General features: G+C 46.9%; 8 protein-coding genes and 1 pseudogene across 10 annotated transcripts in view; 8 read left to right on the forward strand and 1 right to left on the reverse strand.

Annotated features, from left to right (window-relative positions):
* The first annotated feature begins 10475 nt into the window (after nucleotides 1-10475).
* On the forward strand, nucleotides 10476-14080 carry LOC120689618 (protein DETOXIFICATION 40-like). Of its 2 annotated transcripts, none has more exons than XM_039971969.1 (7): nucleotides 10476-11166; nucleotides 11252-11883; nucleotides 12017-12073; nucleotides 12565-12803; nucleotides 13085-13203; nucleotides 13412-13498; nucleotides 13749-14080. In XM_039971969.1, exons 1-7 carry the CDS (start codon nucleotides 10879-10881, stop codon nucleotides 13818-13820), a joined length of 1494 nt encoding a protein of 497 aa, XP_039827903.1. In that variant the 5' UTR covers nucleotides 10476-10878; the 3' UTR covers nucleotides 13821-14080. The 2 variants fall into 2 exon arrangements, with proteins under 2 accessions (XP_039827903.1, XP_039827911.1); XM_039971977.1 differs by having other exon boundaries at nucleotides 10935-11166; nucleotides 11230-11883.
* Nucleotides 14081-19783: 5703 nt separating this feature from the next.
* LOC120695506 (protein DETOXIFICATION 39-like) lies at nucleotides 19784-22602 on the forward strand. Its single transcript, XM_039978736.1, has 6 exons — nucleotides 19784-19818; nucleotides 20038-20276; nucleotides 20373-20491; nucleotides 20591-20664; nucleotides 22081-22093; nucleotides 22335-22602. The coding sequence occupies exons 1-6, from the start codon at nucleotides 19784-19786 to the stop codon at nucleotides 22404-22406; spliced, it is 552 nt and encodes a 183-aa protein (XP_039834670.1). The 3' UTR covers nucleotides 22407-22602.
* Nucleotides 20902-22602, forward strand: LOC120689626. Its single transcript, XM_039971988.1, has 3 exons — nucleotides 20902-21078; nucleotides 21195-21727; nucleotides 21824-22602. Exons 2-3 carry the CDS (start codon nucleotides 21209-21211, stop codon nucleotides 21869-21871), a joined length of 567 nt encoding a protein of 188 aa, XP_039827922.1. The 5' UTR covers nucleotides 20902-21078; nucleotides 21195-21208; the 3' UTR covers nucleotides 21872-22602.
* A 3259-nt stretch (nucleotides 22603-25861) lies between these two features.
* On the forward strand, nucleotides 25862-26609 carry LOC120689634. Its single transcript, XM_039972000.1, has one exon. It carries the CDS (start codon nucleotides 25987-25989, stop codon nucleotides 26311-26313), a length of 327 nt encoding a protein of 108 aa, XP_039827934.1. The 5' UTR covers nucleotides 25862-25986; the 3' UTR covers nucleotides 26314-26609.
* Nucleotides 26610-29216: 2607 nt separating this feature from the next.
* Nucleotides 29217-33663, forward strand: LOC120689654 (RNA-binding protein L-like). The gene is made up of 7 exons (XM_039972018.1): nucleotides 29217-29727; nucleotides 30237-30717; nucleotides 32435-32490; nucleotides 32564-32694; nucleotides 32788-32884; nucleotides 32964-33236; nucleotides 33422-33663. Exons 1-7 carry the CDS (start codon nucleotides 29290-29292, stop codon nucleotides 33422-33424), a joined length of 1479 nt encoding a protein of 492 aa, XP_039827952.1. The 5' UTR covers nucleotides 29217-29289; the 3' UTR covers nucleotides 33425-33663.
* A 431-nt stretch (nucleotides 33664-34094) lies between these two features.
* On the reverse strand, nucleotides 34095-41039 carry LOC120689645 (DEAD-box ATP-dependent RNA helicase 32-like). The gene is made up of 8 exons (XM_039972009.1): nucleotides 40579-41039; nucleotides 40026-40301; nucleotides 39607-39930; nucleotides 39318-39506; nucleotides 39084-39245; nucleotides 35055-35533; nucleotides 34774-34928; nucleotides 34095-34680 (listed from the first exon to the last, which is right to left on the reverse strand). Exons 1-8 carry the CDS (start codon nucleotides 40945-40947, stop codon nucleotides 34364-34366), a joined length of 2271 nt encoding a protein of 756 aa, XP_039827943.1. The 5' UTR covers nucleotides 40948-41039; the 3' UTR covers nucleotides 34095-34363.
* A 131-nt stretch (nucleotides 41040-41170) lies between these two features.
* Nucleotides 41171-41589, forward strand: LOC120695507 (annotated as a pseudogene).
* Nucleotides 41590-55585: 13996 nt separating this feature from the next.
* LOC120695508 lies at nucleotides 55586-58446 on the forward strand. The gene is made up of 3 exons (XM_039978737.1): nucleotides 55586-56049; nucleotides 57531-57826; nucleotides 57947-58446. The coding sequence occupies exons 1-3, from the start codon at nucleotides 55586-55588 to the stop codon at nucleotides 58231-58233; spliced, it is 1047 nt and encodes a 348-aa protein (XP_039834671.1). The 3' UTR covers nucleotides 58234-58446.
* A 2809-nt stretch (nucleotides 58447-61255) lies between these two features.
* Nucleotides 61256-68598, forward strand: part of LOC120689662 (condensin-2 complex subunit H2-like) — a 9605-nt gene continuing 2262 nt past the window's right edge. Inside the window, exons 1-8 of one of the 2 annotated variants that reach the window (XM_039972028.1) lie at nucleotides 61256-61610; nucleotides 61981-62080; nucleotides 63510-63613; nucleotides 63700-63836; nucleotides 63929-64397; nucleotides 64504-64679; nucleotides 64772-64942; nucleotides 65037-65117. In XM_039972028.1, coding sequence (XP_039827962.1) covers nucleotides 61418-61610; nucleotides 61981-62080; nucleotides 63510-63613; nucleotides 63700-63836; nucleotides 63929-64397; nucleotides 64504-64679; nucleotides 64772-64942; nucleotides 65037-65117 — 1431 coding nt within the window. In that variant the 5' untranslated portion in view covers nucleotides 61256-61417. Of the gene's footprint in view, nucleotides 61645-61980; nucleotides 62081-63509; nucleotides 63614-63699; nucleotides 63837-63928; nucleotides 64398-64503; nucleotides 64680-64771; nucleotides 64943-65036; nucleotides 65118-68598 lie in introns of both variants that reach the window. The other variant, XM_039972033.1, reaches the window with a different exon arrangement.

The raw sequence follows: 68598 nt of genomic DNA on the forward strand, positions 1-68598 counted from the left end.
GGAGACGTTCTACGACTCCAAGCACCGAGCACACGTCCTAGTTGACCGTGGGGAGGTTAGTATTTGTTTTACCAAGTACTTCAATTTATATAATTTTTTCCTGCCATCTAACGACTCGTTTGCTATGCTATCAGGCGTTGCAGCCCCTCCGCGCACGTACCCACTCCACACTTCGGTGGGATGAGCGGTACGTGCCGTACCTTCGCCGGGCCGGGATGCTTCCTCTTGCGAGTGTTGTCTGTGCGGGGCTCCTAGTTATGGATGCCCCTCTTCTGACTGCTTTTGTGGACCGATGGAGGCCAGAGACCCATTCATTCCATTTACCTTGCGGGGAGGTCAGCATCACTTTGCAAGATGTGGTGATGATTCTCGGGCTACCTTTAGAGGGCAATGCAGTGATCGGCATGATTCAAACTGATGGTTGGAGGGATATGGTGGAGGCACACATTGGGATTCGACCTCCAGAACCACCTGAGGGAGTCAAGGATAGGAAGACTTCAGGGGTTAGCTCGGCTTGGTTGAAGCAGAATTTCAACCATTGTCCTCAGGGAGCACCTCAGGAGGCTGTAGAGCGGTATGCACGCGTGTGGTTGTGGCCCTCTCTATACACCGGAGCCCTATGAGCTTTTATGAAAGGCCATGTAAATTACCCGAACCAACTGACATAGCTAGATCATCATAAAAATCTCCAAAATGCACCATGACCGATCAAATTACTATAGAGCCAGCAATATCCTCTAATTACCTTGACACCCTCTTCTTGAATGAGCCAATATGAACTGGTAGATGATAATGCTAGAATGAATCAGAACTGGTAGATGATAATGCTAGATGATAATGCTAGAATGTTAGTGGACATGGATTTATGTGGCCCTATCAACTTATGCATCTCTAGTTGGGAATGTAACATGTGTTTGTTCTGTCACTTGATATGTAGTGATCCATCTAACATGTCATGTTGCACCCTAAAATAGTTGTTAAACAATGGAGATGACCCATCATTACATTGCACAAGATACAAACTAAGTAAATTCTAAATTTCATAAACATACAATGTTCGAAAGTAGATATAAAGTCTCATACACATATGATAACCACATGAATAGATAAAGCACCTAAATAGTCCAGCAATAAAAATAGTCCATCACACACATAGTCGAGCCATACATAGAGTCCATACATCCACAAATAAAACTACCTAATCAGAGTCACCTTCAATCAAAAGCTCTCCCCAACCATCATCATCATCATCATCATCATCATCATCATCTCCATCATCTTGGATTACAGCTTTCTCCTTTTTTACCTCAATTTGGGATACTATGACCTCTACTTCCGCTGCATTCATTGCCCACCACTCGTCATCATCTCCATCATCAGGAACGTGGTCATGGTCAGAAGCACTCTTCCATTTGTCCTGCACTGCACTATTCCCTTGGTTATTGACTACATGTGTGTCGATGGACAAGTCTTGGACCACTGTCTTCATTGCCTCAATCTGAGAAGGTCTCACGCGTACTTCCGCTCCGGCCAAGTCAGCAACGAGTGCTTTCATTGCCTCCAATTGTGCCTCTTTTGCAATTTTGGCTTCCTTTGCTTTCAACCTTACCGCATCAACGTCAACACCCCTTCTTGAAGCCTCTTTCCACTGAAAGTGGTGTTCCCATGTTCCTTTAGGAAAAACCTTCATAAAATCACATGCACGACATTTAGCCGCACATATCTTTTCTTCCGAGTATCTGCTTCTGTTCTTCCTCCAAAAAGTGATGAGTTCCTCTAGACACTCAAGACCAAGCTTGCCCGAATTTCCATATTTGGCAACTAAGTCAACGACAACTGGACCAAAAAGTATCATTTCGTCAGGAAGAGGAACTGTGTACTCACGCCTTATCTTGTCCTTTGTTTCAAGGGTCTTTCTCGTCTTATACGGTTCGGCACTACGACCCAACTTAATCATAAGATCCTTCCTTCCAGGAAAGGTCTCCCAGTCACAGGTTCTTCCCAACTGGATGACAAACAAAAAATTTAAACAAGCATAGAAGGGAAAAATGTCAATTACCCAAAAGAGACCAAAAGAGTTGCCACAATACCAACCGTAGCCCAACTCCGTTGGAACGACACCCCTTCGAGCCAAAATGCCACATTTGCAACGAGGTCTTGGAGCCCGCTCACACGGCCATTTCTCCTTACCACTCTCAAATTCTTTAATTTGCTCTTCAGTGTAGTACCAGTTAATATTGGGGCCGTAGATGTACTCCTGGAAGTCACATAAAGGCCATCCATCCTGCATGAAAAAAGGATATGCAATACAAAGATACTCGTTTAAATATTAGGTCATGCGAAACCAATTAAAAACAATTGCTAAAAAATCTTACATGAGTGGTTAGCCTGCAACGGAAAAATGGAGTGAATTTTTTAGGAAGCTCAAGGGTGGGATGCTGCAGCTTGGAAGGATGTCCACAGTAGCAAAGGGGAGGGTTCTCCACGCAGATGCACGCTGCCACTTGCTTTTCTTCATTGGTCATTGGAGGAGGATTAGGTGGAGGAGGCACCCACCTCTTGAACTCATTGAGTGGCTTTGTCTCATCCTTATCATATGGGAAAAGCCGGATCCTAGGGTCAAATTTGTCTGGTCCATCAATCCATTGAAAGAACATACACGGCTCTGTCCAGTAATATGTATCTCTTCCGGCACTCATAGTGTGCATTTCCGACTTAACAGAACACATGTCGTACGCTCTAGCAGCTGTGGTCGGCCGCCTAGATTACTTCACCTCTGCCGGAATACCACATTCACAATTTGGGACATGTAGTGCTGGAGGAACTGGGGCATCCTCGCATCTTACTGTAGGATACTGTATCTCAACCTTACGCTTGCGTTCCACCATCAACCTAAAGACAATACATAGTACCACGATGGAGAAGTATCTAAATGTTAGACATCCACATTCATTTTCTCCAACTCTCCATTTTCTTTATACATACTCCGTGCAACAACTAAGCGAAATCATCTATCTACAAAGAAAGCAACTACAAAAACAATTCCATGTTGCCTATTATCCATGAATGAAAATCATATTAATAGGTCCTCAATTCTAATAACTCTACTCAATCCTAGAATAGATATTAATCGGTGCATGCACGTACTAACTCACGTCCAAATCGCGAGCAGAGTACCATCTACGTGTCATCCAAAACTTTAATCATGACTACAATATCAACTACCACATCATTTCTCAAATCAATATCCAAACCCTAATCACCCTGAACCACTAATGTAAATGGTCAAACGAAGAAAAAATAGGGGCAATACCTTCGGGGAAGGATGGGGATCGATTTCCCCCACTTTTCTCTCCACAAAACGCCGGCCGGATTTTAAAGGGATCGGGGGGGGCGAATGGCCGGCGGTGGCTTGAGCAAGCCTCTCGGCTCGTGCAGGAGGGGGAAGAAAGGAAGGGTGGAGGAGGAGGGGGCCTGCGCGGGCTCAGGACATAGCGCCTGTCGCGCCAGGCGGGGCGGCGCGACAATCTTGTCGCGCCATTGCATGTGGCGCGATAGGCGTGCCCACGTCTGCCCACGTCACCTGCCTGCATAGCTCGCCGCAACCCCCTGCCAAAGTGGCACGCCTGTCGCGCCACCCGTACTGGCGCGACCGAGGCTAATTGTCGCGCCAGTACGAATGGCGCGACCAAACGGGGCTATGCCGTGCAAATAAAACGACAGCCGGGTTAAAATTAAAATATTATTAAAAAATGTTAAAAATAAAAAAAAGCATTATTGACTTATTGTGTACCATTGACTTGAGAATTGGATTCCTAATATCCTGTTTTGGTCCAAAACTCCACCCATGACCCATGATTGGAGACCGGACTTCGCAGTTGGGATCAGCTCAATTGAAATTCAGTAGCCAGCACTCCATAGAAACATTCTAGGATCGGATATGATTGTGACGCAGAGAAATTGACAAGTTCCTCTGGCTGATGATGTATCGGTATGGCACTAGTAGTTTGTTTGCTAGCTGGTGATCTGCTCAATGCTCATCGATGATTATAAATTTATTTATAACCACTGTCAATTCAGACCACCTCACCCAGTTAATAACTCGGTCGAAGGTCATTGCAAACTTTAGCATTTCTCTCCAAGATTTGAGTAGTTATACAATGATATCATGTTTACCTGCAGTCAGTGGCGGAGCCGCCGCCCGTTTGCCGCGCCCCGCCGGCGGCCCACTGCCGGCCTGCCCCACCTAAAATTTTTTGCTGGCTCCGCCTCTGCTGGCTGCAGTCCGTTTGTTCTTTTTTTTTCATGGAAAAATTGTGATGACGAGGTGTGCTGCTTTTGCTTAGCCCAATCCGAAGCGAAGGGATCACCACTTCGTGGAAGCTGTTTGTCTTACATGGGTGACCGCGTAGCAAGTTTTCCTTTTCTCGAAAAAAACTAAAAATACATGGCGGTGACAATAGTGTGAATCAATTGCGGGGGCTGAAGGAGTAAAAAAAACAGGCTAATCTCCTTAATTTATTACGGGAAGCTGAAAACTAAGCAATTGAACAATGTAATAGCGAGGGCTACATATATCTTTTCTCTACCTCCAAATTCTGTCTAGGAAAATTCAAAACGTTCTACATTTTAGGACGGAGAGAGAGTATACTACAAGTTGACGCTGTCAATGTGAAGAACTCTATTGGGCCTTCTCCATTAATACATATGGGGGGGGGGGGTTCTGGGCCGAAACTTGAGGTGGTATCTATTCACGGAGAAGGCCCAATAGAGCTGTCCAAAGAGTTATCTATTCGTGTGGCTGACATTGTGTCTTGCTCTTTCTTTTCTTTTTTCCATGAGCGTGGTCTTAAAATTCAGCAAAACCACACCTGGATTGGGGAGAAAGGTAGTACGAATTTTAACTTATGATTGGAAAATCAGTTACTATGCTCTTGTATTTAACTTTCCCGAATCCCGAGATGTGAGAACGGTTCAGCATCCATCCGCGGCTCCGCGCGGGTGAGTGGTGAGCGACTGAGCAGTGACAAAGTCACGAAGGAGAAAAATCCCCTAACTACCCTGGCCGACCGCTTCCTCTTATCTCAACATTTTAAAAGAGAATATTTTATTGTCAAACTGAACTTTTTAAAGTTAATCCACCAAAAGGGTTTCAAATGTGATCATCTTATCTCAACATCTTCCAGTATTTTGACCAAATTTGGAAGTGGTGTCGTACTAGCTAGTTATTAGAGTATATTTGAGATATCTCTATAATAGATAGGTTAGAATTGTATCCGGACTCTATCATGCCGTAGGAGAGGCTTGCCCTCCAAGTCATGTACCCCAATGGCCAAATATACCGATCTAAACCTCAATGCAATACAATCAATCGTCCATTATACAAAATTCTATTCTCCTACACTGGCAATGCAGTAGTGATGAACTAGTACACCAAGGGAGAGAATCAGAGAAGCCAAGCCATATCATTGCGCAAGTCTTTACCCATTTACTCCTTCCGTTCCAAATTATAAATTGTTTGACCACTTGTCTTATTTAAAAAGTACAAAATATTTCTTCTTTTGGGTGACTTGCTTTATCAATACAAATTTTTCAAAAATGACTTAAATTCAACTATATTTGAATAAATTTTTGAATAAAATAAGTGGTCAAATTTAATGTCAAAAAAGTCAAACAATCTATAGTAATTTAAAATGGAAAGACAGCTGATGGATCTGATGCATGTGCAAGTGAGGATGCGCTTGGGATCACAGGCTGGTCCATGCACGAGCTCGCAGCTCACACCGAGAGTCCGAGACTGACAGACAGACAGTGGTCACAAGCAAGAGCAAAGATTTTTTCCCTCAAAGAAAAAAAACAAAGATTCCCCGCTACTTTTTCAGCTTAAAAAAATATTTAGCGTTTTCTCATAACTCGAGGCATCTGTATTTCTTTCTATATATATATATATATATATATATATATATATATATATATATATATATATATATATCATTTGCGCACCGCTCGGCCGCCAACCAGCCTATCCACGATAGAAAAAAAAAAAGATTTCAGCCGTTTAATCTGCATCCTACGGTGGTTGACGTCCTCGTTAGTTCACCAAGAGCTGTAAAAAAAATCTCGAAACCTCCGGCAGCCCCGACCTCCACCCGGCGAAGCAAAGGCGATGGCCACAAGGGCACGGCAGGCGGCGCCAGGCGGCCGGATCCTGGCAGCTCGACGGTCAAGAGCCTCGTTGCCGCGATGGTCATCGCCTTTAACACCGGCCCGGTGCACCATGAGGCGGCCGCACCTATAGCCGACACGTCTCTCTTGTTTCTCCTCAGATCCAGCCAGGACAGGCAGCGGCGGCGGTAGTCCGAGCTCGTCTTCGTTGCCTTCCGCTCATCCGAGCTCGTCTCCGTTGCCGACTTCCTCGTCACTGGCCTCACCTTCACCCCGGCCGCGGCCGCCGCCACCGCGTCCTCGTTGACACTTAGCGCCGCGTGCTCCACCTCCCTGCACCTCTCCTCCGGCAACCCGCTCAAGCCGATCTGCCGGATCTCTGTTGCAGGCGACCTTGCCTTCTCCCCCTCCTTCCACTGCGACGGTGCCCTCACCTCAAGAAGGGCGTCATCCGCATCTTTTGCGCCACAAGCCCGCAGCGGGCGCCGCCCTCCACAGGCTCTGCTCATTGCTAACCGCTATCCTCCTTAATTAGGAGGTCAAACTGATCTACGGATTATTTGCTCCTCCTCTCTCCAGGCTAGGGTGAGTTGATTGTGCATATTTAGTTTTCTTCTTCTTGCTGGGTGCTAACTCCTCTTCTGTTGCCACTCCAATTCGATGGTGCAGCATGGCTAGCCTTCTGCGGAAGGAATCTTAAGGTTGCACTACTATATAGGTAATCCCTGGACAATTCTTCCATATTTCCTTTGTCTAACTTCACAGATTAGTTCACCTGTGTACTGTGCTATATAATTGATGTCAATTTTCAAGATTTGGTATTTGAACTGCCGGATTTAGTTGTCAATTTGCTCCCTTTTAGTTTCCGTTCGACTTCATCTACCTTGCAGATCTAAGCAAGTGCTGATAATGGATATGTACTTGCCAAGCTACCAACAGTTTTCAACGGTTTTTTTCTCCTGCTCTTATTTCTAAAGTGCCTTTACATACATCAAGTGGCTTCAGGATGCTCCAATAGATTTGCAAGAGCTATTATTGTCTGCCTAATTGCAATTACACATATCTGATAAGATGTCATGGCCAAGCCTCTTCAATACCGTTACTTCTGAGTTCTGTCCTTTCCTGGTACGAGGTTGCTTTCCAATGACTTTGCATTAGCAGCTATTATTATCGAAAAATTATGTCTAGGGAGGTACCATCTTAGTACCACAGCATATTTACTTCCTCCTGAAAATTAGGTTCTTGCTATTCATGTGTTGCCCGTGTTAAGCAAGTTCAAATTTAATGCTATTTGAGATGATCTGATGGTTTTGCAAGTTTAGACCTGATTGGTACTCAAAATATTCGTGACATCTGAATATGTAAATATTTATTTTATGGCCAAAAGTCTGAACATTAAACAGGCTGCCTCACGTATGCACCTCCAATAAGATTGGACCGTGGTTACCATGTCCACAGCTGATATATTTGCAGTATGAACTATGGTTTCCATGTGCTAAGAAAAACAGTGGACACATCCTTTGATGTTGGAGATAAATTGATTATGATGAAAGAGAACATAAGCATCTAACCAAGCAGGTTTCGTACCTGCTCCATTGGATTCTTATTACTGATACACTGTTGTTGAATATTTCCAAGCTCATAAAGAATTAAGCTAAAACTTCAAATAAAAATAATGGTATTGGTTTGTCAAAAAATAATCAGATAATCTTGCTATGTCCACCTTATATCCATTCTGTAATATACTCACATATGCATGACCTGTTTCCACTGTCTTAATGGAACCTTTTCCTGTATCTTATGTTCAACCTAAGTTAAAAGGATTCATAACCACAATCAAAGTCTGGTTAACCTTCCATTATCAATGCAAGTGGGATTGAGTGGAGTTACTTTGTAGGATCATTTTTCTATATACAAATTTTATTCTAGGCAAAATGATTGACCTTTTCTAGTCAGGGAACATGGTATGGACCTTGACTGATGAGGTTCCAACTGAAATATAAAGACCACTTTTTAGAAATCTTATTGAAATTTAAATATCTGATTGGCCCTGTTGGTGAAACCATACTTTCAGTTTAGCTCCAACTAATTCTTCTGAATGTTGACCAATTTGTGAAAATTGCTTGGCAGGAATAATTTTCTTTTGAGAAATACATCTACATGTTGTCGATTGCTGTTCCTACCACAGGCTCTAATTGGCTAAAGCAAACTTCATATACGAAAGAGAAGCCCCAGCTCAGACTTACACGGTAGTTTCTTATGATCTTATCCAAAGTAGTTACAAAAGTTTAAAAAACAGTAGTTTCCAAATGCAGTCTGATTATTTTCTGTTTTGGACTTTTGGTGCAGGTTTACATCAAATTATTCGTTGATATGGACTAATGGAATATAACTAACCAAATGGAATATGGTGAAGTTGGTGCACTTTATCCTTCTCATCGCAGATGGTAATGTAGATAATTTTCCCTCTCTCATCTTTTCATTACTTTGGAAGCAGTTACAGATCATTATTTTGTTATATGCTATTTAATTTGGTGTATAACAGTCAACTTCGAACAATTTTAAACTATTGAGGAACCTTTTCTTAAAAAGAATGCTGACAGTAATCAGAGCAATGCTACGTAGAAAACAACAGCCAACATTTTTCTGTAAAACTATGAGTTTTGTTTTCCTATTGTCATTTCTTATTCTTACTTGGTATGTGCAGCTTAAGTTGCAACGTGACTTATCATATCGCCAACACTGGTTGTGATTTATGACGTGAAGCAAGCAAGAGCATCGTTTATCGTAATTGAGAACATACAAAAATTGTACTACATAGAATAATTTCTACCTAGAATACCTTCTTTTGCGGTATTTTTAACAAGGCAAGCTAATTTATGATTGATTTCTCTTTTTTAACTATAAATTCTGATAGCCACTCACAGCAGGTATCCTGTTTAAACTTTAATATAATTGCAAGTGATAGAACTCCTTATCAGTAATTCTTATATTTTGTTATAATATTGAGCTACATCTGTACTCCTAAATGCTTGGGCTGCATCTGCTAATTGGATCCGCTTTCATACTTGGGCTGCTTCTGCTACCTGGGCTGTTTTGCACAAACTGGGACCCATTACGAGCTTATTTGGTTATAAATCTCAGTGCAGTAATATTTCAGACTACAGAACTTGGGCGCTCATTTGATCCCTTTAGATTTTTGTCATTGATCTCAGCGCTTCTCCCTGATTTATCTTATAGATTTAAGGAGCTGCAAATAATGGTTGGCTATTTACTATCCATGATGTTTCAGAAATTGTTTCGCCTCTCATGTCTAGAGATATGACTTTATAAAGCTAATAATATTATCATTATATTATTAAAATAACTGCAAAGGCCCTACCCAACAAATGACATTAAGGAAGAAAATGGCCCATCTCCTACATATTTTCTTACAGAGGACGTTATTACCCACCCTGATTTCACGAACAACAATATGGACTATTATACTTTGGTTGTCTGTACCAAGCCTGTGAGGATCTTTTATTTTATGAGCCCAAAGCTCCTTTATACTACAATTGCTAATGCCCTATGCTTTACATTGCGCTGAAATGGTTTACAAGGCTTGGAATGTTGGCAAGAAAATTTTTGATTCAACCGCTAATAGAAAATTTCTGCAGAGCAAAGTATACTTCTTACCATTCAGATCAAGGAGCAATGTGCTTCCACTATTTGTTGCCACAAAAGTACAAAACAAAAGCAAAATCATGTCACAGCCTAGAATATTAACAAAATTAACTCTACCACAGTCTACAGGTAACCACCAAACTTATTCTAGTTCCTATTTCATAAATATCAGCTGAACTGATAACTTACATCTGCAAATCTGAAATTTCCTGCAGGTGATCTTATGCACCACTTGCTCTGTGAAAGCAACAAGAGGCTCCAACAAATTTATGGCTCAATTTGTCAATGACCAATAAAATGTTTAGGTGCAGTGACTCTGTAACTATATGCTAATGAGCAATAAAATGTGTAGATAGAACTGCTTCATAACAATATGTTTCTGCTGGTAGATTCGTAGGGACAGAAACCAAATAGATGCTAGCTTCCATACCTAAACAAAAAAAAATGCTTGCTGGTAGATGCATATATGTACCTTCATAGTTAATCTTCTATTTTCAAGGAAAAACAAAAAAAAATGCTAATGATTTACAAGTCCATTATATAAGTATATGTTGCTTAAATTTGGTTATCTTTTTGGGGGGGAAAATAAGGGCGCGCCAAGGCGCGCGCGACGTACTCGTGTGCAGCTAAATGAGCAAGCTTTAGCAGAGGCCAGAGGACACGCCGAAAATTGTTGAATTCAGAAATGGACACACTTCGTGATGTCCTTGAAAGACGCCGGGACCAAAAGAAAACTCGGAACCGAAACCAGCTTTTGCTGTAGCGTCGTGCCAGAACGTCAGAACGCCGTCGTCTTTTTCACCTGCCGCGGTTGTCCTTGCTCACTCCTGACCTAACATGCAAAGCTTGCAAAAGTTCTCTGTCACCGAGCGCGAGCGCGACAGGGCACATCACCAAAGGATTTCTTATCTTTTTGAAAATACCAAAGCATTTCTTATCACGAGCTAGACGGGCACGCACCAAAAGATCTTGCTTGCACTTGCGGCCGCTAGCGGCAGCACACCCATCAAACGGGCTCCCTCGGTCCCTCCGTCACCCACCCAGTCGATGGGTCGGACGGGTGACCACCACGCCGTCGACGGCCGGCTAGAGGCGCTGCTCTCCGGCGCCGGCGAGGGCGGCTCCGGGCCATGCTGGCTCCGGCGCATGGCGGCGGCGGCGGCGCTGGAGCTGCGGCTGCTGGCGCCCCTCGCCGTGCCGGCCGTGGTGGTCTACATGCTCATCATCGTCATGTCGTCCACCACGCAGATCGTCTGCGGCCAGCTCGGCAACGTCCAGCTCGCCGCCGCCTCCCTCGGCAACAACGGCATCCAGGTCTTCGCCTACGGCCTCATGGTACGCACGCAACGAAGCACTCTGCGTATTCCTGTACGTACACCCATGATGTATGCTGTACAGCTCTACGCACGCGCGCGTGCAGCTCGGGATGGGCAGTGCGGTGGAGACGCTGTGCGGGCAGGCCTACGGCGCCGAGAAGTACGAGATGCTGGGCGTGTACCTGCAGCGCTCGACGGTGCTGCTCATGGCCACCGCCGTGCCGCTCGCCGCCATGTACGCCTCCTCGGAGCCGCTGCTCCTGCTGCTCGGCCAGTCGCCGGAGATCGCCGGCGCCGCCGCGGAGTTCGCCTACGGCCTCATCCCGCAGATCTTCGCGTACGCCGCCAACTTCCCCATCCAGAAGTTCCTGCAGGCGCAGAGCATCGTGGCGCCCAGCGCCTACATCCTGGCCGCCAGCTTCGCGTTCCACGTGCCGCTCAGCTGGGTCGCCGTGTACGCGCTGGGCCTGGGCCTGCTCGGGGCCTCGCTCACGCTCAGCCTCACGTGGTGGGTCCTCGTCCTGGCCCAGTTCGCGTACATCCTGTGGAGCCCGCGGTGCCGGGACACGTGGGCCGGGTTCACATGGGCCGCCTTCGCCGACCTGCCGGGGTTCGCCGGCCTGTCCATCGCGTCGGCGGTGATGCTGGCGCTCGAGGTCTGGTACTTCCAGGTGCTCATCCTCCTCGCCGGCGTGCTGCCGGACCCGCAGGTCGCGCTTGACGCGCTCACTGTCTGGTGGGTACCCACTTCTTCCTGCGCTGGCTCTCTTCATTTTTCAGTACCCTGCTGAGCTTAATTGAAAGTTGGAATCTCTGAATCAAATACATTCAATCTCCACGGACTTACGCGCTCTTCATTTTGTCTGCAGCACTTCGATCCAGTCATGGGTGTTCATGATCTCTGTGGGCTTCAATGCAGCTGCCAGGTTACTTCATCCTACATAATCTCTGTGCGTCTCACTATATTTCTCACCTACTGGGGACGTATTTTCTGAAAAGGAAAAAAATGCAGCATATTATGGGTAAAATATACACTTAGCGAGTCTCTTGCTCCATGTCAACCGACAGAAACCACACCGAAAATGAAATAGTACACTCTGCAGTACCTCACCGTACAGTACGGACACATGTCTTCACTCTTCAGCGGTTCAGCGCAGCTTCCTACGATGTTGCCAAACTCACATGTCCTAACTGCGTCATCAGACTAGGCATTCAGTTTGAGGCACATGATGATGTTTTCAGCCAACACTAATGCAGTGCAATTTCTTATACAATCTTCATTGGAGTAGCAAATATCAGATGAACAAATTTAAGTTTTATAAAATTCACTTGACCTGATTTTGGGATCTCAAGTGGTCTTATCCGTATCAAGAATTTGTTTGTCTGAACTCTTATCTGAAGAAGTTCTGCACTGCAGTGTGAGAGTAGGGAATGAGCTCGGCGCGGGCAACCCCAGGTCTGCCGCGTTCTCTGCATGGATGGTCACCGCTCTGTCGGCCTTCGTATCAGCAATAGCTGGTCTCGTCACTTTCCTGCTGAGGGACAAGCTCAGCTACATCTTCACCACCGGCGAGGTCGTCTCGCGCGCCGTAGCCGATCTGTGCCCCTTGCTCGTTGGGACCATCGTGCTCTGCGGGATCCAGCCCGTGCTGTCAGGTAAGGTTTCAGCAAGCGTGCTGCATCTTAATCCTCAATTCTCAGTTACTTAAATCGGAGTGATTGTTAAGTGTAGTGGAGTATTTTCAGAGTTCAGATTTATGGAAGGTTTACTAGCTAGTATTGAATCCGTTTAGCAGCCTTCAGCTTGACTTGTGCTGATTCAGTGGAAAATCAACTTCAGATTGTTCACCTTTGAGCTAACAAATTGTATGGAATCCTTCAGTGATGTTCTGCTCTTCCCACTGACACAAGATACCTTTTTCATTGGACTCATGAAGGTGTGGCCGTTGGTTGTGGGTGGCAAGCAATGGTAGCGTACATCAACATTGGATGCTACTACTTCATCGGCATACCCCTCGGTGTGCTTCTTGGATTCAAGTTTGACTATGGAATCAAGGTAATGCTGATTCTGAACATGTTACATTTTAAATCTGCTTTCTACCATCGGAGATAGTAAAAATCACCACCCATATTCAGTTGACTTCTCATCAGTTGTTGGAGGGAGAAACTGAACAACGGTTATGAGTACTTGTCCGTAGACCATCTTCAAGTGTGAGAACGGAGCTTACTCTAATAATCTGATATGGATTACATTTACATTGCAGGGATTGTGGGGAGGCATGATTGGGGGCACCCTGATCCAAACACTTATTCTGATCTGGATCACGTTGAGAACCGACTGGAACAAGGAGGTAAGGCATGCACCTCTGATGAGTGATGATCAGCATAGTCGTCCTGGGTAACCGTGTCGATCGTCTCCCTGACAAATGATCCCCAAATCTATCGCACATGCTGGGTCGCATCTAGGTTATGTGGTAGTGCGGCATTTTAAAGCTATTTATTGTAACCGTTCATGTTTCTACGATCATTTGGGCTCTCTAGTGGTCTTCTCTGAACTTGGCATTAACGAAAGTGGTCCCTTTTTTGCTCATCTGGATGTAGGTTGAGGAAGCGCGGAAAAGATTAGATAAGTGGGACGACACAAGGCAGCCCCTTCTCGCAAACAAGGAGTGATGAACTGATGATGTCACAAGTCAGCTGTGGATGAAGAACCCATATGCTCAAGTTGATGCAAAATCTTTCAGTCGACATCGGCTTCTGCCACTGCTATGATCGACCACGCTGTCCAGAGATGAACTGATGTATAGCCTTTTCTTCGAGAACATGTTCTAATTAGGGGCTATTTGTTTCAAGGGACTCTTTTTAGTCCTTGTGACATCAAAAGGAATCTTAATATTTTGGAGTATTTGACAGCTGAGTGCTAATTCGCGAGACGAATCTAACGAGCCGAATTAATCCATAATTTGCTACAGTGATAGTACAGTAACTATTCGTTAATCATAGATTAATATACCTCATTAGATTTGTCTCGCAGTTTAGCCTCAGGATTCTGTAGTTAGTATTGTAATTAACTTTTATTTAATACTTCTAAATACTAAATTTTTTTTTAATGTGACATGGACTAAAGTTTAGCTCCTGAAACCAAACAAGCTCTTAGTAGTTCGGTCAGTTCTCCTATGAGATCATGCTAAACTTCAGAATTACAAACTGTTATCCTCTCACACTGCTGACTTCCATTGAAACACAGCCTTGACATGTGTGCTATGATTTTGATTCCTTCTACCATACCATACCTCCCATCAACAATACATGCTTAAAAATAATGAAATCTAGAACATCAAAACATATTCGACTACAGTCTGGAGCAGGAATTCATAGGGATCGTGCGTGTAAGCATTTGCATCGTGCTTCGTGAAAATGACATATTTCTTGAGAAATTCTACAATGTTAGTGACATATATTTCTTAAGAAATTCTACAATGTTTAAAACAAATGAGAATAGTCCATCGGGCTGAAATGGACCGCTGAGACATAAGAGGTACCTAGAAGAAGTACCAATCAGTATCAAAATAGGCGGAATCCATACCAAAATAGAAAAAGTACCTCCCGGTACCTTACCTTACCAAAATAGGAAAGATACCTGATACCTCCTAATACTTTATCAAAATAGGAAAGGTACCTAGTACCTGGTACCCAGTTACCTTTCCAATCAGCGAAACATGCCTCATATTTCTTAAGAACATGTCCATTGGTTAATTTCCACAAAAGGCCCACTTTATCCTCCTTTTGTCACAACGCCAGAAACCATGTCCAGATCGAGCACCTGCATAGAAGGATGCACCTCCTTTAGTTTGTTTTACGTGATCAACTGATCATCACATGGTAGCATATCAATAATTATCTATTTAAGTAAGAATGGTTAACCATATGGTCCAAGAAAATTGGCTGAACCACACCATCTAGGATCATCCATGCATGCATCATTTGGTGCGTTATATTCAACCGAAGACACCCAAAATAGATTAGGCGCTAAAGGCAAGCAGATACTAGAAGACTATCCTCCTCATGAAACCGAAGGGAGAGAAAAATTGCAAGATGTGCGGCATCCTTTCAAAATCACATGGAGTACAATATCCTCTAGGTACTGGAAAAGTGCAAATCACGTCGAAAGAAGCTCATCACCAGTTCACCATTCGTACAACTTGGAATTTTGAACCAAATGGGTTTGAACTTGTCTCCTTCCCAATCAAACTAAACCAACTAAAGGGGCAAGATGTGTGATCACGTCACAAAAAGCTCACTCCAGAAACCGTGTGATCCGTCGCCTTTGACTCCGTCATGAGCTTGATGAAGCACATCTAGGCCGATAGATGCTAATGGTAGGTTACGATGATTAATGACAATCGTATGCGACTAACGTGTGTTTTGAAGGAAAAATTAATGATTAGTTTAGTCACATATGAAATATGAAAGGAGACCCCTCAATTCGAAACAATCATGCGCGCCAAGGACTCGTTTTTAAAGATTAAAGACATTTCTAGTCTCAAGTGTCACAAGGAGATGAAGAACATTTGATTTAGTTGAAAAAAGTCTATATCACCCCCAACCTATCAGGGGTGAAATACATAACCCCCAACCTATGAAACGGTCTATATCACCCCTGAACTTTTCAAACCTAGTCAAATTATCCCGTAAAGCAGTTTTGAAAAATCATAATAAATCACAGAAAAATCATAAAATAAAAAATTCAATTGCGTTGGACTCCAAATGAGTAAATCTACACTGTGAACATATAATATGGTATGATTTAATACATTTTTTTACAGCTATGAAGAAAAATATAGATCTAAAGGTATAGCAAAAAAATATACTAAGCATACCATATTATATGTTCACTGTGTAGATCTACTCATTTGGAGTCTAACACAATTGGATTTTCTATTTTATGATTTTTTTATTTACTATGATTTTTCAAAACTGCTTTAGGGGGCAATTTGACCGGTTTTGAAAAGTTCAGGGGGTGATATAGACCGTTTCATAGTTTGGGGGGTTATGTAGTCCAGCCCCGATAGGTGAGGGGGTGATGTAGACTTTTTCTGATTTAGTTAGGATTTATAGTTTTTAGTTCTTAACCGTATTATTAAGAGGAGTTCTTGAGTTAGTAGCTTGACCAAAATTAAGTTGGCCTTAGAAATCTCGCACACTCGCTCAAATACAGCTCAAGACAGCCCAAAGAAGTCAATACAACACTTGGAAGAAGAAACGATCGAAAAAGAAATCAAATCCAAGTCAACTCAGCTGCAAAAGAAGAAAAACAGCTGCACCGGTTTAACCGATGCTTGAGCATCGGTGCATCCGAAGCTTAGCGGAAGGACCGATGCCCCTGTCGGCCTATTTCTTTTGGATGCAAATTGGAATCAAGTCAAGATACCCTGGTCACCGGATGAACCGATGGTTCAAATTTATGCATCGGTATAATTGGCGTACTATTGCCCAGAGAGCTTGTTTGGGTGGAGCTCAACTCATCTTCAGCACCGGATAAACCGACGTGACTAAGGAATGCATCGGTGCATTGGATATACTATTGCCCAGAGACGATGTTTTGGTGCAGCCAAAACATCCTTTAGCACCGGTTTAACTGATGACCCATCGGAGTATGCACCGGTGCAATGACATAGGCCTGTGCACAGTGTCAGAACTTCCAATGGCTACTATTTGGATGCAGAGAGACCGGTTGAACCGACGCTACCTCAAGGCTACCCATAGGTTCTTCCGATGGTCTCGATTTTTCTGCAGTGGGTTTGCAACGGCTATGTGGCCTTCTCCACTCTATATAAGGCCACCTTCTGGCTCATTTATGATGCCTTTAACGCATTGAATATCTGAGGCCACCCTTGAGAAGAGAAGAGAGTGCTTTCAGCAAAAGAGATGAAGATCTAGATCTTGATTGTGTTCCAAACTTGAAGAATCCAACTTTTGCAAGTGTAGCAAGTGTGCTTGAGTTTAAGGCCAACTCTGGGCTGTAAGGCTCCCAGATAACGTCCTCGGGCGTCAGCATGTCGAGCTCCGAAACAAACTCAGGATATGCGCGTCTAACCCGCGCATGTGCCCAGGACCTCTGCATTCCGAATAAGTAAAATTAAAAGTGCGCTAATACATCATGTAACAACGAATAACAAAATTAGGTTTGTTGCGAACATACCTGACGCCAGATCCAGATAGTTCCCATAGTGGGCCTCTCGTCCTCCTCGTCGTCGTACATGCCCCCGTGGTAAGGCTCGTGGCTGACCAAGGGGCGACCAACGGCTGGTACAAGGTATGTGTCATAAAAGCTTCCAGGATTTCTAGCAGCAACCTGAGATAACATACGAGGTAGGTTATCATATGATGCCTCGTATGTGCCGAACCGCATCTCGAACACCCTTTGTTTAGCCCGCAATGCCTTCAAATAACTGATGGTGTAATGGTAAGTCTGCTCAATGTGTCGAACAATCATTTTTGGCTCATAATTTAGGTTGTCCATAATAAACCCATACATTTGCTTTGCAACAAAGTCGCATGATATATTGCGATGCGAGGGAAGAACTTCTGACAGCAAACAAGTGTGCTCTGTGACAATGGAACATTTCCAGTTTGACTTCCATTTTCCCTTGAATGCATGTACTCGCCATGGACATCCAGCATTCACACACTTCACCTCATATTCTTTACTGCCAGACTTTACGACTCTGAATTCTCGTTTCAATGAGATTGCCCATAGTCTCACAGCATCTTTTACGGCTTCAATGTTTGGATATGTTGCACCTTGCACTACCTCGTTCCCTCTGTACTCCCACTCCTGATTTCGTACATCTTCTGCGACATGACTGCCAAAACCATGCTCTTTCCACTCTTTTGGCAATGAGTACTGCTCGTCATCAGATGAGTCCTCATATTCTTCCATCTCTATTGCGGTTTGGTCTTCTGCCTCCATCTCATCCACAATGCTATGTATCCTCTCTCCCTCATCAGCAAGGCCCTGTGGTCCCATGTTTTGGTTCTCTGTCTCTTCTGACTCATCTTGCTCAACATAATTGGTCTCTCTTTGAATACTCGGAGTTTCTTGATCTGCACAATGTTGGATTTCATTTTGTGGCTTCTCCTGAATTTGAACAAGAATGGCCAGAGGCCAACCACGCTCTAGAGCTGCTTGCATGTACTTCTACCAGTCATCAGTGCTGTGTATCATCATTAATTCCCATAATTCACTTTCTACCTCCCAATTAACAAGAGACTGGACAGTGATCACATGTGTCAACGGATCAACATGGAACCCACGCTGCAGCCACTTACATATGGAACCAAAACTCCTTTCCAGAGGTTTGTCTATGCTGCTAGATGTGCGTTTAAAGGCAGAAAGATCTACTCCATTTGGCCCATACATAACATTGTATTCACCATAAAATACTTGAAACTGCATCTTGCTCGACATATCTGTATATCACATAATACTTATCGAGTTATACTCTTTACTTCACTACCTTATTCAATAATCCGTAAAAACTAAGTATGAAATTCAACTACAACGTATAAGTATTCATAACTACGTGATGACACTCAAATTCTATACTGCATATGTCAAATTCTATTCTAAATCATAATTAATTTATAAACACGTCTCTAATAGTACTGCAATTGTAATAATAAATGTGTAGAACTAATTTTCTAAACTAATTTACTACTACGTAACTACAAACTAAAGTATCATTGAACTCCTACTTAAATGGTTCTAATATAGCACTAATTAAATTAAATTACTTACCCCTACTTAAATTACTCATATTTAAATACGTAGTACTTAAATGGAAAAATATATAAACTAAATGTACTAACCTGCAGATCACAAGTGTTGAATCCGACAGGGCTTCGCCGCTTTCCTTCTCCTCACTCCTCTCTTTTTATCTGGATTTTTGGTGGAATTTTCGGGCTCAAATGAGGAGGGAAGGGGAGGGCTGGAGCTTTTATAGGGGGTACCCCGGTCGCCCGCGGAGGGGGGGGACAGGCCCCCCTGCCGCGCCCGTGGGCTGGGCCCAGCGGCGGTCGCCCGTGGGCTGGGCGACAGGCCCCTGTCGCCCGTTGGGGGGGCGACATGGCCTTTTTTTTCAGGGACCTCATTGCGAATATGGAAAAAAAAATTACACTTAAGGCCTGTCGCCCTATAAGGGGGCGACCGGGGGTATTTTTGAAATATTTCAAAACAGACATATATTTTTGAAATTTTTATTTTTAAAAAATATAAAAAAGAAAAAATTTCGCGTGGAGCCCCAGGTGCCGGGCCACGTGGGCCGGATTCACGTGGGCCGCCTTCGCCGACCTGCCCGGGTTCGCCTGGCTGTCCGCCGCGTCGGCGGTGATGCCAGGTTGGTTTACTTCATTGTATTGGCTTTTAGATGGACAGCATGTCTCTATATACAACAACTAGCGTCCAACCTGCTGCCAGCTGCTCCTCTGCTTGTGCTTGATGAAACAACCGGCAGAATACAGTTCTGCATGCATTGATATTTCTGAAATATTTTTTTTCTGAAACGAAGTTCGGCGTGAATTGATAGAGAACGAGACATTGCGTATCCTAATGTAGAGGTAGAGACACACGCCTGATGTCCCCGAGCTTCCCAAGACCTTCATCAGTACGGTACGGTTTCCTCCGGTGCCGCCAAACCCACATGCGAGCGCGATCGATGCGATGGCAGTGTGATGACCAGCCCGTGCGTTCAGACTTCACTGCTCCAATGAGCATGTGTCTCTACAGTACAGGACACCTCGATTTAATTTGCAACAAAGAACGCGCCGAAATTTCTTTTTTGTTAAAAAGGAAATCATGAATTCTGATGTGAAGGAGTTTGCGCTGCAGTGTGCGAGTCGGGAACGAGCTGGGCGCCGGCAACCCCCGGTCCGCCGCGTTCGCCGCGTGGATGGTCACCGCCGTGTCGGCGTTCGTGTCGGCCGTGGCCGGCCTCGTCACTTTCCTGCTCAGGGACAAGCTCAGCTACGTCTTCACCGGCGGCGAGGCCGTCTCGCGCGCCGTCGCCGACCTGTGCACCTTGCTCGTCGGCACCATTGTGCTCTGCGGGATCCAGCCCGTGCTGTCAGGTGAGTCCGGATTCTATCTACCTGGGAGTTTATTTCTGAATTCTTAACGATCGTGAACTGGTGGTAGTTAAAAATGTTTTGACTGAACTTACCAAGGTGTGGCCGTTGGCTGTGGGTGGCAAGCAACGGTAGCGTACATCAACATTGGATGCTACTATCTCATCGGCATACCCCTCGGTGCTCTCCTTGGACTCAAGTTTGACTTTGGCGTCAAGGTACACGGCTTCAGTTCATCGGAGATTGCAAACTCGCCGTCCATTTCCAGTTGACCTGTTAAGCTATCTGCAAGTCTGAAAACGGATCTTGCGTTGCAGGGATTGTGGGGAGGCATGATTGGGGGCACCCTCATGCAAACACTTATTCTGATCTGGATCACGTTCAGGACTGATTGAAACCTAGGAATCACCGATACTTCAACATGGCTGCCGTACCCGTATCTGATACGGTCCGATACGGCGATACGGCCCGATACGTGTATCGAAAAGTATCGGAAAATTATGATTTAAAAATAAAAAATTTAATTCCCGATACTCCGTCCGATACTTTTAGACTAATAATACCTCATGTGAAAGAGCACAAAAAGCCCATCAATGCAGGCCCAAACAAACCCTATTTCTCCCCGGCATAAAACACCAGCACGTCTCTTTCTCTTCCGTCCTCATCTGACCGCCGCCAGGCGCACTTGGTCCTCCGCCCCTCTCACTCTCTCAGGCGACCGCCGCCAGGCACACGTGCAGCCGGGTGCATGTGCGTTGTGACCTGGATCTGAAGCCGCCAGCTGCTGCTAGGAGACAAGGAGAAGGTACTGACTGACCACGTGCATTCTCAGTTTCATTCTTATTTTATTTTGCTGCTAGGGTCTAGAACTTTAGATGCGATTTGTTTACTCCTTTCTTTTTGTTGTTTATTGCTTTATAGATTAGATAATAGAGATGGCTAGTGGAAGCTCACGGTCCCCTACTGTGCAATCTGCTAATACTGATAGTCGTGCTGCTCCTAATCCTACTGCTGCTGATGAAAGGCTGCGTAGAACTCCTCTAGGGAAGTATGTTAAAGTGATTCAGAAAAATAGCACCACAGGAGGAAATGCAAGATCTGAATGTCTATTTTGTGGTCACGTTATTCCTGGAAGTTATTTCAGAGTGAGGGCACATTTGTTGAAGGAATCAAACAAAGGCACATCAATCTGTAGTGCTGTGAATGATGAGTTGCTTGAGGAACTTCGGAAGGAAGATGCTGCAGCTAAAGCAGCTGAAGCAAGCTCACAGAATAGGAGTGTTCCCATGCCAATTCAGATACCTTTTGCAGACTCATCATCTGCATTACGCCATTACCCCCTCAGGGAGCTAGGTCAGCAAAAAGAAAAAAACAGTCAACTATTGCTGATGGTTTCCATCTTGAACTTCGGCGAATGGCCGATGCCATTATTGCAAGATTGTTCTACACTGGAGGTAGTCCTCTTTTTTCTCTTTCAGACATTTTTGTGGTTCTACTCTATAAAGCTTGATTTTTAGTTGCTAACTTGATTATTCTATTTGGATTTGCAGGTGTTCCTTTCAACTTGGCAAGAAACCCGTAATCGACAAATCGTTTAGCTATTCCTAGTTGAACTTGAACATTTGCTACGCTATGTTGGCCGTTTGGAAACATAATATTTATTATCTATTTCGTTCTCTAGAATTATTTGGCAATTTACGTTTTTAGAAAAATAAATACTTGCTGTATCGGCGTATCCTTGTTTTTTGAAAATCGCCGTATCGCCGTATTGCCGTACCCGTATCGGCGTATCGCGTATCGGTGATACTTGGAACAGGGAGGTAAAGCCACCTCTGGCTATCATCATGTTCCTCGGTAGCCGCTCGTTTCACTGGCAGATGATTCTCAAATCTACCTCACATGCCGATTGCTGAGCCACATCTAAGTTATGCTCCGATGCGCTATTTTAGGGCAATTATTCCATCAATTGCCAGCTTGATTGTGTGGCCATTTTTTTTCAATTAGTACTCTCTGAGTTCCGCACAACAAAAAAGCTTATCTGCTCTTTTTTTCTGAATGTAGGTCGAAGAAGCGAGGAAAAAATTAGACAAGTGGGACGACACAAGGCAGCCTCTTCTTGCAAGCAAGGAGTGATTGGTGATGTCAGGAGTGGATGGAGAGTCAACATGCTGCTGCAAGTTGATCCAATTCTGCAATGATAGACCACTCAAATGAAAATTCAGTAATGCATTAATGTGCAGTTCAGTCAGTTTCATATGAGGTCATACTGTTTCAGAACTGGCACACTATTCCTTCTCACCTTTATGGGTCGTGATACCCTTTTGAGGCACTGACCAGAATGCTTTGTTATTTCTTGCAACAATCGTTACAAAGAAATATGACAAGCTGCCTTAATGAATAAGTACTATAATGAACCGATTTCCCTTCTGTAACTAAAATCGTCTCCTTTCCCCTAAAATTAACATATAGTAAATTGTTTAGTCTACGAATATCTGGGCACAGGTGTGGCTCTGAGCCAAACATGCTGTGTCTCGCTCTGATCTGATCTCCACTGCTAACTGCAATTATTGACCACAAGAATCGGTAATGCACTAATGCATGGTTTGGTCAATTTCATATGAGATCATGCATGCTATTTCAGAACTCTCAAGCTAATCCTTTGCCCCTCACCTAATGGCTAATGAAGCAATGATACTAATTTGAGGCACCAATTGTGATGCTTCGCTAATCCATTGGCACAATTATTTATCAGAAATATGGCAAATGGCCATACTGAATGCTAGTAGAATGAAGCCCTCTCGATTACTGAAATTGTTTAGTCCATGAACCCTAGCATTGCCCCTGCAGGCAGCAGACCTGGTTGGATTTAGAAATCCTGAAGTCTGCAGGAGGCAACTACCGAAGAGACAAAAGGATTCCAGGCCTTATCTTGCCTCATCCTTTGATACATTAAGAAGCCATGAGTTCAGATGATAAATTCAGCACAAATTCGTCAACAGAAAAATAGAGCTGTTTCAATTCAACTGGACAAATGGCATGTCGTAGCATTAAGGAGAAGTTTTCTTCGACGACCTGATCAGGCGGTCACCACTATGTGCATATCTTATGGAACCTCGTGGCCGTGCTGTGCTTGCTGAAAACAAAGTCTTTTGTGCAAGGCTGGATATTGCAGTGAGCCGATATGACAAAAATTCAGGCCTGAGACGGCAGGGTTTCAGATGAAAATATTGAGCTGGCAATTGCGTGTCTGCAACAATATGACAAGATTGTGAAGTGAAGCTGTGAGAAATTCTATATTTCATCCTACTATTAAGTTATTAACTCGTTATGCATTCATCGAACCAACTCACCTAAAAAACTAGCACAAGAGGTGGAGGTGAAAGCATTTATGACAAACAACATAGAATCAGCTGATAAGGATGACATGAAAGAAACCGGGATTTTTTTAAAATTTTGACCTGCTCGAATTTAGTAAGAGGAATCATGCCTCGTCTGGCTCTTTCAGTGACCTCACAAGTCACGAGTGCCGGCAGGGGAGACATGTTTAGGTGATAGTGGAGGTCAGAAGCTGACCTTTTTGGCCTTTGGGCGATGCACCAGAGCCAATAGTTTCCAAGCGCGAAGCGAGAGATCTAGTGCAGGCCTGCCTGGACCGGATGCGGCTTGCCTCTGACGATCGCCATTGTTTATGCCCTCATCATCCGTTGACTTGCATCGGAGCACAGCCTTGAGTCCTTGACATGTGTTGATTAGCGGCAAGGGGAATCTCTGAGGAGACCAGTTCGGAAAGGACCTCGCTGGTTGGTTGAGATTCTGATGAGAAGCTGAAAAAAAATGTTCTTTTAATTAAGTGGAATTTTACGGTGCTTGGAAAAAAAGATAACCGTTCATCAGTTCAGATCTAATGGTTTAGAAATGAAAGGAACCTATTACAAGGAAATAGGTACCTATTATAAAGAACTGAAGTCGTGGGCCAGGAACTCAATACAAAATAAAGTCAAATGGGTATATTTGTATTTTCATCCCTTGTCTCTTGTACAGGTCCATATGTTCATCGAATTGATTCGAACAAGCCATCGGCTCGCTGAACAGGGCACCTTCCGCCGCCACATCGCTGGCGGCGCCATGACCAGCCTATCTTGCTCTCGCCATAGCAACTCCCTCGCTGCCGGCGCCACCATGCCCCGTCCATCTCACTGTCAACTGCGGCTCACTCTGGCACATCTGTCTCCATAGCACGCTGCGCCATCCCTCTCGGTGCCGGCAGCGATCCCTGGCGCGAAGAGGCCCGGTGCAGCCCCCATTGCGCCGATGCCCTGATGGCGAGCCGATGCCCAGTGCTGCCCCTAGTGGCGTCGAGCTGCCCGATGCCTGGTGGCTGATGAGCGGTGGCGGGGGACTCCAATGCGGCAGTATCGGCGTGGATGGGTGGTTGGCCATCAGGGAAGAAGCACGAGCGGCCTCGAGGCAGCGGATAGGAAGGAGCAGCCTTTTTTTTTATTGGGACCGATCCAACTGGTGGGGAGGGAAAGTGCAAAACTATCCCTGTTTGCACTAAAATACCATCTCTAAAGATCAACGGTTCAAAATATTTAGGTGTGGAGGAACTACTAGTTCCTCTCAAGCACCGTAACAAACCTCATTAATTAATAAAAGAAGTACTGTATTCTGGGAAGTGCTTATTTGCTTGGAGAGGGACAAGACAACTCAATTTGTGGTTCAGCCAATCCAGTGATGAAGCTAGAGAAAGGCTATTCTGATATATGTATCTCAAACCAGAACCAGGGGCGAACTTTATGATTAAATTGGGCTGGAATTGCCCCGGGTTTCGCCTGTTCTGATCGTTATCAAGTTGTTTCGTTTTTAAGTCGCTGTTACATTTTAGGCTTCAGGGTCACATGGAACGGAAGCACATAATCCTCGCGGAGACACTAGCACCATGGTACCTCACAGGTCCGGACTTATGTTTAAATGCCATGAGAAATTTGGAATCCATGGATGGGAGTACCCTGTTTCTGTTTGAAGGGAGAATGGGACTGACAGCTACGTTTCACTGTTTGAGATCAGATGGGAGCGCAAATTTCTCCGAGTACCCGAAATCGCATTCAGAACTCATAATTTGTTCATCATGAGAAATCGCATTCAGAACGCATTACAGCCTAGATTTTTCTGAGACCAATGAATCTGAAGTTCTCTGATTCTCTTCGACGAGAGAGACAGAGAGAGATACCGAGATATGAGGGAAGTTTCCTACAGTAATGATGTGATCATATTTTTAGCAAACAGCGCGCATTTCATTAAGCGGGAAGAATAAAACACAGTTACAGGAATGATGTGACCATGGCGTCCGTCGTTTTTGGCAGTCTGTCATGAGCTTGGGAAAATGCAAAATGGTTCTAGAGAAAATAAATAAATAAACTCGGAGATGCAAGAACTAAACAATGTTTATGAACGTTGACACGGCCTGTCCAACTAATACCCTCATGATCTCATCAATAATTCCAAAAAATATAGGCGAGAGCCAGCTTGCAGGAGCCCTACCACAGTACCAATTACCGAGCACCAGCCTATATAACAGGCGCACACGTCCCAGGACAGACGGCCAGCGGCAAGAAGCTCACACAAAGAAGCCTCCCCTGATCTCCTCCTCATCCTCCTCGTCGCGCCATCGCCGCCGTTGCTGCCTAGCCACAACGCGGCGTCGGTGGCGAAGATGCTGCTGCTGAGGGCGTCGACGCCGTTCTCGTACGCGAAGGTGGAGAAGGTGGACGCGGAGGAGGCGCGGCACCTCAGGGCGCAGTACCTGATCCACAAGGTGCTGGAGGAGAAGAGCCCCGCGGCGCGGTCCCGGCCGCCGGCGCTGGCGCTGGCGCGGGTGAGGACGAGGATTGGCGTGCGGCTGAAGAAGATGAGGCTCGCCATCCGGAGCGTCAGGGTGCGGGCGTGCCGGACCCTGCAGAGGCACCTCAGGAACCTGACGAGGCTCATCGCGCTCGGAGACCAGCAGGGATCAGGGGAGCCTGCAGGCTCGCCTTCTTGATGCCTCGCTTCCTGGGGAGAGAGAAGGAAGGAAAATTGCCATGTTTTTTGTTTTTCTTTTTGGTGTTTCTAGTGTGGATCAAAGCAATGGTTAATAACATCTGAGCTTTGCTGAGAGGTTTGGATCACAATTTGTATCAGTTTAATTAGGTGGTGGAAGGAATCATATACATACGAGATGTGTAATACTAGTAGTAGCAATCGAGCAATGCCCCTGTTCAGGTTTTGCATTTTCATGCCTTGCTGTGTTCTGGAATCCTGCTCTGTCAGTTCTACAGAAGCCAGAGATTTCTTTTATTCACTCTTTCCTTTTTATATTGATTTTGCTAGTTTCTGTCTCATTGTATCATGTTCTTACTAGATGTTTTCCAATAATTCAGCAACCTCTGTATCCAACCGTCCTCAGTTTCTGTATCTGCGATTTGTTTTTTGTTCCTGCACTCTGCAAGTTTGCAGTATGGTTTGCTTGATCCCTGCTGATCTGGAGCAGGATTGACATGATCAAAAAAAAAAACTCATCTTACCTATTCTTCTTACTTGCAACTCTGAATCTTCAGTCGGATACTTGCGTATAAATTCCACTTCTGCGTCATGTATTTCAAAAAAAAATTGTGCTATGTTCATGCATTTTGTGTTTCTTCCTTCCATCTTCTGGAAGTTGGTTAAACAATACTAAAAATCTACAATAGGAGCGGCAAAATTAAAGGTCACACTTATCTTAACAAATACCTACAACCCAATGGATTGGAGCACGTTTCCTATTGAGAACAAAAGAGTGTGATCTGTTGTTTATGGTAGATGAGAAAGTAGATTTCTGGTATAACTCCCCCCATTTTCTCGGCATTGAGCAGCTGACCACATAGCAAACGTTTTGAAGCTAAGCACCTCATGTTCTCTCCTGTGGCACCCGTTCGATGGATGAGAGCTTGTGGCCTGTCCAGTGCATGAGTGCAACATGAAAAGAGAGTGAGCAGTTGTTTATGGTAGAGGATAAAGCAGATTCGCTGACCATTTGGCGTAGAATAGCTGAACACACAATGAGGATCATCTTGAATCCAAGCAACTGGTCTTTCGACCACGGCAGCTACTAATAATGATAAAAATGACCTCATCGTCAGCTTCGCAAGGAAAATGCAGACCGTACTGAAAAGAAAATCGATGGAAAGTTAAAGTCTGAATCAAACGATCGGCAGAATTTGTTTAGAAAAAAAAAAAGCGTTTGAACTGAAAGTTTACAAACTAAGCTACTCGTGTCTCATTCGGTCGAGGGTATCTACCAGAAACAGCCTGACTGTCGGAAATTTCGAGCTTTGACGATCAAAGGCTGAGCGAAACGCTCGACATGAACGTGTCTTTTTTCTAAAGATGCTATTTGAATTGAAAATCCAAAAGGAAACGAACAGAAAAGAAAAAGAAGAACGATCGGCTCAATTAGAAAGTAAATTATGCAGCCGGGGTAGAACGCATCGTTGACAAATGGCACCAAGGCGCCAAGCTCACGGTCACGGGGCGGCCATTCTCACGCAAAAACGGCCGAAGCCGGATGGCGTCAGCGGCATCTTCCTCCGGCACTAAACAAGGCGATCACCTTATCACACGCCGCCATGAACGGTTCTGAGGTCAGCAGCGCAGCGATGTCGGGCAGAGATTGGTGGTCGAGAACGTCTGCCAAAGAGGAAAGCTTTGTTTTAAGAGAAAAGTTCGGTTTACACTCTCCAACTATCGTAAAAGTCTAATTTTCAATCTTCAACTATAAAATCAGACAACATAAGCCATCCAACTGTTAAAACCGGGCAAATTTGGCCCCGGGGTGGTTTTGAAGGTGGATTTCCATTTTGTGAGAATTAAAAATATTCAATTTTACACTAAAAATTTATAAGTAATTCATTTTAAGTCAAAAAATTATGAAATGTGTATCAAAAGTTTTCTAAAAATATAACATATCTATTATCACATGACTTGTGAGCTATTCAGATCTAATTTTTTTATGTTCATATTATTTGGTTGCTTGCAGTTATGCCTATTATTTTGAATAACTAAGATTCAAATGAAGCAATAATAGATAGGTTATATTTTTAGAAAAAATTTGGTATTAGTTTCATATTTTTCTGATTTAAAGTGAATTAGTTTTGATTTTTAGATCTAATTAGATTTATTTAATTTTTTAAAAAAATGCAAACAACCTTCAAAACCAACTCAAGAGCCAAATTTGTCCGGTTTTTGACAGTTGGATGCCCTATGGTGTCTGATTTTGTAGTTAAAAGTTAAAAATCAGACATTTGCGATAATTTAAAGGCGAAAATTGGACTTTTCCCTTGTTTTAAATAGAACAGTCCAAACTTGAAGCTAATTTTTCTTTCGGAGGAGGAAAAAACTAAAAGCATATGAGATTATTATTCTTCTTCTTCTTTTTGGTTTAGTTTCAATAATTGCACGGTGCTGAAGTTTTCTACATGCCTGAACACTGCATTTCGCATGCGTTTTTACAAGCAGCTGCACCATCAGGTGACTCGTGCAGTCGGGGCATCATCATCATCACATCGAGGCTCAGCTTGTGTCATGGAGCGCGCCTAAGGACTGAGGTGCATCGTGCCATAGAAGAATAGGACAAGACATGCGTGTGCATGAGCATTGTGGATACCATAATCGAGTATGATTTTCCATAAAAAGATCAGGCCCGGTTCCAAATTCGAGCTCAAACTAAGCACGACCCAATTAACCCTGCACCCTCGTCTGCATCTCTACCCGTGGATCAAAGATCTAACGGCTGAAATCCTCGCAAGTTTTGAAATCGTAGCTCATCCGGGCCCGTTACGATGCTTCCGGAACAGATTCTGTTGCAGCGGCCCGGCCCGGCCCGGCCCATATAAAACTTCGACGCGTCTCGTCTCTATCTCCTCGCATCGAGATTCCAAAGCCCTTCCTCTCGCTCTCGCCTCCGCGCCCTAGGGTTTCGCCGCCTTGCCGGGTACGAGAGATGCAGCCGCCGATGAACGGGCAGCAGGGCCCGCTCCCGCCGCAGGGTTCTGGGGCCCCGGCGCCGCCTCCGCAGCAGCAACAGGCGCCGCCGGCACCGTACTACCAGCAGCAGCCGCCGCCGCAGTACTACCAGCCGGGGCCGCCCCCGCAGCCGTGGGGCCAGCAGCAGCAGTATCCTCCTCCGCCGCAGCAGTACGCTCCGCCGCCGCAGCAGTACGCGCCCCCGCCGCAGCAGTACGCTCCGCCACCACCCCAGCAGTACGCTCCTCCACCACCCCAGCAGTACGCGCCTCCGCCACAGCAGTACGCGCCGCCGCAGCAATACAGCACTGCGCCGGGAAGCGGCGAGATCAGGTCTCTTTGGATCGGGGATCTCCAGTACTGGATGGACGAGAACTACCTTAACTACCAAGCCTTCGCGTCCGTGGCGTCGCAGGTGACACTTCTAGCTTCCCCTTTGTTATGCGTGCGACGGTAGTAGCTGTGGTGCTCTTATTTATGTTTTCTGTTCTGGTGTTGGACAACAGTTGCTTGGTCAAGTGTTTCCTTTGAGGGGCTAAGACGCTTACACTGCATACTATTTTAATCTAGATGTTAGGTTTTAACGCCCAGAACATGCATATTTATTTGGTTAGGTTACTAGGTCGTACTATTCATCGTTTTGAACTTCTAATTCTAGGTTCGGTAATGTACAATTTGCAATGTGTTTCTTATATCATTAATTGGACATTGGTGAATTTACTTTTCATGTTATATCAGGATTGGTATTGTGTAGCTAGGTCACTTGTTTGTTTTGCCAACTTTGAAGTTCAGTGTCTGGATTAAATAATAAGTTTCTTCTAGTAAATTTTAGTTGATATATACTGTTCTTGTTGTATGATGGGGAGAATAATCCTTTTGTTAAATGTAATTTTCAGTCGTACTAATACAATCAAGTAACTGCAGATTGCCAATGTAAAAATTATACGGAACAAACAGAGTGGGCTGTCTGAAGGTTATGGCTTTATTGAGTTTCACTCCCGAGCTGCTGCAGAATATACTCTGATGAACTTCAATGGGCGGATGATGCCGAATGTTGACATGGCTTTTAAGCTAAACTGGGCTTCAGCTAGCACTGGGGATAAGCGTGGAGACAATGGTTCTGATCACACAATATTTGTTGGTGATTTGGCTGCTGATGTTACTGACTCCATGTTGGAAGAGGTGTTCAGAGCTAGCTACCTTTCAGTTAGAGGGGCCAAAGTTGTTACTGACAGGGTCACTGGACGCCCCAAAGGATATGGTTTCGTGCGCTTTGGAGATCTGAATGAGCAGACACGTGCAATGACTGAGATGAATGGAATGATGTTATCTACAAGGCAAATGAGGATTGGACCTGCAGCCAACAAGAAGAATATGGATGCTCAGCAGACATACGCAACTAATGGTATGTACTGGTGGAACATTTTCGTATAGGTTTATACCCCGTTTCTGTTGTTTCATACTTGCTTGCATAGAATCCTAAAGGGGTACTGATTATGAGAGCATCTAAGTGCATCACAGTTAGGGATGCAAGTCCCATCTTTTTTGGGTCAATGGGTCGACCCAAAACTTGATAAAATGAACTAGAATGACATGCTACGTAATAGTTTGGGAGAGAAAATGAACTAAAATAAGAAACCCAAAAAACACCAATGGGTACCCACTTGCATCCCATTCACAGTATCTTTTTGAATACTAAGCCAACTCACATATTCTGATTTCACTGTTCTTGCTGGATGAACTGGTTGTCTTTGCTGTTTTCTTATTAGTCAGTCCACCTCAGTGTAGCCAGCATTGCTTCTATTGCTGTAAACAGCCATTTCCTTCCAGCTCTTTCCTTTTAACTCTAAGATTGGGATAACGTAAGCATAACTAAGTAATAAACCTCTGAACAGAATTCGTGTTTCTCAAAGCAGGATGCCATGCCATCTGCATTTAGGGCCTGGAAATGTCTTCAGCTGTCTCCTGTAAGTTAGTTCAGTGTTTTAATTTTGTGAGATTTTGGTTCTAAAATACTTTAGAGGGCCAATTATGCTATATGTATTCTCACTCTGAGACGTTACTGTATCTAGACTTATTTCTGGTCCTCCAATTCTCTCTCGTTTATTTTTGAAACTTTGAAACTTAATAGTAGCCATCATGCTACTTGTAATAGTTTATATGTATAATTTTCCGACGGTCGATCATATCTTATTATTCTTTTTTCTCAACTTTGACTTTCTTGTATCCTCACGTAACACCTGTAGCCTATTTATTTGGTTTATTCCAGCAATGTAGCGCTGAAAGCACATGTTGTTGATTCCTTCCAAATTCTACTGCAGTGCAGAAAATATTCTCTATTTCTTGTTCAACTTTTCATTGCATGTGCCTGAACTTAATTCCACGTGCAGGTTATCTGGTTTATTCCATGTTGTACCATGTTGCAGATTCTATTTGCTTTTATTTTTCATTAGTATGCTCTGAGTACCCCTTTTTGAAGTTATGCATATTTGTTCACTTAATTTTTTTTGCTCTCTAGATATTATTCAAATAGTTCTGATTTGTGTTTGTTTTTTTGTTTATCTATGTTGCAATCTTGTTGAACACATGATGCTTTGAGTTGGGGCTTGGGAGTTGGGGGTGGCATGGCAACACAGTAACTTTTTTGTTTCTGATTTGGAATGTTTTACTGCCCTTGATACCACAAAATAAGATAAAAGAATCTAAACCAGAATACACTTCATGCCTGTGGTAGCACACTTACACTTTGATATTCAAGGAAACATTTTCTGGAAAATAGTTGGGGTGATCTACAGATGTAGGGTGTCATGTTAATCTGAGTATCTGACCCACTGTACTGACAGACGAGAGCCTATGGGAAATATTTCTGTGTCAGCCAATCCAGTGAACATCCCTTTGAAGCAAGGATTACTTGTGTTCTTCCTCTGGCCTACATGGGATGCTAATCATTTGTTTATTTGCGGGCTTCGGTTCTTTGGGTTATTAATATGTTAGGTTAGGTTATTATATTTTGTGCTGACAACAGCAACATTATGTCTCCTGTGTTTAGTATGAATATATATATATTATTCCTGGTCGGTTTGCCAGCTTTGTTTCTGATGGTATCTGTATGTGTATTTCAGGAGCATACCAGAGCTCTCAAGGAAATCTTTCGGAGAATGATCCCAGCAATACAACAGTGAGTACTTTTTCAGAAAAAAAAGAATAAACTAGGAATTTCTGTTACCTTATCTTCCATTATTTTGCAATAGGTGTTTGTGGGTGGGTTAGATTCCAATGTAAATGAGGAGTATCTAAGGCAAACTTTTACTCCATACGGAGAAATTGCCTATGTGAAGATTCCTGTAGGCAAGCGTTGTGGATTTGTTCAATTTACCAGCAGGTTCATAAATTCTTGAAGCTCTTTAGCTGATCATTCTGACTTGATATCTGTAAGCTAATTCTTTGTTGCTCAATTGGCTTGCCATACTTTTAGGTCGTCTGCTGAGGAAGCAATCCGTATGCTCAATGGGAGCCTGATTGGTGGGCAGAGTGTTCGGCTTTCATGGGGTCGCAGTCCTCAAAACAAACAGGTATTGTGTGGAAAGTAGAATCTTAACTTTTGCCTAATGCTCGCATTTAACGTTGATTAACCTGAGTTTATCCCCTTAGGCACCCCAGCAAGATACCAACAGCCAGTATAACGGAAACAACTACTATGGATACGAACAGCAGGGCTATGAAGGCTATGGCTACAGTGCACCCAATGCACAAGACTCGAGCATGCAAAACTATTATGGATACCCTGGTTATGGCAACTATGAGCAGCAGCGGCAACAGGCAGCACCTCAACAGCAGCCACCGCCAGCACAACCAGCACAGGAGGAGCAGCAGCATCAGCCTCCGCCACCACAGCAGCAGCAGCAGCAGCAACCCCCGCAGCAGGTAGGACCCCAATAATCATGCGCTCCCTTAAATCTTATGCCTTTTAGAGTTGAACTAGGAAAATATACAATGTTGAATGACTGACTCCTCATCGCTGCAGTGATCCCAGAATTTGCTGTACACCATGTTCATATGTTGACTTTCTTTTTGACTAATGAATAATTTTGTTGCCTTTTATTCTGCAGTGACGACCACTGAGGGAATGATTGCTTTTGTGCACTTTCGGATTGCTATCAGCTTAGAGGAATGTAGAGTTACAACTGCAGTTCGCTTCCACCATGAGGAGCCCTATATATTAGTGGTTATGCAGTTGCATGGACGTGGTTGAACTTGTTCTTAGGGACCAGTGTTATGTATGATGACACTCCTGATGTTTCTTCTGAAGATCTTGATTATTGAAGTACGTTGTGTCTTTGAGATTGATGTTTTCGTTGAATCGTTGGTCTGCTGCTTTATTTCGTTAGAGATAGCCTAATTGCGTTTGTGTTTCATCGTTGCTGGTTGACTTTTTCGGAGACTTCACACTCAGTGATGCTATACAACCTTTCCAAGCGTGTGCTGATGCGCGGCATGTGTAATGAAACTGAGCTGCCTCTTGCTGCTTCACCGTTTCCCTGTATTGGCAGACTTCGTGATTACCAACCGTGCATCATCCCTGGAGGAGCAATGGTGGGACTCAAATTTTATATGACCTAGGCATCGTTACAGGCGAAGTAGATACCTTTTGTCACCGCTGTATTGCATGAAGTATCATGCTCTTGGTGCCATTGAAAATAGCAACATCTTACATATGAATTTATTTCATCTTTAGGAACCATTATCATTTCCACTCGTCAGTACATAACTCTAATACATTCATTAGATTGAAGCGGACATTTTTCCTATTGTTTTAAATTCAAAAAGAGAAGTGTAGCTTAAACTATTTAGATCCATATTTCTTTCACAACTAGGCAGGTTACCATTGATTTTCTCTTAATAGCTGGATATGACTGATAAGTAGGCTAATATCTCATATTAAGAAAACAAAGCGAATACATGATCAAAATTTCACGCCCTCGGGAATGGAGAGCTCACTAGGCTAGACAACCACCACCACCACGGCAACTTACGCCCATCAGTCTCCCAAGTTAACTGTGCATTTTACTCAGGAGCTTCAGGGCCAAGGCCTCCTGCTGAGCGAGGACATCACCATCCTTAACAGTGTCATCACCTTCATCGTCGCTATTGAAGTACCTCTTTTTGCCCTTTCTAACTACATCTTGGCCTCTGTCAGACTCCGAGCCGCTATCCTCCTCTGACTCGACTTCTGTCTCCTCCTGCCTCTTGCGCTTAAGCTTAAGCTTCTTCTGCAGCTTCTTCTCCCGCAAACTCTTCTTATGTTCAAGCTTATCCTCTTTGTCATGCTCCCGCATTTCTCTCAACATCTCAGAATACCGCTGGGAAACTGGAGCAACAGAGACAATACATAAATAAATATAAAGAGTTCACATCATTGACGCAAGACTATATGCAACATAGAAAAAGGGACAGAACAGACTTTTATCCTTGTGAACTATAGGTTCTGAAGCCACTTCTTCAGCTACAGATGCGAGAGGAGGGATGGCGTTGCCCTCATCATCATACTTGACCCTTGTTCCCACTGGCCTGTGCACGTTTATCTTCAGTTTCTTCTTTTTCAAGGGCTTTACAAGTCTGACATGGATAATTAGTTAGCATGACTTTAGCAAACAATACCTGGAATTAGATATTTGGTAGCCTGAAATTCATAGGGTAGAAAGAAGATGTCTCGTTTAGAAAATTGAGTTGCAGGCTACGTACTCGATGACTTTCTCTGGTTCTGTATTTGTATCTGTGCCAGGCTCCTTGGGACAGAGGACATCATCAAGTCCATCATCCATATTAGCATCTGCAGTGGGCTTCTTCTTTGGATAAAGGATGTCGTCATCTTCCTCACCCTTATTCAAATCACTGTTGACCTGTGGATTGATGATAACTTCAGGTTTGGAACTGGATGTCATCTTTTTCTTATCAAGATCCACCATATCCTTCTTTGACACATTCTTCTTGTGGCTTATGAAGCGAATGGTGGGGGTAACAGGCAGACCAAGTGAAGCAGCATATGCAGCAAACTGCTCTGCAGAGAACCTGCTCAGGTCGAACACCTTTTTGTCTTTCTGGAGATAGACTGACTTAAGATATGTAACAAAAGCCCTTTTACCCAATTGTTGCAGATTGGGAAATTTAACCAGCACCGAGGCTATATTCTGAGATATCTGCTCCAGCTGTTCTGCTTTTGGCTACATCAAAGCAATTATGACAATATGTGATACATTAAATAACGAACGCATTAGATGAAGCAGTTTAGATGAAAAGCACTAGTTGAGTAGTTATGTGGTACAAACTGTCAAGTTCCTGTAAATCGATCCAAAATCATTCTAATAGCTTGTCTTAGTGTGTACCGGCAACTCCGCCTATGCTGACTGGAAGACTCTCTCTCCTGAGTCGTCTCAGCATAGCCGGTCCCAAGCCCGGATAAAGGAGGAGGGTTGCGTTAGGTATTGGCAAACCAGCATAAAAATAGCCACTCTAATGGATTTGAAATCCACAAGAAACTCGTTGGGGCGTAACCCTCTTAGCGACGCGCTACATCGGAACCCGGGTGTGGTGATAAATGAGCAAGGGCCGGGTCGCTATCCCCCCAAGGGCGCGTTGTATCATGACCTGGGTACGATGATAAGTGAGCAAGGGTCGGGTCGTCACCTGAATGGCGCGCTACATCTATTTCCGGGTGTAGTGAAAAATGAGTAAGGGTCTTCGCACTTCCCTCGACGGGTGCGAAGGGTAAAGAAGCTAGCCGAGCCAATTAGAATTCGTATAGATAGCTGGAACGTAGGGTCCCTGACGGGTAAGTTGCGAGAGCTAGTTGATGTAGCAATTAGGAGGCGTGTAAATATTCTATGCGTTCAGGAGACTAAATGGAAGGGCCAGAAGGCGAAGGAGGTTGAGGATACTGGCTTCAAGCTTTGGTACACGGGAGCAACTCCGGGTAGGAATGGTGTAGGCATCTTGATTGAGAGGAGCCTTAAGGATGGAGTCGTAGAGGTTAGAAGGCAAGACGACCGGATTATCCTAATCCGATTGGTAGTTGGAGATTCGGTTTTGAATGTGATCAGTGCCTATGCCCCTCAGGTAGGCCTTAGTGAGAGCATCAAGATGCAGTTCTGGGAAGATCTAGATAGCATGGTTAGTACCGTGCCTACCAGCGAGAAACTCTTCATAGGAGGAGATCTCAACGGCCATGTGGGTGCGACTAATGTAGGGTTCGAGCGAGTGCACGGGGGTTTTGGGTACGGTAGCAGGAGTTAAGAGGGGGAGGATGTGTTGAACTTCGCGTTAGCCTACGACTTGTTGATAGCGAATACCGTGTTTAAGAAGAGAGAATCCCATCTTGTGATGTTTCGTAGTGGACAATACTCGAGTCAGATCGACTTTATCCTTACTAGGAGGGAGGATAGACGTGATTGCTTAGATTGTAAGGTGATACCTGGGGAGTGTGTTGTCCCTCAACACAAGCTTGTGGTGGCGGACTTTCGTCTTCGGGTACGTGTCCACCGGGACAAACGTGCCAAGATTGCAAGAACAAAGTGGTGGAAGCTTAGAGGGGAAACGGCACAAGCGTTTAAGGAAAGAATGCTAGGTGAGGGGCCTTGGGAAGAAGGAGAAGACGCAGATGACATGTGGCTAAAGATGGCAACATGTGTTCGGAAGGTGGCCTCAGAGGTGTTTGGCGTGAGTAGGGGAGGCAAACAGGAGGGGAAAGACACCTGGTGGTGGAATGACGAGGTGCAAAGGGCTATTAAGGAGGAGTGTTTCAAGCGCCTCCACCTTGACAAGAGTGAAGCCAACATCGAGGGCTATAAATTAGCGAAGAGGGTTGCAAAGCGAGCTGTGAATGTAGCAAAGGGTAAGGCGTATGATGACCTGTATCAGCGGCTAGGCACGAAAGAAGGGGAGAAGTACATTTATAGGATGGCTAGGATCCGCGAGCGGAAGACAAGGGACATCAACCAAATCAAATGCATTAAGGATGGGACAGATCGACTGCTAGTGAAAGATGAGGAGATCATGGATAGATGGAGAGAGTACTTCGACAAGTTGTTTAATGGGGAGAGTGAGGGTCCTACCCTTGAGTTAGATGACTCTTTTGACGATACCAACAGACGTTTTGTGAGGAGAATTCAGGAGGTAGAGATCGGGGAGGCTTTGATGAGGATGAAGGGAGGTAAATCGATGGGCCCTGATGGTATCCCCATTGAGGTGTGGAGATGCCTAGGAGATAGATCAATAGTATGGTTAACTAAGCTTTTTAATCTCATTTTTCGGTCAAACAAGATGCTGGAAGAATAGAGGAGAAGTATATTAGTACCTATCTTCAAAAATAAGGGTGATGTTCAAAATTGTACTAACTACCATGAGATTAAGCTGATGAGCCATACGATGAAGCTTTGGGAGAGGGTTATCGAGCATCGCCTAAGAAGAGTGACAAGTGTGACTCAAAACCAATTTGGGTTCATGCCTGGAAGGTCAACCATGGAGACGATTTTCTTAATACGACAATTGATGGAGAGATATAGGGAACAGAAGGACTTGCACATGGTCTTCATTGACCTTGAGAAGGCATATGACAAAGTACCGAGAAATGTCATGTGGTGGGCCTTGGAGAAGCACAAAGTCCCAACTAAGTACATTACCCTCATTAAGGATATGTACAAGGATGCGACGACGTTTGTCCGGACATGTGATGGCAACACCACTGACTTTCCTATTAACATAGGCCTACACCAGGGGTCAGCATTGAGCCCTTATTTATTTGCTTTAGTGATGGATGAGGTCACAAGAGATATACAAGGTGAGATCCCTTGGTGTATGCTCTTTGCTAATGATGTGGTGCTAGTTGACGAGAGCAGGGCAGGGGTTAATAGAAAGTTAGAGCTGTGGAGACGCACGTTAGAGTCGAAAGGGTTCAGACTTAGTAGGACCAAGACCGAGTACATGATGTGCGATTTCAACGCGACTAGACATGAGGGGGGAGACGTTAGTCTAGATGGACAAGTGGTGGTCCAGAAGGATACTTTTCGGTATTTAGGATCGGTGCTACAAAAGGATGGCGACATTGATGAAGATGTTAGGCATAGAATTTCAGCTGGCTGGTTGAAATGGCGGCAAGCTTCTGGCATCCTTTGTGATAAGAGGGTGCCACAAAAGCTAAAAGGCAAATTCTATAGGACAACAATTCGTCCGGCGATGCTATACGATGCTGAATGTTGGCCTACAAAAAGGCGACATGCCCAGCAACTGAGTGTAGCAGAGATGCGGATGTTGCGGTGGTTTTGCGGGCACACAAGGAGGGATAGAGTCCGGAACGAAGTTATTCGGGATAGGGTCGGAGTGGCACCAATTGAGGAGAAACTTACCCAGCATCGGCTGAGATGGTTTGGACATGTCCAACGAAGGCTTCCTGAGGCGCCGGTGCGTAATGGGGTTCTTGAGCGGGTCGATAATGTAGAGGGGTAGAGGTAGACCTAAACTGACGTGGGATGAGTCGGTTAAGAGAGACCTTAAGGATTGAAATATCTCTAAAGAGATAGCTTTGGATAGGAGCGCTTGGAGACTATCTATCAATGTGCCTGAACCTTGAACTTATTTCTTTCGGGTTTCATCTCTAGCCTACCCCAACTTACTTGGGAAAAAAGGCTATGTTGTTGTTGTTGTCGTCGTCTTAGTGTGTACCGGCATAGATCAACCATAATCAGTTAAGCACTCAAAACATAAAATATTCATGCTAACCTTTCGTATATGTATAGGTATTTTGCTTTCAGTGGCCTTCAATTTTTCAAGCATTGCTTCTTCCTCAGGACAAAGGAACATAAGTGATTTCCCTTTCTTATTGTAACGAGCTGTACGGCCAACTCTATGGATGTAATTATCAATGCTTTCTGGGCAATCAACCTGCAAATGCACTAAACAGGTTACAGCATGAAAAATACAGGAAAAATAATAGTTCTCAAAGTAGTGGCATACCTGTACCACCCAATCCACATTCTGTATATCCAGTCCTCTGGAGGTTATATCAGTCGAGAACAGAACTGAAGTAGATTCATTGAAATCTGCAACTATGGCCTGCTGTACTACATGTGTCATCCGTCCATGCATACATTTCAAAGGAATACCAGGACGAAGTTTCTTAAAAATTTCAAAAACAAATTTAACCTGCAGAAGTCCAATATTGGAAGAAATTAACAACATTTACGTGTAGATCAATGTAACTAAGCAACACAGTGTACTTTTCAGAGGAATAATAAATGATTACCTGTTTGACACTAGATAAGAAGACTATCGTCTTTGAATTTAGATGCCTTTTAATGAAGCTCCAGAGCATATTTAGCTTCTGCTCTAGAGGTACAATCATGGCATACTGCTCAAGAGTATCCGGGGTGGCTGTTTTAGCTTCCTCATGCACACTTATATATTCAGGATCCCTTAGGCTAACCCTTGCAAGGTCCTTAACTGATTTTGTTTGTGTAGCAGAAAACAGTAAAGTCTGTCTAACTTTGGGAATCTGAGAAATGATAGCATCAACCTGACTTTTGAAACCATGATCAAGAATTTGATCTGCCTCATCAAGCACCAATATCTGTTTTCCACAGGAAAAAAAAGGAACACTTCAGATTATCTAAATCTCCAAATTTGGCATTCACTATTATCATAGAACAAGATATGCCTGTTGACCTGGAGCTGTGAGCAGTCGAAATTGGGAGTTTCATTGAAGTGCTGGACTAACCGCCCAGGTGTGCACACTAAGATATTCAAGCTGTTCACACGTTCCTTCTCCATCTCGATACCTTTGCGCTTACCAACAATAACACCAGCACTGAAGCCATGCAACTTCCCCACCTTGTTCATCACAGCATAAATTTGCCCAGCCAAATCGTTTGTGGGGCAAAGAATAATGCAGCCCACACCATCCTCTGGACCCCATCTCTCTCTATACAGCTTCTCTATAACCTGCAAAAAGAATGAATGTGATGAGGTAAAGCTGACAAGGAATCCTAGCTGCTATGGTCAATCACACTTTGCTGTAGGGGGCTATGGACATGCAAATATGATGAATTGGACAGGCGAGGTGTAAGTGTAACAAGCAGCAATTTACAGGGAACAATTCAGAATTCTCAGAGATAAAGTTAAAATTCCGATCGCAATTCATAGTCCTAGGGCCGTTCTTCCTTCTGCGTCCCCAACACCCAAATTTTAGGTGGCAGATAAGCAGCAGCGTGGGCTTTACCGGGATGACGAAGGCCAGGGTCTTCCCGGAGCCGGTCTTGGCCGCGCCGAGGACGTCCCGGCCGCAGAGAGCGTGCGGCAGGGCGGCGCGCTGGATCTCGCTCATCTTCGTGAAACCCTCCTTCCGCAGCGCATCCTTGGTCATCTGCGACAGCGGCAACTCGTCAAACAGCGTGCACGCGCTGTACCCCGGGTGCTCCCCGACAGCCGGAGGCGACGGGCCCGCTCCGGCGGATTTCGAGGGCGGCGGGGCCTTGGTGCCCGGAAGGGGCTTGCCGGCTTCGATCCATTCGTTGAGGAGACGGATCTCGTCGGCCTCCTCGAGGCGGGTCTGCTTCGCCGCACCGCGGCGGCGCTGCGGGCGGCGCATGGCGCTAGGGTTTAGAGCTCTGCGGGAAGGAGGGGGTGAAGGTTTTAGGAGTGCGGCTCTGGTGCTAGGGTTTGGGGATTTTAACTTTATATTATAACAATCGACATCTTCTATTATTTTTGTAAATATAAAATCAGCACGGGAGAGAAAATCTTTACATTTTTATCATTTTTACTCACATGGCTGCCAACGCGTCACTCCAGCTCGGCTCCAAAGTCAGCATATGCCCCCTGCGCGCGGTCCCGGACATGATTTGTTCGGCCCGCGGGCCCAGATCCAGCCCACACCACTCCTCTCCTCCGCAACCTCCGCTCGCAGCGCCGCCGCCGCCGGCGGCACAGCAGCCCCGCCATCCGCGGCCGTCGTGCCGTGCCTCAATGTCGCTGCCATCGAAGCGCTGTACCCCAAGTACCCGCACGCGGCCGGCCCCGGCGATGATGGCGGCGGCACGTGCGCCATCTGCCTCGGCGAGTTCGCAAGCGGCGACGCGCTGCGCCGCGGCCCCGGGTGCGGGCACCGCTTCACGCATGCTGTGCCGCGCGGTGGCTCCGAGTGAGCGCCACCTGCCCCGTGTGCCGCGACTCCCCCGTCGCCACGCTGCTCGCGGAGGCCGCCGTGCCCCTTGCCGCCCACGCACGGTGACGCAACATGCACGTGTGCTTGATGCTGTTGCGTTCGACCGGTCGACCCTAGAGCTGATTCCCATATCACCAATCCGACTCCGACTTGCGGCCGAGCTGGAATCCAATCGACGACGTCGCCGGTGCAGTGTCATCCTCGTCGGTGCACGTGGGCGCTCAGCCCCAGATGTGCTCGGAAGGGACGCGAACGGCAGCTTCCGCCGATGGTGTCGGCCGCGACCCCTGTTCGACAACTTTCTCCGCCTCGCGGACGCGCTCGCATCGCTCCAGGCCGAGACGCGCACCGTGCGGCGATGCGGCGACGCCACCAGCCTCATGTAACATCCCAAAATTTACTAAATTAAATCATACGCTAAATATTTTCAAAAATTATTTTTTTCATCGTTGAGCTCAAACCCTAGTTCCTCCCCAGAGCTTTCCGCCGTCCCGGCACCCGACTTCATTTATTGTTCCACCCTTTTTTCCGCTGACCGTACTTCTCTCTTTTTCCTCGCCGTTGTCATATCCCGCGCCCCCGAACGCCGGTCGGCCACGCGCGACCGATCGCCGTGGTCGGCACCGACGCGTCTCCCCCTTTTCTCTTTTCCCTCTCCCCTTTTTATTTCTCTTTCTCCCTTTTTCCCATTTTCTTTTCTTTTCTCCATTCTTCTTTTTCTTTTTCCCTTCCTCCCTTCCCTCTCTCTGCCCCGAGCACGGCTCGGCTCGGCTTGCCCGGCCCCTCCCTCCCCTGTCGCGCACGCCCGGCCACGCCGCCCCTCCTCCTCTCCCGTGCCGCCTGCCCCGAGCGCCGCTCCGCCGCGCCCTGCCGCTTCCCCGAGCGCGCGCCTCCCCTCCCGGCCGCGTGCACCCACACTGCCCCGCCCGCACGCGCACCAGCGCTGCGTCGCCTGGCCGCGCACACGCCGCTGCTCCCTGCCCCACCGTGTGCACGCGAACGCGCGCCTCGCCGTGCCCACGTGCGCGCCGCGCGCCGCTCGTCGCTGCCGCTCTGCTCGCCAGCCCCACGCACGCGCACGACCCGCCGTGCCGGTCCGCGCGCACGCAAAGCGCGTGCCCGGAACGCCGCCGCGCCGCCCGTTGCTGCACGTCGCCAGCCCCGCCGCGCCGCCCGCCAAGTGAGCTGTGCGCCTTCGCCTGTGCCGCCTCGCCGCGGGGGCGTGAGCCGAGGCCGACGTCGGCCACAGCAGCACCCACGTGCTCGGAGCACTGCACGCCGCTCCGCGACAACTCGACACGGCCGCCCGCCATTACTCCCGCCTGCATCGCTCGCCGGCCGACCTCCCCGTCGCGACCCATCCCCCACCGACCTATAGCGCCTATAAAGAGGCACCCGGCGTAGCTCGCCATCCGTACAGCCCTGCCCCCCAGCCATAGCTTCTCCTCCCTAGCGCCAGCGCCGCCGCCACGCATCACCAGAGCCACTCGCCCCTGCCCTTTTCCCCCTCGCTCCCGGCCGCCGCTGTGGCCCAGAACGGCCGAATCGGCCGCCGCCGACGCCTCCGGCTGCCTCCCCTGTTCTGGTCAGGAGGAGGGGGAAGAAGAAGGGCAAATATGCCCAGAACCCCTTCCCCTCTCTCCTAATTAATTAAGAGCCCTTCCACCCTTGGTTTTCTTTCAAATAAAACCCTGTCCTTTATGGTAATTACAAACAAAAACTCCACTACATAAACTTAATTATAAATAGGACCCTACTCTTTTCCCGAATGACCCAAACCTTTCCAGAAATTACAAACAGACCCCTGCCTTCTCGAGAATGATTACAACTAGGTCCCTGATTCCTATTCTAGCCCCTGAACCCTTGTAAAATCTATTATTTCGTGCACCAAACGAACTCTGATCGGCCCGAAACTTTACCACGCCTTTCTTAACCTAGTTTCGGCCAAGCTATTAGGAAACCACATGAAAACATTACTCCAAACTCTGTATCTTAATCATTCCCGATTCGAGCTCAACGATAAAACTTTTATTTCTTTTTCTTGATTGTGTGTTTGTTTATACGTGTCGTAGACCACGGTGTGAACGAAGGAGAGCCTGTTGACGAGCAGTACTGTGAGCCCATGAACGAGGACCAGCTTCGCGACCCCGAGCCCGAAGGATAGTGCTTCGACCAGGATCTCCCCGAAGGCTTCGAAGACGGCAAGTTCAATCCCATCCTTTGTGCATGCTTTTGTCCTAGTTTTTATAATCACAACCCATTGGCCAGTTTTACAAAATTGCATATGTTTTGCTTGCATAAAAACACGGTTGGATAGCCACCCCTTGATTGGTGATAACCATTCCTTGACCACCTAGATTAATGTCTGATTTTGCTTGGACGTTAATCGATACTAGAACACTTAGGACCTGCTACTTTATACAACTTGTTTTATAAAGAAAAGGTGTGTGTGGGAAGGGATAAAAGTGGATTTTCGAAAGATGAGTCTAGACGGGATGGATGACATTTCAGTGTGATTTGCCGTTTGGTGTGCTCGTGCCGGTGTGGCAGGGCAAGGAAGGGAGATATCCATCTTGTCACCCCTAAGGACCGAGTTGGTGTTACATCTCACCTAACTCCACTATCGTGCAAACCACCCGACCGTTGTATGGGCAACGGCTTAGCATAAATCCCACTAGTTAGTCTGATAGCCATCAGGAGAGCTGAGAGCAACGGGTGACTAAGGAAAAGGGATAAGCCCCGAGTGTCTTATGCCCGGTTAAACCTAGGTGAAAGGTCGATGACCCCTTGGTGCATCCCGTGATGGCTAGTCAGGTCTAGCTAAGGTGGGTAATGGCTTTGTTGGGATCTGCACCGACACTAAGGTGATCGAGTTGCGGTACCCCGCTTGTGGGTAAAGTTGCACACCTCTGCAGAGTTGAAACCTATTCGAATAGTCCGTGCCCACGATACTGGGCGAGTTATGGTGTGGTCTCACAACTAGTGTTTACCTTGGGATGAGTTGGCGTGAGTTGTTTTGGAAATGTGTCCGACAGTTGTGCCGTGTGCTACGGCGGATGAGGAGTCCGGTAGCAGTCTTAAAATTTGGATCCTGTGAGGATCAACCTTTGGTGTTACTCGGTGAAAGAAAACTGGTTTTGGAAAATGCTTTCTTTCAATTGAACCCTGCATAAAATATTGCTTTCCGCAAATCAAATCCTGGCCTTATCTTTGATTTACCATGTGCATGATATTCTGTTTAAACCCCCTCCGTGGGTGTGGTTGGACTTGCTGAGTACGCTTGTACTCACCCCATTCTTTATTTCTACAGAAGAAGATCCCGACTTTGTACCCGACGACGTTGAGTAGGGGTACCGTCCTGCACCCAGCCTTGCCTGTGGATTAGGGTCACCCGCAGGAGATACCGCATGGCGCAAGACTCTGAAGATTTTCTCTTTGTTTTTAATATCATTGCGTGTGTGTGGATTGTAATCCTCGCGATAGTGGCGTTTCTCTGCTCACTACCGCGTAGAGTTGTACGGTAATGAACCATCTTATGTAATAAATGTGTCATCAGCCTCCTGGGACTGATGTTTGTAACACATTTAAGTCTTCTCTTATGAGGGGACGCTTCAGGTGGTATCAGAGCCGTAGGTTGGCCGTAGGACGTGACCCTAGGAGCGAAACCCTTTTTCTGACCCTTTTTCACTAGGATTTTTCCTTCCTTGATCCTTCTTTCACACAAACACTCACCACTTGTTCTTGCCCTGTTCCAGATGACTGACAATGGATGGATCGGCGGAATCTGTCACGCAGAGCCCGGCCTTTCTAAGTTGTTGATGCTCAGCCTGGAACGCATCGGAGTTGTGGACCCACCAGAGTTTCTCTACCGGGAGTACGACTCCAAGGGCACTCTTCGGTGCGACCTGATGATCTTCGTGGCAAGGAGCACCCGCTACCCAGATGTGGACCCTTGGTTCATCTCCACCATTGGTTTCCGCTTCCCGGACATCTATCGAAAAGCCGCCCGAAAAGCCCTGCGACGCCTACGCGTGATCTATAGACATCACCTTCAGCGGACTCCTATGGGATTTTTCTCGCTGACTAAAGGAAGAGGACGCACATGGATTGCCCGGATGAGAGGACTTGGAAGAGAAGAAGACTTAGAAGACACGGTCTCTCACCTATCCATCTATCTCACCGGCCTGGATGAGCTCTACCGCGAACAAGCGGCACAACTGAAGCAACAAGTCCACAGAGCAGAGAAGGCAACCCAAGAGCTAGATGAACAACGGACAAGAGCCGTACACGCCGAATATTCCCTAGCCGCTCTCCAAGTCCAAATGCAAGAAAAAGAGGTAGAACTGGAAGAACATCAGGCAAGAGCCACACGCGCCGAGGAATCCCTAGCCGCCCTCCAAGCCCGAATGCGAGAGTACGAGGCTCACAGAGGAATAGGTGGATGAATAGAGGAAGAAGAAGAAGAACCCATGGAAACCCATTGGGATGTAGGTACTCAGACAGAAGAAGAACCCGAAGAAACCCATTGGGATAAAGGTACTCAGACCGAAGATGACGCGATGGATCAGTATCTTCCACTGAAGAAGCGCCATCTTAGGATCGAGGAAGAGTCCCCATGATAGGAGTAGCATCCCAAGCTAGAACCTTTGCCCTAATAATCGTGTAACCATGAAGTTTGTACCCCACCATGTTGTAATAATAAATATCACCTACTCCCTTTGTGTACCCCAAATAATTGTGCAAGTTTTTCACCTTATCTTTGTTTTCAGATGGCTGAGGAAGGATGGACCCAGGGCGACTGCCAAGCTGCACCTGGCTTCCCCAGTTTGTTGATCAATGCCCTGGAGAGCCTTGGCGTTATGGAACGCCCAAGGTACTACAGCAGAGAGTACGAGCATCATGGCACTCTCCGCTGCAGGGTGATCATAGTCATCGCCAGAAGTGATCGCTACCCCGACATCCAGTTATGGCGAGTGACCACTACGGGATTTAGGCACCAGGACACCTATCCCTTGGCCATCAGGAAGGCACTCCGTTACCTGTGCCGGATTTTCGAAGAACACCTAGCTCCCACGCCATTGAGGTTCTTTCCACCGGCCATCAGAACCCTAGTTTGGGAAGCACGCATGAGAAGTCTGGAACGGCGCCGCCATGAAGTGGACCCTCTGTACCAAGTGGCTACCTACCTAGCCGCCTTGGATCAGCTCTTTGACGAACAAGACAACATTCTGAGGGAGCAGACCCATCGAGCCGAGCAAGCAGAGCTCACGGTGAGACTGCAATAGGTACGAGTAGCCCAAGCCGAGGCAAGAGTCGTAGCCGTAGCCGCGGTCAGCAGTGAAGCAGTCGCTCAGGAGAGCCTCAGGCAAGCCCGAGACCGGCGTATGCAAGAATGGACCAGAAGCGGAACCCCGGTCCCGGCAATTGGGGAAGACCAAGTTCTACTCGGGACACCCGTTATAGGATGGGGACCACTCGTGATAACCCCACAAGCCCCACCCGAGAACCCTGGAGGATCTACCGCCACCGTCGTAAGAGAAGCTGTTGCGCAACCCCTGGAGAACGGAAACTTGGAAGACGGCGAGTCGTCTGTTCCCCTGGAAGCACGTTCCGCCCCAGAAGAAGGCTCGCCCTGCGAGTAGATTGACCGACACCATCCTAGTGTTGTACCCTCCCAGCTCCCTGGCTTGAGTTGTACCCTTAGTGTGAACCTGTACCCAGTCGTGTAGTACGCGTTTTAGTTTTGTCCTCGTGTTGTACCCTCCCTTGCAGTTATGAAGTGTTGTGCTTGTTGTTTGCCATGTTTGTATGCTTGTTAGTTGTGTGCTTTTCGGCAGAAGTTAGATTCTGCCTTTTCAAAAAAAAATATGATTTAAATAACTTAAACATCACTTAATCCTAAATCTCACAAAAACTCTACTCAATTTACTGATGGCTTCCCGAAGCATTACGAGGGCCTCCCGCATTCGGAACCCTCCAGTCACTGTTGTAGGAGTGCAGCCGAATGGACAGAACCCTCCTCAGGATGAACAAGAAGTGAGCCAGAACTGAGGAGAAAATCAAGAAGTGCCACTGCCACCACCACCACCCCTCGGGGACCTGGCACAAATAATCCACAATCAGACCCTCATCCTAGAAACACTGGCCAATGCGCTTGTCAATAGGCAGCCACGAGGACAAACCATGAATGATAAGCTGACGGCCTTCCTGAGGACCAAGCCGCCCACCTTTGCTGGATCTAGCAACCCTTTGGATGCAGATGACTGGCTGCGTGTGATCCAGAGGAAGCTTGAGCCATTCGAGTGCCAGAATAGAGATAAAGTTCTGCTGGCAGCACATCAACTCACCGGGTCTGCCTTAGCCTGGTGGGAGAATTACTGCGCTGCCGCCAAAGATGCCTCCACCATCACTTGGAATGAATTCGTGAAGGAGTTCCGCCACTACCATATCCCCTCGGCCACCATGAAGCGCAAGGCGGATGAATTCTGCGCACTACAGCAAGGAAGTATGACAGTGGAAGAGTATACACACCAGTTTATGGAGCTGGCTCGCTATGCACCAGAAGAAGTAAACGACGACGAGAAGAAGCAGGATATGTTCAAGAAAGGACTAAACCCAGAACTCAGGACCCTGCTCACCCCTCAGATCTATCCTGATTTCAACACTTTGATGAACAAGGCGATCCTCACAGAGAAGGCCAAGATTGATGAAAGAAAGGATAACAAGCGCAAGTTCCTGGAGAGCAAGTCCCGCCAGCAGGAACGTTTCCAGAGGCCCAGAAGCTTCAGCTACAACGCACCAAGGTCCCAAGCCCCAATGCAGTACAGAACTCAGTCTCAAGTGACAGGACCACGGGCCCCTAACACCCAGCCCAGAAGCCAGAACACCATGAGGGCCCCGCAAAGTAATGCAAGACAGGTCACCACCAACAATAGCAATGTGAGGGCCTGTTTCAACTGTCGTGAGACAGGACATTTCATCGCCGACTGCCCCTATGCCAAGAACAAGCCATCTACGTCAGCCTTCTCCAATACAGTGAATGGACCAAGGCCAGTCCTGTCAGGTGCCAACAGAGTGCCCATCCGCAACAACAGCAACGCCAACAACAACAGTCAGCAGATGAGGCAGCCCCAGCAGTCATTCGGACGAGCCCGCGTCAACCACATCAACGCACAGGAGGCTCAAGGAGCTCAGGGCGTAGTACTCGGTGAGTACCTAGTCAGCTCAGCCCTTGCAACAGTATTATTTGATTCTGGAGCATCACACTCATTCATATCCTCGAGTTTCGTGGAAAAGCACAAAATACCTACAGTACTACTAAAAACACCCCTAATAACCCGGACGCCTGGAGGTGACATCAAGTGCCAACTAGGTTGTCTACGGGTAAGAATCAATTTAAGTGGGGTAGAATTTTTAGCAGACTTAGTAGTACTAAAGTCCAAGGGAATAGATGTGATCTTTGGAATGGACTGGTTAAGTCGACACAATGGCCTCATAGGATGTACTGACAAGGTGGTACACCTCACGAACCCGGAAGGAGTCCGAGTGATCTGTCATACCCGGGAGAGTGGATCGAACCCGATGGTGTTTAGCATGGAAGCCAAGTCCTTAGAAGAAGTCCCAGTGGTGAATGAATACCCAGATGTCTTTCCTGAAGAACTTCCCGGTATGCCACCGGATAGGGATGTAGAGTTTGTTATTGACCTTGTCCCTGAAACCGCCCCTATAGCCAAGAGACCCTATAGGATGGCAGCCTCCGAGTTGGCAGAATTAAAGAAACAACTAGAGGAACTACAACGAATTGGCTTCATCAGGCCAAGTTCGTCTCCTTGGGGAGCCCCGGTTTTATTTGTCAGGAAGAAGGATGGAAGTATGAGGCTGTGTGTGGATTACCGGGCACTAAACGAAGTCACTATCAAGAACAAGTACCCCCTCCCCAGGATCGATGACCTTTTTGATCAGTTGAAAGGGGCCAAGTACTTCTCCAAGATCGATCTGAGGTCCGGATATTTTCAGCTCAAGATTGGGGAAAGCGATATCCCGAAAACGGCCTTTGTCACCCGATACGGGCAGTTTGAGTTCACAGTGATGTCTTTTGGACTGACAAATGCACCGTCTTATTTCATTAACCTCATGAACAAGGTGTTTATGGACGAGTTAGATAAGTTTGTCGTAGTCTTCATCGATGACATACTTATTTACTCGAAGAGCATTCAGGAGCACGAGCAGCACTTGAGAGTAGTTTTGGAAAAGCTGAGAGTGCATAGGCTATACGCCAAATTCAGCAAGTGTGAGTTCTGGCTGGAGAAAGTAGCTTTCCTTGGTCATATTCTGACCGCAGAAGGAGTAGCAGTGGACCCAGAGAAGGTCGAAGCAGTCTCCAACTGGCATCAACCGACCAACGTCAGTGAGATCATAAGTTTTCTCGGATTAGCTGGGTATTATCGAAGATTCATTGAAGGATTTTCCAAGATAGCCCGGCCCATGATAGAGCTGCTCAAGAAGGAGAAGAAATTCACCTGGACAGAGTCATGTTAGAGGAGTTTTCAAGAATTAAAGAATAGGTTGACAACCGCCCCAGTGCTGACCCTACCGGACATTCATCGGGATTTTGTCATCTATTGTGATGCATCCCGACAAGGATTGAGTTGTGTACTCATGCAAGACGGGAAAGTCGTTGCATATGCTTCCCGCCAGCTCAGGCCTCATGAGCAGAATTATCCAACCCATGATCTGGAACTTGCAGCCGTAGTGCACGCTCTTAAAATTTGGAGGCATTACTTGATTGGAAATAAGTGCGAAATCTATACCGACCATAAGAGCCTGAAGTACATCTTCACCCAGCCGGATCTAAACCTAAGACAGAGAAGATGGCTGGAATTGGTTAAGGATTATAACTTGGAAATCCATTACCACCCGGGGAAAGCAAACGTAGTAACCAATGCCCTAAGTCGGAAATCCTATGGGCCCAAGGATGACCATTTACGAGAGGAAATGGCACGATTAAACATGCACATTGTCCCTCAAGGTTCCAGCCAAGTGCTGAACGTTCAATCCACACTAGAAGACAGAATCAGAAAGGCACAAAGTTCGGACAAGGGGCTGATGGAAATCCGGAGGCAGACTGGAGAAAATAAGGCACCAGATTTTAGGGTGGATAATAGGGGAACCTTATGGTATAAAGATAGAATTTGTGTGCCCCAGAAAGGAGACTTCAGGCAAATAATCATGGATGAAGTTCACAACTCGGCATATTCCATTCACCCAAGATCCACCAAAATGTATATGGACTTAAAACAAAAATACTGGTGGAACGGGATGAAAGCGGATATTGCACGGTTTGTCGCCCGTTGTGATACTTGTCAAAGAATTAAGGCCAAACATCAGAAGCCAGCAGGGCTGTTGCAACCCCTACCCATCCTGGTTTGGAAGTGAGACGAGATAGGAATGGATTTTGTAGTGGGTTTACCCAGAACCCAGAAAGGACATGACTCCATATGGGTAATAGTGGACCGACTCACTAAAACGGCTCACTTCATACCCGTACGGACCAACTACGGTGGAGAAAAGCTAGCCAAGCTCTATGTGGAGAACATTGTGAAGTTGCATGGTGTGCCCAGCCGCATTGTTTCAGATAGAGGGACCCAGTTCACCTCTAGGTTTTGGAAGAGTCTGCATAAAGCCATGGGCACCAAGTTAGATTTCAGCTCCGCTTATCACCCACAGACAGACGGCCAGACAGAAAGGGTGAATCAGATTATGGAGGATATGTTGAGAGCATGTGTTCTCACCTATGGCAAGGATTGGGAACAGAGTTTACCTTATGCAGAATTTTCATACAACAACGGTTATCAAGCGAGTTTAGGCATGTCACCGTTCGAAGCTCTTTACGGGAGGAAGTGCAGAACTCCCCTAATGTGGTCAGAAGTTGGAGAACGGGCCCTAGTCGGACCTGCACTCATAAAGGAAGCCGAGGAAAGAGTAGCAGAAATCCGCGAGAAGTTGAAGGCCGCCCAGTCTCGACAGAAGAGCTACGCGGACAAGAAAAGACGGGAAATAAATTTCAACCCAGGAGACTTCGTCTATCTCAAGGTTTCACCCATTCGGGGAACTCGGAGATTTCAAGTGCAAGGAAAGTTGGCCCCTCGGTACATTGGACCGTACCGAGTTCTGAAGAAACTTGGAGCAGTAGCGTACCGTTTAGAGCTACCAGAAGAAATGTCAGACATACACCCAGTGTTTCATGTCTCGTAGTTGAGAAGGTGTTTAAAGGTACCCGAGACAGAACACGTGCCAATAGAAGCAATAGATCTATAGCCAGACTTGCGATATCAGGAAATACCGGTCAAGATTCTGGACACTGTCACAAGAAGGACAAGAAATTCTGAAGTACGAATTTGCAGAGTCCAGTGGAGCAGACACGGAGTTGAGGAAGCTACGTGGGAACGCGAAGACGCTATGAAGAAGGAGTTCCCCCATCTCTTTAGGAACCAGCCAAATCTCGAGGACGAGATTCATCTTAAGTGGGGTAGGTTTTGTAACATCCCAAAATCGCCGGTGCAGTGTCATCCTCGTCGGTGCACGTGGGCGCTCAGCCCCAGATGCGCTCGGAAGGGACGCGAACGGCAGCTTCCGCCGATGGTGTCGGCCGCGGCCCCTGCTCGACAACTTTCTCCGCCTCGCGGACGCGCTCGCATCGCTCCAGGCCAAGACGCGCACCGTGCGGCGATGCGGCGACGCCACCAGCCTCATGTAACATCCCAAAATTTACTAAATTAAATCATACGCTAAATATTTTCAAAAATCATTTTTTTCATCGTTGAGCTCAAACCCTAGTTCCTACCCAGAGCTTTCCGCCGTCCCGGCACCCGACTACATTTATCGTTCCACCCTTTTTCCACTGACCGTACTTCTCTCTTTTTCCTCGCCGCTGTCCCATCCCGCGCCACCTGAACGCCGGTCGGCCACGCGCGACCGATCGCCGCGGTCGGCGCCGACGCGTCTCCCCCTTTTCTCTTTTTCCTCTCCCCTTTTTCTTTCTCTTTCTCCCTTTTTCCCATTTTCTTTTCTTTTCTCCATTCTTCTTTTTCTTTTTCTTTTTCCCTTCCTCCCTTCCCTCTCTCTGCCCCGAGCACGGCTCGGCTCGGCCTGCCCGGCCCCTCCCTCCCCTGTCGCGCACGCCCGGCCACGCCGCCCCTCCTCCTCTCCCGTGCCGCCTGCCCCGAGCGCCGCTCAGCCGCGCCCTGCCGCTTCCCCGCACGCGCGCCTCCCCTCCCGGCCGCGTGCACCCACACTGCCCGGCCCGCACGCGCACTAGCGCTGCGTCGCCTGGCCGCGCACACGCCGCTGCTCCCTGCCCCACCGTGTGCACGCGAACGCGCGCCTCGCCGTGCCCACGTGCGCGCCGCGCGCCGCTCGTCTCTGCCACTCTGCTCGCCAGCCCCACGCACGCGCACGACCCGCCGTGCCGGTCCACGCGCACGCAAAGCGCGTGCCCGGAACGCCGCCGCGCCGCCCGTCGCTGCACGACACCAGCCCCGCCGCGCCGCCCGCCAAGTGAGCTGTGCGCCGTCGCCTGTGCCGCCTCGCCGCGGGGGCGTGAGCCGAGGCCGACGTCGGCCACAGCAGCACCCACGTGCCCGGAGCACTGCACGCCGCTCCGCGACAACTCGACACGGCCGCCCGCCATTACCCCGCCCGCATCGCTCGCCGGCCGACCTCCCCGTCGCGACCCATCCCCCACCGACCTATAGCGCCTATAAAGAGGCACCCGGCATAGCTCGCCATCCGCACAGCCCTGCCCCCCAGCCATAGCTTCTCCTCCCTAGCGCCAGCGCCGCCGCCACGCATCACCAGAGCCACCCGCCCCTGCCCTTTTCCCCCTCGCTCCCGGCCGCCGCTGTGGCCCAGAACGGCCGAATCGGCCGCCGCCGACGCCTCCGGCTGCCTCCCCTGTTCTGGTCAGGAGGAGGGGGAAGAAGAAGGGCAAAAATGCTCAGAACCCCTTCCCCTCTCTCCTAATTAATTAAGAGCCCTTCCACCCTTGGTTTTCTTTCAAATAAAACCCTGTCCTTTATGGTAATTACAAACAAAAACTCCACTACATAAACTTAATTATAAATAGGACCCTACTCTTTTCCCGAATGACCCAAACCTTTCCAGAAATTACAAACAGACCCCTGCCTTCTCGAGAATGATTACAACTAGGTCCCTGATTCCTGTTCTAGCCCCTGAACCCTTGTAAAATCTATTATTTCGTGCACCAAACGAACTCTGATCGGCCCGAAACTTTACCACGCCTTTCTTAACCTAGTTTCGGCCAAGCTATTAGGAAACCACATGAAAACATTACTCCAAACTCTGTATCTTAATCATTCCCGATTCGAGCTCAACGATAAAACTTTTATTTCTTTTTCTTGATTGTGTGTTTGTTTGTACGTGTCGTAGACCACGGTGTGAACGAAGGAGAGCCTGTTGACGAGCAGTACTGTGAGCCCATGAACGAGGACCAGCTTCGCGACCCCGAGCCCGAAGGATAGTGCTTCGACCAGGATCTCCCCGAAGGCTTCGAAGACGGCAAGTTCAATCCCATCCTTTGTGCATGCTTTTGTCCTAGTTTTTATAATCACAACCCATTGGCCAGTTTTACAAAATTGCATATGTTTTGCTTGCATGAAAACACGGTTGGATAGCCACCCCTTGATTGGTGATAACCATTCCTTGACCACCTAGATTAATGTCTGATTTTGCTTGGACGTTAATCGATACTAGAACACTTAGGACCTGCTACTTTATACAACTTGTTTTATAAAGAAAAGGTGTGTGTGGGAAGGGATAAAAGTGGATTTTCGAAAGATGAGTCTAGACGGGATGGATGGCATTTCAGTGTGATTTGCCGTTTGGTGTGCTCGTGCCGGTGTGACAGGGCAAGGAAGGGAGATATCCATCTTGTCACCCCTAAGGACCGAGTTGGTGTTACATCTCACCTAACTCCACTATCGTGCAAACCACCCGACCGTTGTATGGGCAACGGCTTAGCATAAATCCCACTAGTTAGTCTGATAGCCATCAGGAGAGCTGAGAGCAACGGGTGACTAAGGAAAAGGGATAAGCCCCGAGTGTCTTATGCCCGGTTAAACCTAGGTGAAAGGTCGATGACCCCTTGGTGCATCCCGTGATGGCTAGTCAGGTCTAGCTAAGGTGGGTAATGGCTTTGTTGGGATCTGCACCGACACTAAGGTGATCGAGTTGCGGTACCCCGCTTGTGGGTAAAGTTGCACACCTCTGCAGAGTTGAAACCTATTCGAATAGTCCGTGCCCACGGTACTGGGCGAGTTATGGTGTGGTCTCACAACTAGTGTTTACCTTGGGATGAGTTGGCGTGAGTTGTTTTGGAAATGTGTCCGACAGTTGTGCCGTGTGCTACGGCGGATGAGGAGTCCGGTAGCAGTCTTAAAATTTGGATCCTGTGAGGATCAACCTTTGGTGTTACTCGGTGAAAGAAAACTGGTTTTGGAAAATGCTTTCTTTCAATTGAACCCTGCATAAAATATTGCTTTCCGCAAATCAAATCCTGGCCTTATCTTTGATTTACCATGTGCATGATATTCTGTTTAAACCCCCTCCGTGGGTGTGGTTGGACTTGCTGAGTACGCTTGTACTCACCCCATTCTTTATTTCTACAGAAGAAGATCCCGACTTTGTACCCGACGACGTTGAGTAGGGGTACCGTCCTGCACCCAGCCTTGCCTGTGGATTAGGGTCACCCGCAGGAGATACCGCATGGCGCAAGACTCTGAAGATTTTCTCTTTGTTTTTAATATCGTTGCGTGTGTGTGGATTGTAATCGTCGCGATAGTGGCGTTTCTCTACTCACTAACGCATAGAGTTGTACGGTAATGAACCATCTGATGTAATAAATGTGTCATCAGCCTCCTGGGACTGATGTTTGTAACACATTTAAGTCTTCTCTTATGAGGGGACGCTTCACCTCACGTCCGCGTCGCGCACGCAGCGGCGCGCCGGACGGGACCTCCTGCACCTCGCGGCTGCCGTGCGCGCCATGGCTGCCAGGGCCCCCGCGCCGCTCCCCGTGCCCGCCGAAACCGTGGCGCTCACAGCCGCGGTCGTCGTGGCCTCGGGCTCCGCGGCCGTCTTCTCCGGCCTCTCCTCGCTCTCCAACTCCGCGGCCTCCGTGCCTCCACGCCTTGCTGGGCCACCGCCTCGGCGAAGCTCGCTGGCTCGTCAGACGTGCCGAGAGCCAGCCACCACTATATATGGTGGGTGGGCGACCTCGTGCGCTGGATGCCCCGAATGCCCGCGACGAGTCAGTGGAGGGCGTAGAGTAGAGGAGAGGGGCGGGGCGGGGCTGCAGGGGCGGAGCGGGCAAGAGATCCGCGGAGCAGAGGAGGGGGCAGAAGGAAGAGAGTGGAATGGGCTGGATTGGGCTCGCGGGTCGGGCGCGGGGGCATCTGCCGACTTGATCCCAGCTGGACCGACGCGCTGGCAGCCACATGAGCAAAAGTGGTAAAAATATAAAGTTTTTCTCTCGTGCTGATTCTGTATTTGTAAAAACAAGAGTGCTATCTCAGGAGGTGGCGATTGTTATAATAGTATAAAGTTAAAATCCCCCTAGGATTTTAGCCGGGGCGGGATTTGAGATAGCCGATAAAAGAGGTTGGGTGAGCCTGGAAAATTGAATTTAACGTTCTCTTTGGTACTCAGGTCTTGTTTAGATGCGTAATTTTTCGGGTATAAAATACTGTAGCATTTTTATTTGTATTTATTAATTATTATTTCATCATGGATTAATTAGGCTCAAAAGATTTATCTCACAAATTATTGACAAATTGTGTAATTAGTTATTTCGTTTAGCTACATTTAATACTTCATGCATGCATTGAAACATTCGATGTGATGGAAAATTTTATAAAATTTTGAAATTTTGAAGGCAACTAAACAGAGCCTCAGGCTAGTAGGAATTTTAATGGGCGAGGAATTCTTATCAGAGAAAAAACTAGGATTGTATATTTCCTCCAAAATAGCATGGGTAGTCTTGTGTTCTATAATAACAGTGAAACAAAACTTTGCTAGACATTTTTCTTTTCTTTTATTTGCTAGAGTTGTGCAATTTATACGAGTTTTTTTATATGCACAAGCTGTTCAAAATGGGATAACTGCAAGTACGCTGAGCTGGAAAAAGAAATTAGTAGGTTCTATTTGGCCAGAATTGAATCTACCAAAAAAGTTTAAGGTCCCAGTCATCATTTGAAAGTTTACAGACCTAAATTTGAGTGTAGTACAAGTTTTTTAAAATTCACAAAACTTACCAAATACGAAATATAATGAAAAATATGTGGGTGTGCGTAGCACACGAGGAGCCGCTGATTAATTTGGACGATATTGACATCTTGCCAACTTTCGGATCGCATGTTCATTGAATCTATCCAAGTCGCCCTTGCGCCGGTTATTCATCTACTCTATGTGATTATGACGTCACCAAGAGAACTATCATGGGGGTGCATTCTTACTTTTCTCATGTAGTAGTAGTATGTCTTTTACTATCGTATGAACTTATGCCAAGGAAATTCTTTAGGAAAGGACGAAAGGTTACCTGGATTGAAATTCAAATTATTCACGCGAATGCTGCTGTCCTCGGTGAAGATATAAATTTTTCCTTTTCGGAACTACCGGAATGGATTTGACCCTGGTGGTGGTAAAATACTAAAATGCCTCCTATAGTTGTGCGAGCCGGTGTGGGCCACGGGGGTAAACTGGTAAAACGCCATGCCCTGTGCTCTCCTTGCTCACGCGGGCCCGAGCCCAGCCCCAGAGCTCTGCTCCCGGTCCCGGCCGAGATATTTTTCAGGCAAAAGCGTCTCTTCTCCGTTGAATTCACACGCTTTTTTATTTGGTGCACATGGGGGCCGCACATGCCGGCCCACTCCGGGCAACTTGGAGCGGCAACTTGCGGCCAATTACGTGCCGGCGTCGCGCGCTATTTAAAGGGCAGAGAGAGTGACGGCCCGGCCGGCCGGTTCAGCTAGCCACCGAAAACGGCAACAAAGATTCCTCCAACCCGGGTCGAGCTCGCCTCGCCATGGATTACTACTACCCGATGGAGGAGGTGCACCAGCACTCGGGGGGCTCCGGCCGCTGCAGCTGCCGTGGCACTGGCAGTGGCGCCTTTTCACCCTCCTGTCCTCTCCGGCGGCGCTGCAGCACCAGCAGCCGCGCCGGGCGGCGAACCACGTCAGCTGGGAGGAGGCCGCCGCCGCGCACCTCTTCTCCGCCAGCCTCCCGGGTAACAAAACATGCTGTGCTCCTCTGCTGATGCGGCCGGCGTTCTTCAGCTCACCTGGTTGGTTCTCAGCCGGACCGGCAGCTAATTAATCAGAGCATCTTCCATCATTTGATTTGTTAGGCGTGCGGAAGGAGGAGATCAGGGTGGAGGTGGAGGACGCGAGGTACCTCGTCATCCGCACGGAGCTGGCCGCCGCCGCCGCGGCGACGGCGGAAGAGGACGGCCGGAGGAGGAGCTTCGACAGGAAGTTCCGGCTGCCGGGGATGGTGGACGTGGACGGCATCTCAGCGGAGTACACCGACGGCGTGCTCACCGTGACGGTCCCGCGGATGCACACCCGGGCCCGTCCCGCCGTCGGCCTCCTCGGCGCCGGCCCGACCCACGAATCCACGGCCCGGGCCGCCTGAAATTGAATTTTTATTTTAGCCTTCTACTACCTATAAAAAAAGATGTACTAGTATTGATTGGTTTGCGGAACTAAGGAGATTTATCCCAATTTGTATGGTCAACAAAATGGCTTGATCCTAGAGATGGCAAAATTAGTGCCCCCAGAAGAAGAAGAAAGATGGGGGAAAATCAGTAGAGTAGCGTGCTGCTATGAAATGGTGTGTGCTTTTCTCTTTCTTCGTAAAGAAATGGTCCGTGGCTGTGATTGCCCAGGAAAGCTATTCATCGCGCGCTACCCGTGCCAAGCTATTGCAGAAGCGCTTCTGTACATCTTCCACCTCCAGTCAGGGGAGAGGGGAGCGCCCGCCGGCGAGCCAGGGGACGGGGGAGGGGGTGGCCGGCGAGAGTGGTTGGTGGGGGGAGCGGTCGCCGGGGTGGTGGAGGGCGGCGGCGGCGGTGGAGGCTCCATGGCCACCAAACTTAGAAGAGAAGGTGGGCGGGGGGGGGGGAGGAATCGACCGGCGGTGGGCGGTGGTGTGTGGGCAGGCGGCGCGGCAGAGCACCGCCGGCCGAGGTGGTGGCCGCCGGCAGCCGGGCTAAGTCTCGGGCGGGGGCGTGGCGTCGAAGGAGGGCGGGAATGCGACCTCGGTTAGCGTGACGGCGGTGGAGGGCGGTGGAGGCCGCCGGAGCCAGGGGCGGGGGGGGGGGGGGGGGCGCTCGCTGCTGCGATTGGACGTCTTCCAATCGCAGAAGGCGATGAATAGACGCCCCGGTGATTGCCTCCCCAATTTGCTAGCGGATATATTGAAATCTTTTTGGTTCATGCCTTCATGGCTGAATGCAACGTTCTGACTGATGGTGATGGCGCGCAGCCTTCCTTGAGATCAGGCCTGCTTTTCCTGCGCTTGCCGTGATGCGACGCGATCAGGCCGTCTTTATCAGCTGGCCTTGCCGTGTCTCTCCGTGAAGGGTTGCGGTCACCACGTTCAACGCGGCGCCACCGCTAGTGGTGCAGTGAAAACTCGGCCATGGGCGGGCGGCAGGCCGGCAGCCGCCTCGACGACGCGGCGGCGCCGAACAATTTACAGAGTCACCGAGGATTTGCTGGGCCGTGCGCGAGTTGCATGAGCAAAACCCGCCTCATGGGCACTGGGCCGCTTGGTGTGGCAAGGCAACTAAGGCCCACGCAACGGGAGGAACGCGAGCCCACCAGAATCGTGTATAGGGTTTCCACTCAAAAAAGAACAAAGAAAAATCGTGGATAGGGTTTTCACTCAAAAAAAAAGACAAATCTTATTGTTATTATTTTTTAAGACTAGTGGAGTATCATAGGCACATGTTTAATTTTTCTTCCATCAAGTAATATTATTTGTTTTCCATAAACAATAATGTCAATTATTATCCTTCTAAAACAAATAATGACACGAATTACGGGTGAATGCATGTGCAAAGAAAAGTAAAGTGTGTGCTAAATTAAAGTAATACGTGAGAGGTGGGTACAGAAAATTGCTTGTATGAAAAGTATTAGAAATTTGGTGAAAAATATTGACGAAATCAATCTTCCCCTCCCTTTCGTCAAACTTTTTAGCCTGACAAATGAGGCCTCTGTGAGATGTACGGTGGACCTAATTCTGGTGAGAAATAATTTCAATAATTTTAATTATATAATAATAATAATAATAATAATAATAAAAGATATAGATAGATATAGAAAATCAGATTATTCCTAAAAAAAGAGAGGATTATATCTCCTTGCAAAAAAAGATTATATCTTGAATAAATTTTTACAATAAACTACTGCTTACAAAGTTTATTACTCAATGAAAGATTATATATTTAATAAAACCTTGCAAGCTTTCACGAATCCGCTTTTTCTCAGCCATGATCCCTTAGTTCCTTCTAGCAAATATGGATTAATTTCTAAAAAAACGGCGTCATGTAAATAACAATAAGAACAACTAATTGCGAGCTATCGAATGAAACCATTTCTAGGTATGATGGTAATAATTATATATCCTACTACCACATATCATCACCGAAGAAAAATTTAGCACTTAATTGCAAATAGCACTACAAATAGACCAGCCATATAGATCTTCGATTCGAAGAGACGGAGTGACCCACAAAGATGACATATTGATAATTCTCTATGGAGCCATTTGAACTGATTTTCCCTCAGAACGGCTTCATCAGTGAAGTCAAAACCGATGAAGAAAATCTATTTTCACCTTGTTTCATTTTAGGCTAGCCCATAAAATGATTTAATGTCCCAATGTCTCGATCTGCGCATAACAGATAAAGTCAAAGCCAGAATAGCTCATCCTAGAAAAGTCTTAAATAGCCAGTTGGCTTTAGCATTGCCAGTAAAATATTTTCAACGTTGGTAATGTTTTCAACATTGTTGATTGCATTGTTAGGATTTACCGTGTCCAAACTGAAGTGGAGCTGATAATCCTTATATCAACCGTAGGCTTACTGCGACAGCAAAATCAGATGGTTAGCATATCATAAATTCATAGCGGGAATCTTGTTTTCACAGTAGACAATCCAAGGTGTTTCCTTGAAAGAACTCCATCAACCCTCCTATAGCTTCCAAAACTGCAGAACGGCCCGTCACCAAAACTGGAATCCCGCCACTCCAAATCCATCACTCGAGCGGGAGAACCCCGAAATCCAAAATCCCCAACCCCCTCCGAACCCTAGGCCCTGTTTGGTTGCGCGGTGTAAAAATTTTGAAAAGACATCTTTCTATATTTGAAGTACTAAACATAGACTAATCACAAAAATAATTACAGAATTCGTCTGTAAATCGCGAGACGAATCTAACGAGCATAATTAATCCGTCATTAGAGGTTGTTTACTGTAGCATCACTGTAGCAATTTAGCGTCTGATTACAGTCTCGTTAGGTTCATTAGATTCGTCTCGCCATTTACAGACAGCAGTCGCAATGCGTTTTTTATTTCGTCTAGATTTAAGTCTCCATACGGGTGCCGGAATTTTTTTTTGGAATTTTGGTTTTTGGAACTGAACACGGGCCTAGCCTCCTTCTTCCCTTCCTCCTTTCCCTTCACACCTCCGATTTCTCGCGCCCTCGTCTCGCGCCCAACCTTCCAGAAGCCTCTGGAACCTAGGGTTTCGAGCCCCGATCCCGCGAAAGATGCTTTCTTGCGCATAGTAGCCTCGCGGGCTCAGGGACGGAGGTCATGGACGGCGGTGGCGGCGGCGACGGGGATGGGGCCTCGAGCGGCGGGAGGTTCCCCATTCTACAGGCGAACCGGGACCCCGAATCGAACTGGGAGGTGGACGTCGCTAAGAGACTCGAGGAGTACCTACTCAAGATCTGCTCCGGCGAGGTCACGGGCGAGGACGGGGCCCACTCTGTCAACTTCGCCGAAGGTACGGTGATGCCGAGGACCGGGGTTTCTTGCAGGTAATTGTTCGGGGTGTTCATTTTCAGGGGTTATGCTATCTGTTGGGGGGAGAGCTGGGAATTGGGACGGTAGAAATTTTGACACTTTTGGGTGGATTGGTTGTGTATGGAGGACCGCATAGTTGGGACATGTGGAATTGTTTGATTTGTGTGGTTTTATTTTCTTTGGTTCCAAAGGTCAGGGGAAAGCAGCTTCTTTTTAGTTGAATTCTGTTGTTTCTCTCACCCAAGGGCTTCTTACAAATGACAATCAAATAAGGGTTTTGTGTTATAAAGAAAGTTCATTTTTTGCAAGTCCGAAAGCTGCCCTGTTAATTTGTGTTTTCTTATCTTCAGCGGCCCTATTACTCCAGGGATCAGTTCAAGTGTACAGTAGGAAGGTGGAGTACTTGTACTCATTGGTGCTTCATGCATTGGAATTCCTCTCGCAAAAGAAGTAAGGAAAGATTGATGCTGTCTTCAAATTTATCCGTTATGTGCTAGATTGCTTCTGTGGACCGTGGACACTATATGTAACAGTACTCCTCGCATGTTGGCCTGAAACTGACAGTGATAAATGCATGCTACATTTTTGCACATCCTATAAGAGTAGGCTTTCAAAATGTCACATGGCAGATACACATTGCATTGCGGGCCGTTAAAGTTCAAATAGAATTAAGGCATTTTTTTAACTGTAAGTTAAAACCGTTTAAAATATGATCAGTTTTCTTCTGAACCCTGGGGTGGGCGCGCTGTTTTAGAATATGCTAAACTGTAATGCTGAACGGAATACATTTTATCTCCTTGGAAATAAAATGGGGAAACCTTTTCTCCTAAAAAAAATATGATCAGTTTCCCCTTTATAGGAACTCGGTGAGGTTTTGCATGTTTTGGATGACGCCCTCCTTTCGTTCTTCATGCAACACTTGGGATTTGCTCGACCATGCAGTCCCCCCCCCCCCCCCCCCCCCCCCCCCCCCGAACTTTCTGTGTGGCTCCTGAACTGGACTCAATATGGATAATGCCCAACACATTGCTAAATGAATACCTTTCTGTACTTGATGGAAGATAGTAATCGAATCATTGTTATTAAGGCGCCACGTAAGTGTTGCTATGGCATTGTGATGGTTTGCTGTTAGGTAGATGCCTCCCCTAATGGTTACATGGAGAGAAAGGGATGAGAGGATCACATGTACGTTGCTGTAATCTGGTTGCAATAAGTTCATTACCATCCTCTGGAGTTGAAGATAATACAGTAGCTGCTGCTGCTGCAATTCATGGGGAAGAAAGGACTGAAGAGATGAGAAGGTAAAAAAGCGAAGATGCAATGGCAGATGGCTGAGTCCAATGGCTTGTTTCTCAGTTCACAAACAGCCAAATGGGCCGTACCGGTTCATGTGGGCCTTGTAAATCCTCTCATTTTATCTACCCTTTTCTTTTTCTTCTGTTCTTCTCTGCAGCCATCCTTGTCCCTTCCCACATCAGCAATGGCATCGTCGCATCCTTTGCTTTACCACTGCTGCTACCACTCTTCATCTCACTGCCAATTCATCCTCTTTTGCTGCCTCTCATGTCCTGTCCGCCCCCATCCTAGAAAGGAGGAAATAACTTATTGCCTTACCGGCTTGACAACCTTCAATTGAATACATATTTGGAACACTCATGGAAAAAAATACTGCATACTCTGATAAAAATCTTGATAATTCTCAGCATGTAGCACTGCTAGGAGAAAATACTTCTGATTCATACAGTTGTCGTGGTACGTAGCGGAGTTGTTCCTATGGCTGCCTAGATCAATGTCATGCCTTGGGAATTTCTCCAACACTATCATATACTAATATTTTCTTGTGAGCTACAAATAGTCTAAAGCATTTTAACTGTACCAGGCGGGATCAGCAGGAAAATGGCTCAGCCCATGCTAACGAAAATGACCCCAGCACGATATCCAATGAAGAAGAAGATGTATTTATGGGGTTTGATGATGTCCCAGGTCAGTGGACCCTTCACAGAATCAACTGCTTACATTGAAATGACATGGAGCTAAGAACCTTGTTTTTTCCTGTTAAAATTTATCAGTGGAAGCAAGGATCTCTCTGGATAACAATGTCAATCGAGGTGATTTACAAAGAAAAAATGTGAGGCCACCAGCAAATCTGCTGGTGTTCGAAGGAGATTGTTTGGATAGCGAAGCGAGTGAGCTAGACTCGTATTTGGTAAACTTCATTTATATCCCCTTTATTGCAACTGCAAAACTGGCCATTGTTTACTTCATACTGAAATAGTTGTAGCTATTTGTGCATTATAGTTGGCAACATGTGATTTTTACGGAGATTTCCTTCTGCTGGATCCGTGTGATGCACCAGCTGTTTTTGAATTTCTGCAAGGAAAATGTTCTGGCAAAGAAAATAATGTGGCTCATCAAGGCAGCCCAGCGCCTTCTAAAAACCGACCCAGTATGTTCACTCCCCCAATTGGAAGATCAGGGGGCACAGGTCGTAAATTGACCCCTGGAAAAGTCCAAGAAGATCTAGATCCAACTCAGGAGTGTCCTGGCGAATCAAATGAAAATAAAACTGAAGATAATACCAATGCAGGCGGCTACGGATGGTCTGATCCTGTTGACCATGGCTTTCCAGGTGATTACATACCACCTGACCCATATGATTTAGAGGATCCTATTGATCCTGTTGGGGAGGATTCTGATGATGAGGATCCATGGAAGCCTTTGAATCCCCATGAACCTGGCAACCTGAAGATTAGACCTTACAGGAGAGGTACTGGAAGCTATTGTTTCTGGACATATCTATTGTATTAGTGCCTTATAAAACTATTTTGATGACTTTTGTATTGAACTATTTTTCCTGATCTGTTTCGGAACAGTTAAAGGCTCTGCACGGCAGGTTATCGGCACCGCAAAAAACAAAACTCTCACATCTTTATTTCCTATGGCAAAGATGGATGGTGTCATTATACCTGAACATGCAATGCCTTTTGAAGCACAACAATCACAGCAGGAGGAAATTCATCCTTCCCAATCACCCCCTCCATATGAAAAGGTACTCAGCATTGTTACTCATGTGTACAAATCAATCACACATGTCCGATCGTTGTGACTTATTTATCTTTTTGTTAACTACCCAACATGCAGCTTATGAGGTCATTTGAATATGGAGAGCAAGGAAGTCCTGATGTGTTTGGAGATTCAAACTATGACACTGTACCCGATATTGGTGTTGGTTTTGATGATCCCGATGATTCAGATAGTCCAATATGCGGTGACATTGGTGTTGCTATTGAGAGTCCAACATGTCCTTCTGAGGTTTATTTATTTATTTATTTTACTTTAGTTTGCTGGTTGCTTTGGTCAGTTCAGCATTTTGGTAATGTTACATGTTTATTTTACATCTGTTCAGAGAAAGGAAGAGCCTCCTAACGGGACTCAGGAAAACATGGATACACATGAAAGCCTAGATGATTTGTGTCGGTCTCATCTGGTAAGTCTTGAGAGTACTGCTAATGGTTCTGTGTTCCACACATCTATGCCTCTCGATCTCTTTCAAATTCTTTGGACATGTGTTTGCACATCTTGGTGACATTCCAGTCAATGTTTTAGGAGTCCTAATGTGCTAGGGTAAAGCTTAATTTGTATAGCTTGTTACTGCATTGGATAGCAGTTCTTTATATGGTTATCCTCTCAGCCATCATTGTATTATATAATTTTGGACTTTACAGCCAAGTTTCTGTAACGAAGCATATGAAAGAATAGGTTATGATTAGTAAATTCCCATGCACAAATATATTGATATATTGGTGCTAACTTCGTTCAACAAAATATTATATTGCTGGTATATTTAGGGCAGGATAGGAGCGCTTGGAGACTAGCTATCAATGTGCATGAACCTTGAACTTATTTCTTTCGGGTTTCATCTCTAGACTACCCCAACTTGCTTGGGAAAAAAGGCTTGTTGTTGTTGTTGTTGTTGTTGTTGGTATATTTAGGGCAGCCGTAGCATGGGAAAAACACTGGTCTTAAGCACGATGTGGCTTTCTTGAGGTTGATCTCAAACGTTACAGGGTTGATCTTTAGCCAAAACTTGTGGATGGGTAACAAGCTTGAGGTTCGACCTTTTGGAATAAATGTAGGCAATGATAATTGCGTATATTGATTGATGATTAGGGTATACAAGGGTGTACATATATAGGGCAATCTCGGTTAGGGTTTATAGAAATAGGATCCCACGAGATTGCCCTCCCTATCATCTAGCAGGCTCGGATGAGCCGCCCATGGGCCTAGGCGTGACACAGCCCAGGCCCAGTACACCCAAGACAGACAATCTATTTGTCGAACACCCCCCCGCAGTCGAAACGTGGGCAGCCTGGACGTTGAGGATGGACCGAAAACCAGCAAAGACCGACGATGGAAAGCCCTTGGTGAAGATATCGGTGTACTGAGAGCTGGTAGGAACATGTGTAACACGAACAACTCCAGTGGCAACACGCTCCCGAACGAAGTGAAGATCAATTTCCACATGTTTGGTGTGTTGATGCTGGACAGGGTTGGAAGACATATAAACTGTGCTGATATTATCACAATAAACCAGAGCGGCGCGATTGACGGGCGCATGCAACTCTGCCAGGAGTTGGCGCAACCAGGACACCTCAGCCACCGCATTGGCAACAGCCCGGTATTCAGCTTCTGCACTGGATCGAGACATAACATTCTGACGTTTGGAAGACCAGGAAACCAGGTTATCTCCTAAGAAGACTGCATAGCCAGAAATAGAGCGCCGAGTGTCAGGACAGCCAGCCCAATCAGCATCTGAATAGACAAGAAGATCAGACTGAACAGAAGGCCGAATGAGAAGCCCCAAGTGCAGTGTACTGCGTATGTAGCGCAGGATGCGCTTCAGAGCGGCAAGATGAGACTCCCGAGGATCGTGCATATAGAGACACACCTGCTGAACAGCATATGCAATATCAGGCCGAGTGAAGGTCAAGTACTGCAGGGCAACAACAAGACTGCGATAATCTGTAGGATCAGCCACAGGGGGACCATCATCAGCAGACATCTTCCTGTTGGTGTCAACCGGTGTAGAACAAGACTTGCAATCAACCATACTAGCACGAGCCAGAATATCCATCATATACTGCCTCTGAGACAGAAGAAAACCACTGCCAGAACGCTGCACATGCATACCCAGAAAGTGATGAAGGGCGCCCAGGTCCTTCATAGAGAACTCTCGCTGCAGTGCTGCAATGGTGCAGCCTAGAAGAGGAGTCGAGAAGGCAGTCAAGACAATGTCGTCGACATAAAGCAGAAGGTAAGCAGTATCTGCGCCCTGGGGTACACGAACAGAGAAGTGTCCGTCTTAGCCTCCACGAACCCAAGCTGAACGAGGTAAGAGGCGAAGCGACTATACCAAGCACGTGGAGCCTGCTTAAGACCATAAAGAGAGCGATTAAGCCGACAAACATAATCAGGGTGAGCTGGATCCTCAAAACCTGTGGGCTGGGAGCTGTAAACAGTCTCAGACAAAGTACCGTGAAGAAATGCGTTCTTCACATCCAACTGATGAACCGGCCAGGAACGAGAGTGCCAAGGAGAGAACTGTGCACACGGTAGCCGGCTTCACAACAGGACTGAAAGTCTCATCATAATCGATCCCTGGACGCTGAGTAAAGCCACGGAGCACCCAACGAGCCTTGTACCTCTCCAAAGAACCATCTGCCTGATATTTGTGCTTGAATACCCACTTGCCGGTGACAATGTTGGCCTGAGACGGACGTGGAACCAAGTCCCACGTGTGATTGGCCAGCAGGGCGTCGAACCCCTGCATCGCCTGGCGCCAATTGGGATAAGCAAGACCCCCACGATAGGTGCGAGGCACGGGCGACAGAGGAGCCGCGTTGTAGATGGCCAGCAGTCGAAAACCAGCCTTCCCGCGTGTCACCATTGTGTGTTGGTTAGACATGGGCGGCACCGGGATAGCTCCAGGAGGAAGGACTCGAGCAGGTCGGGGACGGCGCGAGTAGACCTGCAAGGGCGCAGGCCGAGCACCAGCAGGGCTGGGCGCACTAGCAGTGTGGCCTGCAGGCGAGTGGCCGGCAGCCGGACTGGGAGTCAGCCGAGCTGCAGCAGGCGCAGGCCTGGGACGCACGGGCGTGGTCCCTGGGTGCACCGGAGAGGACGACGGAGCCGCACGTGGCTGTGCGGGAACGCCAGGGGCCGCACATGGCTGTGCGGGAACGCCGGCCGCACGTGGCTGTGCGGGAACGCCGGGGGCCGCACGTGGCTGTGCGGGAGCGCCATGAGCTGCAGCAGTAGGCACTTGTACGGGACCAATAGGGGCCGGTACAAAATTAGTGTGATCAAAGAACTCAAACTCCTCGGCACGAGGCGTGGAGGACTGTCGAGACATAGGAAATGAGTCTTCATCAAAGACAACATGTCGAGAGATGATGACACGATTAGACTGGAGGTCAAGACAGCGGTACCCTTTGTGATTAGGAGAATAGCCAAGGAAGACGCACAGAGTGGAGCGAGGAGCGAGTTTATGGGACGTAGTTGCTGAAATATTAGGGTAGCAGGCACAACCAAAGACTCGAAGATCCTCATAAGAGGGCTGCACGCCAAACAGACTGAGGTGTGGCGTGGAGGACTTTAGAGTCTTGGTAGGGAGAATATTCAGCAAATGTGTTGCGACGTGAAGAGCTTCGACCCAGTAGGAGGGAGGCTTAGCCTGGAACAGCAATGAGCAGGCAGCATTATTAATGGTGCGAATGATATGCTCGGCTTTACTGTTCTGGGGCGAAGTGTAGGGGCACGACATGCGGAGATGGACGCCACGAGTGAGGAGAAACGTGCGCATGCTGAGGTTGTCGAACTCGCGGCCGTTGTCGCATTGGACGACCTTGATGACGACGCCGAACTGAGTACGGACATGGGCGAAGTTCTCCAAAGTGGCGAAAGTGTTA

This window comes from Panicum virgatum, chromosome 2K (assembly GCF_016808335.1).
Source record: "Panicum virgatum strain AP13 chromosome 2K, P.virgatum_v5, whole genome shotgun sequence".
Taxonomy (NCBI): domain Eukaryota; kingdom Viridiplantae; phylum Streptophyta; class Magnoliopsida; order Poales; family Poaceae; genus Panicum; species Panicum virgatum.

Coding starts and splice junctions, on each gene's coding strand:
- LOC120689626 (XM_039971988.1), top strand. CDS start 21,209: ATGGCTAGTGGAAGCTCACGGTCCCCTACTGTGCAATCTGCTAATACT. Junction 21,728..21,823: donor AAGATTGTTCTACACTGGAG/GTAGTCCTCTTT, acceptor TTGGATTTGCAG/GTGTTCCTTTCAACTTGGCA.
- LOC120689618 (XM_039971969.1), top strand. CDS start 10,879: ATGGGTCGGACGGGTGACCACCACGCCGTCGACGGCCGGCTAGAGGCG. Junction 11,167..11,251: donor TCTTCGCCTACGGCCTCATG/GTACGCACGCAA, acceptor GCGCGCGTGCAG/CTCGGGATGGGCAGTGCGGT. Junction 13,499..13,748: donor GAACCGACTGGAACAAGGAG/GTAAGGCATGCA, acceptor ATCTGGATGTAG/GTTGAGGAAGCGCGGAAAAG.
- LOC120695508 (XM_039978737.1), top strand. CDS start 55,586: ATGGCTGCCAGGGCCCCCGCGCCGCTCCCCGTGCCCGCCGAAACCGTG. Junction 56,050..57,530: donor CAGCCACATGAGCAAAAGTG/GTAAAAATATAA, acceptor CGCTATTTAAAG/GGCAGAGAGAGTGACGGCCC. Junction 57,827..57,946: donor CTTCTCCGCCAGCCTCCCGG/GTAACAAAACAT, acceptor TTGATTTGTTAG/GCGTGCGGAAGGAGGAGATC.
- LOC120689654 (XM_039972018.1), top strand. CDS start 29,290: ATGCAGCCGCCGATGAACGGGCAGCAGGGCCCGCTCCCGCCGCAGGGT. Junction 29,728..30,236: donor TCGCGTCCGTGGCGTCGCAG/GTGACACTTCTA, acceptor AAGTAACTGCAG/ATTGCCAATGTAAAAATTAT. Junction 32,885..32,963: donor GCAGTCCTCAAAACAAACAG/GTATTGTGTGGA, acceptor TTATCCCCTTAG/GCACCCCAGCAAGATACCAA.
- LOC120695506 (XM_039978736.1), top strand. CDS start 19,784: ATGTCCCCGAGCTTCCCAAGACCTTCATCAGTACG. Junction 19,819..20,037: donor CCAAGACCTTCATCAGTACG/GTACGGTTTCCT, acceptor TTTGCGCTGCAG/TGTGCGAGTCGGGAACGAGC. Junction 20,277..20,372: donor GATCCAGCCCGTGCTGTCAG/GTGAGTCCGGAT, acceptor GAACTTACCAAG/GTGTGGCCGTTGGCTGTGGG.
- LOC120689645 (XM_039972009.1), bottom strand. CDS start 40,947: ATGCGCCGCCCGCAGCGCCGCCGCGGTGCGGCGAAGCAGACCCGCCTC. Junction 39,246..39,317: donor ATGTGGATTGGGTGGTACAG/GTATGCCACTAC, acceptor GTGCATTTGCAG/GTTGATTGCCCAGAAAGCAT. Junction 35,534..39,083: donor TACCTATACATATACGAAAG/GTTAGCATGAAT, acceptor GCTTTGATGTAG/CCAAAAGCAGAACAGCTGGA.
- LOC120689634 (XM_039972000.1), top strand. CDS start 25,987: ATGCTGCTGCTGAGGGCGTCGACGCCGTTCTCGTACGCGAAGGTGGAG.